Source organism: Rutilus rutilus, assembly GCF_951802725.1.
Source record: "Rutilus rutilus genome assembly, chromosome: 21".
NCBI classification, from domain to species: Eukaryota; Metazoa; Chordata; class Actinopteri; order Cypriniformes; family Leuciscidae; genus Rutilus; species Rutilus rutilus.
In genome coordinates, this window is record NC_140226.1 from 3,530,947 (window position 1) to 3,601,831 (window position 70,885).

The window sequence follows — 70,885 nt, forward strand, 5'->3', positions numbered from 1 at the left end:
TCTTTTAACTCAAAAGTTAAAGGTGTAATTGATGATATTGCTCCTGTTAAAGTCAGGAAGAAGAGTGGCAGACAAAAGGCACCTTGGAGAAACTCAACAGCAGTGCAAAATATGAAAAGACAATGCAGAAAAGCAGAGCGCATGTGGCGGAAGACAAAACTTGTAGTCCATTATAACATCTACAAAGACAGCCTTCATGCTTTCAATATGGAACTAGGCAAAGCTAGACAGACTTTCTTCTCAAATATTATAAACAGCAATTTAAACAACACACACACTCTTTTTGCTACTGTAGAGAGACTGACAAACCCCCCAAGCCAGATTCCCAGTGAAATGCTCTCAGACAGCAAGTGCAGTGAGTTTGCTTCTTTCTTCTCTGAGAAAATCAATAATATCAGAAAGGTGATCAGCACATCCTTGAGTTGCACTGGGGTCAGACAGATCAGACCACCTGAGAAAGTAGTTACTATGTCTGATTTCAAAGAAATTGATCATCAACCTGCGCTCTTGACACACTTCCCACATCGTTTTTCAAAAGTGTGTTAAACAGTTTAGAAGCAGATCTTCTAGAAGTGGTAAATGCTTCACTTCTCTCTGGGAGTTTTCCAAACTCCCTAAAAACTGCAGTTGTCAAGCCCCTCCTGAAAAAGAGCAATCTGGATAAGACCATATTAAGCAACTATAGACCGATCTCAAATCTTCCTTTCATAGGCAAGATAATTGAAAAAGTTGTCTTCAATCAGCTAAACAAATTCTTAAGCTTGAATGGATACTTTGACCATTTTCAATCTGGTTTCCGACCGCACCACAGCACAGAGACAGCGCTCATAAAGATAATAAACGATATTCGCTTAAATACTGACTCAGGCAAATTATCAATTCTGGTACTACTCGACCTCAGTGCTGCATTTGACACTGTCGATCACAACATACTTCTTGACAGGCTGGAAAACTGGGTGGGGCTTTCTGGGATAGTCCTAAAATGGTTCAGGTCATACTTAGATGGGAGAGGTTATTATGTGAGTATAGGAGATCATAAGTCTGAGTGGACATCCATGACATGCGGAGTCCCTCAAGGCTCAATTCTTGCGCCACTCCTGTTCAACCTGTATATGCTCCCAATGAGCCAAATAATGAGAAAGAACCAAATCTCTTACCACAGCTATGCAGACGACACACAGCTCTACTTAGCCCTATCACCTAGCGATTACAGCCCCATTGACCCCCTGTGCCAATGCATTGATGAAGTCAACAGTTGGATGTGTCAAAACTTTCTTCAGTTAAACAAAGACAAAACTGAAGTCATTGCATTTGGAAACAAAGATGAAGTTCTCAAGGTGAACGCATACCTTCACTCTAGGGATCAAACAACTAAAAATCAAATCAGGAATCTTGGTGTGACACTAGAGTCAGACCTTAGTTTCAGTAGTCATGTCAAAGTAATAACTAAATCAGCATACTATCATCTGAAAAATATTGCAAGAATTAGATGCTTTGTTTCCAGACAAGACTTAGAGAAACTTGTGCATGCTTTCATCACCAGCAGGGTGGATTACTGTAATGGACTCCTCACTGGCCTTCCCAAAAAGACCATAAGACAGTTGCAGCTCATACAGAACGCTGCCGCCAGGATTCTGAGCAGAACCAGAAAATATGAACATATCACACCAGGTCTTTACACTGGCTCCCAGTTAATTTTTTAGGATTGATTTTAAAGTATTATTACTGGTATATAAATCACTCAATGGCCTAGGACCACAATATATTGCAGATATGCTCACTGAATATAAACCCAACAGATCACTCAGATCATTAGGATCATATCAGCTAGAAATACCAAGGGTTCACTCTAAGCATGGCGAGTCCGCTTTTAGCTATTATGCCAGCCGCAGCTGGAACCAGCTTCCAGAGGAGATCAGATGTGCTCCTACTGTAGTCACATTCAAATCCAGACTCAAAACACATCTGTTTAGCTATGCATTTAATGAATGAGCACTGTGCCAATGTTCGTCCGACTGTACTGTACTGTTTTTTCTAATTTTTTATTTTCCTAAACTGTTTTAATTATTCTTATTTCTTTTTATTATTTTAATTTCTTCTATGTAAAGCACTTTGAATTGCCATTGTGTATGAAATGTACTATATAAATAAACTTGCCTTGCCTTTAAAGTTAGTCAATAGGGTGTGGAACTTTGCATCACTACGGTGTGGCTAAATATGCTGCCGTGTAAAAGATTTAAGCACAACTATTTACACACATACTAAGTAGGAGAATATCTAACTGTATATTGTAGATTGTGAACATTCCATTATCTGTTTATTTGGGGTCAGAGAACATCCTCAGCTCATACATCTCTTTAATTTTGTGCTGGATTTTGAAGTGTTAGTAGGTATTAGTTAATAACAAACAAAAAACTTTAAACTTTAAATCAACATGAAGCCATAATATTAATAAATAAAATAGGAGATAATTACATTTTACAATTACAGTACAATGACTTCCATAATATTTTATTTTAGTAAAGGTATGCCTGGATCACACAACACAAAGTTGTGCGTTGTGAGACCTCGCAAAGATTACACCAATATTAGATTTCTCGAACACTGCGTGGTTGCACTACGCCTGAGACTTAGTAATCAACATGCATTTATGTAGGACTGTCAAAAAATAATCCGTTATCATGGTTTAGCTGTAAACATGGTTTAGCTGTCTTTTAAAACACTGTTTTTTTCTTAAAAACGTTGTGTCAGACGTATTTGGTAGCATGATTATCTTGTTTAATCGTGTATTAAGTCCATATTTATCAGGTTGATATTTGTAGAAATTAGCAAAATACATTTATAAAACAAAAAGAACAAGTTAATGGCCTTGTGTCAGAACACAACAGGTATGAAGATATGTTTGGTTTTAAAGCTAGATTATCCTTTGAAAAGTGTAATACAGTATTTGATTCAACTGACCTAAGCCGTTGACCCCTGAAGTTATGACTTCTGAAGGCCTCTCATGTGTAGATTCACTCAGTCGAAAATGGTATTTTGTCATTTAAACATCTGAAATTAAACATCTGAAATTTGTCTTTATTCATAAATATGTCCTCATGGGTGTAAAATGACCTCTGCCAATGATCTGACTTATCCTTGTAAGCAAAACATTTCTTATCTTTATTTACATGGCGGGTAAGTCCAAGGAGGCTTCCATGTCGTTCCGCCATCTTGAAAAACTATAATAGCAGAGAGGGACAAACAGCACTAGCCTACCTCAACACGTTTCATCATCAACGTGTGTTCGTTCAGACTCAGAGCCGTCTGCCTGAGACCAGCTAAAGTGGACAAGGAGATCAGTGAGAGGCACTTGTCACTCCCCCAGCACATTTGAAAGGCTGCACTGCACGGTGCAATATACCAGCTTTGCCCCGCTTGCCGCACGAGAAGCGAATATACTTACTGGAGAATAGCAGCGCTTGCAGGCGTTATATGCCCCTAGGTAAGGGGGCAGGGCCCTACCTGGCATTGGCTGCGCTCTTCTGTCTGTCCAGCCAGACTTGGTGCAATTGGATGCTTCTGCAGAGGTCAGGTACGGATGCCCTTCCCATAGCTGGATCTCTCCACTCGATGTTTCAGAGAACCGGGGTTACGATAGTAACCTATTGTTTTTTGTCAACTGAAATTGCTTGGAAAGCTATTTTTCCAGTGTTTCGTGAGCAGAACAATCCAAAAACACATTAAACAACAGCATAGCCCATTGAAGAGATGCATGTCTATCCCTCACAGCCTCGCTTTCATTATTACTCTCATCTGCTGTGAATTTTTGTGGGTCTGATGTTACCAGTAAAAAGTGTCCTACATTATTTTTAATATATCTAGTCAGTGACAGAGTGCAAGCATATTCATCTAAAATAATTCTGTTTTCAGCTTCAGAATCATGAATATTGTTATTCTGGTGTCTCTATTGTCCTGTGCTTTGGGTTTCAGCATCAAGTCCAAGCCTATTCATTTACACCCACAATGTGATACCAAATTTAGCATTTCAATCAGCAGTAACTTCTTTGTTAACCTTTTATCATATATCTTGGAGTATCGCGATAATATCGTATCGTGAGATGTATCGAATTGTGTCGAATTGCGTTACACCCCTTAACAATCATTCCAGCCACTCACATTATAAATGCTAATAGCTCTGTTCTACTGCTTTCCATTTACTTTCTTTCAATCACATTTCTTTATATCATATCTTTTCTCTCGAAGATCTGCTGACCGTAATATCGTGCACTGCTTGCGGTGCCACAAGCCTCAGGAGAACCTCCCCGTTCACCTGGCCAGGGTTCGCATGAGAAACGGCAGCACACCTGAAGAGCGAGTGGAGGAGGTTCAGAAGGCCAGGGCTTCCAGTCGAGAGTGGATCCTCAACAGCAGGACCTGGGATTACAGGCGTCTCCGTGAGATCCTGCCCGACACACACTCCCGGGCCGTCATGGTGAAGGAGCTTCTGCGCCGGGGTTTCTTCATCACGAACCAGCCTCAGGAGTCTGACACAGTCCTGGATCCTGACAGTGACTCGGACACGACCGATAGAGATCCTCCTTCAACCGAAACCTCTTCCTTGAGGATAAAGATGAAGGAGGTGGGTCTGTATGGCAAGTTCCCGGCGGATGCCAAGCTCCTGGTGGACTTTAAGAAGCACGAAAACTACTTATTTTCTGAGTTAAAATATTTAAAGTTTATAGTATAACTATTGTTTAACGTATTTTATACTTAATTTTATACTTTATGTAGCAGTATAATACTCAAAAATACCCTGATGAAAATGAACCATGCTTTTACTATAGTAAAAGTGTAGTAACCATGTTTCTTTGGTTGGACTGATAAAGTTAACATTTGTACAGTCACAGTATTACTACAAATAAGTCAGTGTGGTTAAACTATGGTTAGTGTAGTAAAAGGTGTTTATTTTCATAAGAGTTTATAGTAAGGTATAAATTAAGACAGACACATCAAAAGAAATACATTAAAAAAGACACTTGCATAACACTGTACTAGAGCCTTTTTATTTACCCTACAAGATAAACACTGTACTTTTTTGGCACAACATAAACCCATTAATATTACGAGACAATAAAATATAACTTTAATTAGGGTTAAACATTTGAATTCTTACACTTAAAAACTGCATCTCCGCTTCTGCATCCGGTGTGTAAAAAAAATAAAGTCGTATTTTTAAATTTCACGGTCTTTCTCCTCTGCTATTGACGCAGCTCGGACTCATCTCTTCAATCGGACTCGACTGTTCACATAGACAGTATATAAACTGGACACAGCGACCCCATTGGATTCAACGGAGACAAGTGAAGTCAAATAGAAGCTCTTACTTCCTGGGGGTCGAGCGTACTGCGCAGACTCAAACTGAGCTTGATGACGTAGATGTGACGTGAGCAACCCGTCTGTCTTCTAGTAGCTGTGCCAAGCGAAATCTCAATCATTCCCTTCCGAAACTTGCAGAGACGGAGAGTGTGAGTAGGAGGTGTCCATGAGCTAGGAGCAGGAGACACTTTTGCTAAGTATTCTGATAATTATTTTGTCATTTTGCCTCCACGTCCCCCCGATTGCCCGCGAGCTTCTCCTCCTGTCCATACGGTAATCTCTCTACTGTGCGACAGAGAATCGCGTGGTTATGACGCAATCGTTAGCCTATTTTTACAATAATTGCTTCTACGGGGCCATAACGTAAGATACAAGGTAATGGAGCCTTTTATACATTTTCGTGTTTCTTTAGAAATAAATAATGGACAAATGGAGTCTTTAAACGCCTCAGATGTGAAGTTATTCGCTGTCAAAGTGACGCCAAAATGAATGGGAGTCAATGGGATGTTAACAGCAGGTGGGGGTCCGCTAGCCAATGGCGGCGCCCGGGGAAACTTCAAAATAATATGAAACCCTGCCCCCCTGATTGTTCACCACACCGGCTGCCATGTTTACATCACCACAAAGCTCCTCCCTCCCGCATGCAATGGGTTGTGGGCAATATTAGCCGTTAGAGTGTGCATTGATCTGCACTTCGAATTCTAACCGGAGATAGTAGACCATCTGGGTATCTTTGGAATACTCATTTCAACATACTACGATTTGGGACGTACTAATTCTAGTTTCGCATACTATTTAGGACGGATAGTATGCGAATTGGGACTCAGCAAGAGAGTTGGGAGACGAGCGGTGAGTAAATAGGTCAAGTGCAAATGACAAACACCTGTGTTTTGTTGCAGTAATTGGCGTGGAGAGACCGGATATACGCTGGTGAGAAACAGTGAGCGAGAGGAGAGAGATCAGTCTGAGAGCTTGTGGATGAAAGCAATAACTGTTGAGGACTGTCACTGAGAAGCTGTTGAGAGCGCAGAGAGCACGAGTTTGGTTATGTTCCTTTTTGTTTAACCCTTATGGTGTTCTTTTTATCAAAAGAAAAATGATACGATTACTTATTTTTTCGAATTCAGACTCATTGGCCTTGGCTCATTTTCTGTGAATAATATACAGTATATCAGAACACATTTTCAATGACCACACACTGTACACCCCCCCTACACATTTATATTACACACAGGATGTTCGGGTCCACTGGACCCGGGTCTAATAAAAGTGTGGAAATTGTAGGTCCTGTGTACCTTTACTCTGTCCTCCTCCTGTCAGGGCCTGCTGTTAATGTGTGTGTGTGTGTTTATGTTCATGTATATGGTTTATGAGGACACAAATGTGTATAATGACATGGGTATTACAACGTAAACATGGTTTATGAGGACATCTGTGTCCTCATAAACCAAACAGCTTAAAAAACATACTAAATGGTGTTTTTTGAAATTCAAAAAGGCCAAAAGTTTTCTGTGATTGGCAGGTTTAGGGGTAGGGTTAGTGTAGGGGATAGATTATACAGTTTGTACATTAGAAAAACCATTACGCCTATGGAGAGTCCCCGTAAACCACATATCCAAGTGTGTGTGTGTGAGAGAGAGATTGTGTGTAAGTGTGAGAGAGTGTGAGTGCAAGAGTGAGTTCCCATGTGATCTAACAAAGGTAAAGAGAAAATATTAACCATATATGCTGTTTATATTGCTTGTGATTGGGATGAAGTAAACATCTGTTGAGTATTTTAACATAAAATTGTTTGATTGTGTTGAATTAAAAACTCAAAAATGCAGCGGGTCCAGCAGACCCACGAACACTGGCTGAATAACAAAAATATGAACACCAAACAAGGGTTTACATAAACAGGATGAGTCTCAGTAAGCTGACCCTGTCTTCCTTCCTTCCTCTGTACATTGTTACACTGGTGCCGGAAGTGACTGTTCTGGAGCTAGATGGACCGGGAGGTTCGGGCTGCGGGGAATCCCTCTACATCAGCCCCGCCCACTCCCGTGCCTCTCATGAAGATGGGTCCTCAGGACGACCTGGAGGGACTGTTGGAGCATGTGAGTGGCCCCAAACCCACTGGCCGATTCGCCTCAGGAGAGAGGCGCAAATAGCAGCACAGCAACTACCGGTCCAGAACCTCAGAGTCTACGAGGACCTAAAGTCTACGAGGCCCTTCTTCAGCGGGTTGGCCTCAGCTCATAGCAGCTGCGCCCGCATCAGCTCCTTTTCCCCCGCTCTCTCCATGCCAATCCTTTGACCCACTTCCTGACACTGGGGGGTTGGGGCGGTCTGTTGGCACTGCAGGGTTTTGGGACATTTTATTGTTAGGTGTCCAGTGATGGACGTCCCGCAAGCTGCCTCAGATCAAGCTGGCTTGTACCAAATACCTGTGAGGATAAAGGGTGGTACTTATCAGGCGTTGGTGGATTCAGGATGTAACCAAGCCTCGGTCCATCAAAGCCTGATTCAGCCCGAGGCATTGGACGAGAGCCGCATGGTTCAGGTACGGTGTGTGCACAGGGGACATCTGCTAATTTTGGGAACAAATTGGGACTGCTTTTAGCAAATTATTGGCATATTTATGTACGGATGTCCCTTGTGGAAAGAGAATGTATGGAAGCGGGCCGTCGCACAGGTGGGAGAGGCTGAACTGGGACCACTGGAGCCTGAACCAGGGGAACAGAGCGTTATTAAGAGGCTGACCCCCAAGGCAGTGTCGCTCCGCAGCATTTCCGCAAAAAGCGTAGCGGACGCACGTGTCTCGTTTAATCTCCCAAGTGTGAATCCGAAAGGAGATTCTCACTGACCACGGCAAGGCATTTATGTTACGAACCTTACGCGAACTGTATGAATTATTGGGCATTAAATCGATTCGCAGCAGTGTCTATCACCCAGGTGGAACGATTTAATCACACATTAAAAACCATGATTTGGAAGTTCGTTCACGAGTTTGCTGTGCGCGAGGTCCCGCAAGCCTCCACAGGGTTCTCTCCCTTCGAGCTTCTTTATGGACGTCAGCCCCATGCGGTGTTGGATGTCCAGAGAGAAACTCGGGAGGACGGACCTTCAGATTGCAGAAACGAAATTCAGTATGTGCTGGACCTGAGAACAAAACTCCACACTTTGAGACAGCTCTCTATGGAGAATTTGTTACAGGCCCAGGACAGACAGAGCCGGCTTTACAACAGGGGAACCAGACGATGTGAATTTGCACCGGGAGATAAAGTACTTGTATTGCTCCCTACTTCTAATTCTAAATTACTCGCTAAGTGGCAAGGACCCTTTGAGGTCACACATTATGAGGTCATTCGAACAGACAAGTGTGCCACACAAGTACTGAAAAGTGAAGCCAAAGTGTCTCGATCGCCCCCCAGTGGTTGGTCCAAGTTTGGTCTTAGTTATTTGATGCTATAAAAACAGGAATGTGACGTCATGATTGACAGCTGTGATTGACAGCTTCTCTAAACGAAGTAGTCACCAAGGCACCAACTGACTTTTTTGAGGGATTTTCTGGAGCAGATTGGAGCTTCAATTTTAATTTCTACGTCCATAGCTGTTTATTTCACACAGTAAATTTTGTATAAACCGTTTCTGCGGGAGTGAGGGCGGGACCTTGATATCACAGCTTTACTTTCGGCTCACTACTGCGCAGACTCGGGTCCTGCGTTACTACTGCGCAGATGTCCCAGATGTCAGCGCAATATTAGGACTTTGGCGGCTTCACTTTTCACCAATGGAAGAGAGTTAAGGGCATAGACAGTAAAAGAAATGGACACAGCGACCCCATTGGATTCAACGGAGAAAAGTGAAGTCAATTAGAAGCACTCACTTCCTGATGGCTGAGCATACTGCGCAGACTCACACTGAGCTTGATGACGTAGATGTGACGTGAGCTTCTGTCTTCTAGTAGCTGTGCCAAGAGAAATCTGAATCATTCCCTTCCGAAACTTGCAGAGACGGAGAGTGTGAGTAGGAGCTGTCCATGAGCTAGGAGCAGGAGAAACTTTTGCTAAGTATTCTGATTAATTATTTTGCCTCCACGTCCCCCCGATCGCCCGCGAGCTTCTCCTCCTGTCCATACGGTAATCTCTCTACTGTGCGACAGTCGCGTGGTTATGATGCAATCGTTAGCCTATTTTTACAAAAACTGCTTCTACGGGGCCATAACGTAAGATACAAGGTAATGGAGCCTTTTATACATTTTCGTGTTTGTTTAGAAATAAATAATGGACAAATGGAGTCTTTAAACAACTCAGATGTAAAGTTATTCGCTGTCAAAGTGACGCCAAAATGAATGGGAGTCAATGGGATGCTAACAGCAGGTGATGGTCTGCTAATCAATGGCGGCGCCCGGGGAAGCTTCAGTTTTTTCTGAAAGATTACCCCCTTGGTTAAGGGGCGTCGTCCATCTTTTTTTATAGTCTATGCCCAATAATGTTAGTTTTAGATGGCTCCCCGTCCTGAGTCGGGCGGTGGGGGTATGTGGCGAGGGGGTCGTGGTTCAGCGAGGTCTGCGACGGGAGAGAGAGTTGGGAGACGAGCGGTAAGTAGGACAAGTGCAAATGACATACATCTGTGTCTTGTTGTAGCATTTGGCATGGAGAGACCGGATATACGCTGCTGAGAAACAGTGAGAAAGCAAGAACTAGAGACGACTGTCACTGAGAACTTCTGTAGAGAGTTGGAAGCAGCAAAAACCATCTTTCACCACTGATGGTCTTTGACACATAAATCAGAGACATTTTGTATATTATGATTCTGAGTTGGACTGTAGGTTTCTGTGTTTTATTGTATGTATGTTCCCTGACTAAAAATGACATTGCAAAATGGCTGCAGGTCGTCCAACTCAAAAACATTTCTGATAATGGCAAAATAACATTTGGGAAACACTTGTTTAATAATTGCTTGCAGTTTTCACAGCTGTACAACAAATTGAATAAGTCACAGAAATAGAGGTTATGAAATTGTTTGTTGCATAAAATGTATCACGTCTAGTGATAAGTCCATGTACTGGAAGTATAAAAATCATATATATATAGTAGATAACTATAATAAATTGGCAAGATGTAAACAGTTCATACATATGTGCATACATGACGCCTGCGTCAGAAAAACAAAAAACCCAACTGAAGGCAGCAAATGGTGAGATAGTCCATGAAGAATCATCCAGTTTACATGGCGAGGCCACAACATGTGTGCGATGAGTGTTTTCATGAATTCATAACAAACTTTAGACAACTCTTTCCTAAATGCACTAAAACAAACAAGGCACTTTATGACAAAAAAAAAAAGTTTTACAGGAGAAAAACCATCCCATAAAAGTTTTGTAACTAACACACAGCCCAATACTGAGGCCATCAGTGTGTTTCTCTTGTTGCTTTGTTTATTCGCACCTCTCCAACCTCGAAGGTCAGAGAACAAACGCCATTTTCTCTTCCTTAAAATGTCCAAGTGCTTCGAGCCAAGTGCGTCAGCTAGCAGAAGAGCTAACCTGTAAACAGTAACATGGGAATGTGTGATCCTTCTCATTCGGCCTCTTTCTCAGGGCTCTTGATGCTGTCTGTCCTCACGATGCATGTGGGCCGATGGCGATTGAGCATCAGTATGAGCTGCTGTCGTTCGTGCTTCAGCTCCTCGATCTGTGACTTCAGCTCCGAGTTCATCATCTCTAGACGTTCAGATTCCTTCAACGGAAGAGGTGAGGGCACGTTAAAGGGATAGTTCACCAAAAAATGAAAATTACCCCATGATTTACTCACTGTGAAGTCATCCTAGGTGTATATGACATTCTTCTTTCAGACGAATACAATCAGTTATATTAAAAATGTCCCGGCTCTTCCAAGCTTTATAATGGCAGTGATTGGCTGTTTCTGTTTTGAAGTCCAGAAAAGTGCATCTGTCCATCATAAAAGTGCATCTATCCATGATAAAAGTGCATCTATCCATGATAAAAGTGCATCTATCCATGATAAAAGTGCATCTGTCCATCATAAGAGTGTATCTATCCATGATAAAAGTGCATCTATCCATGATAAAAGTGCATCTGTCCATCATAAGAGTGTATCTATCCATGATAAAAGTGCATCTATCCATGATAAAAGTGCATCTATCCATGATAAAAGTGCATCTGTCCATGATAAAAGTGCATCTGTCCATCATAAGAGTGTATCTATCCATCATAAAAGTACATCTATTCATCATAAAAGTGCATCTATCCACGATAAAATGCACGATAAGATGCACTTTTATGGACTTCAAAACAGAAACCAGCCATTCACTGCCATTATAAAGCTTGGAAGAGCCGGGACATTTAAACTCCGATTGCATTCGTCTGAAAGAAGGATGTCATATACACCTAGGATGACTTCACGGTGAGTAAATCATTGGGTAATTTTCATTTTTGGGTGAACTATCCCTTTAATACGCCGGCGCTGCATGTTGACTCTTTTACATGAACCACTTACCCTTTGGAGATACTCCGTTCTCTCTTTCTTTTTGTTTCGACATCTTGCTGCTGCCACTTTGTTTTTCTCTCGCCTTCTTTTCCTCCGGTCTTCCTCTTCATCTTTCTGGCAACAGCAAAAAGCAAGGCTTTTAATGAGTCTGCTAAATTTCCTACAATCTGCCATTAAAGTACTTCATTTGTTTAGGCAACCTGTTTAAAACATTCAATATTCACCTTTAAATTCAAGTAAGTTGCATGCAATATTTAAAAAGAAAAGAAAAGAAAAGAAAAGAAAAGAAAAGAAAAGAAAAGAAAAGAAAAGAAAAGAGTACAAATATAGTTGCAAACTATAAACGGACCATTTTTAAGAGCTTTATCATTTTTGACCACTAGGTGACATCCATGCATAGAAAGTGTTTTGTTAATATTCAATAGTGCTGTTGATAATTATACATTTCTGGTTGGGATTTATATAACCATGTTCTCTAAATCAAAGAAGAAGAAAAAAGGGACAGACCTTGAAAACTTATTAATCATAGTATTCTGCAGGCTAGAGTGAAAAAGCTTTCTGTTTGCCATCAAATTGTGCAACGCAATAATTAATTGAAATATCAACAGACTTTTGCTGAATGAAAGCTATAGTATAGCATAATAACTATACAGTCAGTCGGAAATTAAAAACATGAGTCTTGCTGATCACATAAACTGAGCCTGAACGGATGGCGATTATGAAATGCTTGTCGTTTAATAGTAAAAATAACGCAAGTCGTGTATAAGGGTATAATACAAACTTCTTTAATAAATAACATTCAGTCAGTCTGCATTAACAGGAGCAGCTGTTCAGTCAGCAACATCTGCTCAAATGAAAACGCAACATTAAAGCAGAAATATTCATTGCTTTTATGTTTACTCTGTTCTTTAGCTGTGCTTTTAAAAACCCGCTCACCAATATCAAACTGAATGAAAAGGCAGGAAATGTAATAGTCCGAAATTAAAATATTTATACCTCAATAAAAAAATATTTACAGTACAAAATAAATATTTATGAGTACCAATTTACCACCCTACTTTAATTCAGTTAACTGTGACGTGAACATGTTTTACCGTGTTTACCCGACTCCATCTCTGGTCTAGTCTAAATATCATCAGTGTAGAGGGGTTTTACCTGTCACTGCAAAAATAGCCTGATATAGTTGGGCCAGATGGCATTTATGCTTTTATGTTTCATTTGTGATTCATTAGATTCACTTTTGTTATGATTTCAGAGTCTGTTTCATTGAAGCAGTGACTGTCTGTCCACTAGATGGAGTCACTGCAGTTTGATAAGTGCACAGAAAACACCACCACCGATATGTTTTAACACTGACTGCACAAAAAGCTGAACCAAACACACAGATCTGCTCAATCTTCCCAGGTACACACAGGCAGTGCCGCTCCAAACTCACACACCTGTAAAGATAGAGCTGCACCTTCAAGCGCTCTGATTGGCTGATACACTGGAACAAAAAATTGGTGCTGGGTTTACTTTGAAACAGTTTTGAATTAGAAATTGCTAGTAAAATATACAAAGAATTACAAAGAAATGGCAAGTAACACATTGAATTAAAATGTAAAATTTTGAAGTAGAAAGACTGAAATGATATTTTCTTGTAAAAACAAACTCCAATAATTTTTGTTTCATTTACAACTTGGAAAAATACATTTCTACAGCTCACATGCATGATGTTTACATGTCTAGAGACAAATGTGATGCCAAAAACACGTCATCAGAGAAGAGAAGAGAAGAGATGTCGCTGCAAGAGGGAGGGGAATTATTCTGATTAAAGATTACGAGACATATGAATTTGAAACAATGATGTGTTTATAATAAACACATAAAAATTGTCAATTTAGATTTTTAGCAAAGCGGTTTACAGCTCCACTTTTTAGTTTCCCTGCAGATTACTCATATATGAAACACTGGGTCACGCTGATGTGAACTAGTTGAAGTAGATAACGTGCTGTTTCCTTCAGATGCCCTCAGTCTAGAGACGAAGACGCTCACCTCAGCTTTAATGGGGAGCGGCCGCTTGCCCAGCTTTCCCAGTAGATGTAAAGGCGACAGCATGGCCCCGAGGTTGTAGAGGTCGGCGTACTTCAGGTGTTGGGTTAGTGTGGTGGCAGAAAGGCCCACCAGAGGGCCCAGACTGGGCAGCGAGCCCGCCGTCACCGAGGGGTCCGGGATCTGTCCGGGCATCACGTCACCAACACCCCTGACCACAGCTGGAGGAAAGACAACACGATTCTGCATGAGAGACTCAAAAGCCGTCTTTTGACATTTTTGAAATCGAGTTATCAGTCGTTTAAGACACCACCAAGACTTATTAAAGTGCCCCATTATGCTATTTTAAAGGTTCCTAATTTAGTTTTGGAGTCTCCTGCAATAGGTTTACATGCATTCAAGGTCAAAAGCACTTTAATTCTTTTTATAATTCTCTTTGCAGAATCAGCTCTTTTCTTAGTGTCTGAAAGGATTAGTACAAAAATGTATTCTCTCTGAGCCCCTCCTTTTCAAGAGTCTACTCTGCTCTGATTGGTCAGATGATCCAGTCTGTTGTGATTGGTCTACTCTGCTCTGATTGGTCAGATGGCACAGTCTGTTGTGATTGGTCTACTCTGCTCTGATTGGTCAGATGATCCAGTCTGTTGTGATTGGTCTACTCTGCTCTGATTGGTCAGATGGTCTAGTCTGTTGTGATTGGTCTACTCTGCTCTGATTGGTCAGATGGCACAGTCTGTTGTGATTGGTCTACTCTGCTCTGATTGGTCAGATGGCCCAGTCTGTTGTGATTGGTCTACTCTGCTCTGATTGGTCAGATGGCACAGTCTGTTGTGATTGGCCTACTCTGCTCTGATTGGTCAGATGGCCCAAGTCTGCTGTGATTGGTCTACTCTGCTCTGATTGGTCAGATGGTCCAGTCTGTTGTGATTGGTCTACTCTGCTCTGATTGGTCAGATGGCACAGTCTGTTGTGATTGGTCTACTCTGCTCTGATTGGTCAGATGGCCCAAGTCTGCTGTGATTGGTCTACTCTGCTCTGATTGGTCAGATGGTCCAGTCTGTTGTGATCGGTCTACTCTGCTCTGATTGGTCAGATGGTCCAGTCTGTTGTGATTGGTCTACTCTGCTCTGATTGGTCAGATGGCCCAGTCTGTTGTGATTGGTCTACTCTGCTCTGATTGGTCAGATGGTCCAGTCTGTTGTGATTGGTCTACTCTGCTCTGATTGGTCAGATGGCCCAGTCTGTTGTGATTGGTCTACTCTGCTCTGATTGGTCAGGTGATCCAGTCTGTTGTGATTGGTCGACCGCTTACAGCTTGTGTTGGAAACCACATGACCATTAGCATATTGTAATCTCTTCCTGAAGTGCTCTTTTTCAGCACTTGTTTCACAGTAATACGAACAGTAGTACTGGCGTTAATTATATATTGGCATCAAAATAATCACAAATATAGCATGAAGAATATTCACTAATACTATACTACACTTTAAAATACGGAGGCCTGTAGGACTGCAGTCAATTCAGCCTATATACACACACACTTTTATTATATTATCTAGTATAATAACACATATTTGATCAGATTACATTCAGTGGAAATTGATCATGACTCATTTTTTCCTGTTAAATTCTCGTGAAGTGAACAAAAGAGTGAATGTTACCCATCCAATTGCAATTGGGTATTTATGTTGAGTCAGGATTCCTACTTACTGAAAACGAGAACAAGTTATGTTTATGAGCTGACAGACAGTGTTAGAATATGTATTATAAATGCTGATTAATGGATTTATTTATGGATTTTATCAATATATTATTAGAGGCTTGTATTATAGTAATCATTGTATATTGTATTCAAATGAATTTCCTCCAAATATATTATCCTGTTTAAAAATGAAATACAGAAATATATCGTGTGAGATAAGTTGACAATCTCTACTGTCACAAATGTAAATTTAATTTGGATTAGTTGTGTCTTTTACAAAGATTACCAAGCACTGGTCATCCTACCAAACAAACAAACAAAAAAAAATTCAAAAAACGTTTTTGCTGACGTTCCCATTAAGTTATAAAAAACGTTATTTCAGAATGTTCTTTGATCATTCAAAACGTCCAATTTTTCCCAAAAACTGACAGTGTGACCGTAGCCATAATTATTATTGAAGAATTGACACATCAACTACAATCATTTAAGACTTCAAAGGGAAAAGTAAACCAAAAGTAATGCAAAATATGTTATATTTTATAATGTCCTAAATCCATGATTCAAAGTCATATCTTTACAAAATAAAAGTCACCCTCACAACACCACCTGTGCAGAAATACCAACAAAGCAGCGGCAGGTTTTGTCCAGATGCTCAATCTGTCACTGGAATCCATCATTTAGACCTTTTCTGACAACAAAAAAACAGCTGAACAATAAAATAATGTTTTTAAAGTGCCCCTATTTTCAGGTATGACCTTTCATGCACAGTGTAATACAGCTGTTTGTGAATGTAAAAGCTCTGCAAAGTTTCAAACATCAAAGTGCAGATATGGATTTATTGTCTCCCAAAAGAAATTCTGAACTGCCTGAAATGAGTCGTCAGTAACTCCAGACTCACTTCCTGCTCGAACCTACGTAGGTTTGTAACTAATTTGCATAATGCCAGCCTGTGGTCTTCATTGGCTGAACAGCTTCTCTTTGCTCCTCCCTCAAACACTGTAGTTGTATCTGAGACTGGAAGAGTTCGGTTCGTGTTGTTCATGTGGAGAAGGCGTCTTTTTGTTTTTTGTTTCTGTTTGAGGGAGGAGCAAAGAGAAGCTGTTCAGCCAATGAAGACCACAGGCTGGCATTATGCAAATTAGTTACAAACCTACGTAGGTTTGTACGAAAGGTTTGCTTTCTGCTGACAAAGCAAATCCACTTCGATGAGATTGATGCGGTAAAACCCACGCCATCGTTACTGTTCGCATTACTCTGTATACAAGTGCTGAGGAAGAGCTGAAATTAAAATAAGTATTGGGTGTTTCGTTTCAGACATGTGCTGTAAGCGGTCGACCAATCACAACAGATTGGGCTGTCTGACCAATCACAGCAGAATAGACCAATCACAACAGACTGGGCCAACTGACCAATGTGAAACAGACTGAGCCATCTGACCAATCAGAGCAGAGTAGACCAATCACAACAGACTGGGCCATCTGACCAATCAGAGCAGAATAGACCGATCACAACAGACTGAGCCAACTGACCAATCAGAGTAGAGCAGACCAATCACAACAGACTGAGCCAACTGACCAATCAGAGCAGAGCAGACCAATCACAACAGACTGAGCCGTCTGACCAATCAGAGCAGTGTAGACCAATCACAACAGACTGGGACATCTGACAAATCAGAGCAGAGTAGACCAATCACAACAGACTAAGCCAACTGACCAATCAAAGCAGAATAGACCAATCACAACAGACTGGGCCGTCTGACCAATCAGAGCAGGGTAGACCAATCACAACAGACTGAACTATCTGACCAATCAGAGCAGAGTAGACCAATCACAGCAGACTGGGACAGCTGACCAATCAGAGCAGAGTAGACCAATCACAACAGACTGAACTATCTGACCAATCAGAGCAGGGTAGACCAATCACAACAGACTGGGACATCTGACCAATCAGAGCAGAGTAGACCAATCACAACAGACTGGGCCATCTGACCAATCAGAGCAGAGTAGACCAATCACAACTGACTGGGCCGTCTGACCAATCAGAGCAGGGTAGACCAATCACAACAGACTGGGACATCTGACCAATCAGAGCAGGGTAGACCAATCACAACAGACTGAGCCATCTGACCAATCAGAGCAGAGTAGACCAATCACAACAGACTGAGCCGTCTGACCAATCAGAGCATAGTAGACCACTCACAACAGACTGGACCATCTGACCAATCAGAGCAGAGTAGACCAATCACAACAGACTGGACCATCTGACCAATCAGAGCAGAGTAAACCAATCACAACAGACTGGGACATCTGACCAATCAGAGCAGGGTAGACCAATCACAACAGACTGAGCCATCTGACCAATCAGAGCAGAGTAGACCAATCACAACAGACTGGGACATCTGACCAATCAGAGCAGAGTAGACCAATCACAACAGACTGGGCCATCTGACCAATCAGAGCAGAGTAGACCAATCACAACAGACTGAGCCATCTGACCAATTGGAGCTGAGTAGACCAATCACAACAGACTGAGCCATCTGACCAATCAGAGCAGAGTAGACCAATCACAACAGACTGAGCCATCTGACCAATCAGAGCAGAGTAGACCAATCACAACAGACTGGGCCATCTGACCAATCAGAGCAGAGTAGACCAATCACAACTGACTGGGACATCTGACCAATCAGAGCAGAGTAGACCAATCACAACAGACTGGGCCATCTGACCAATCAGAGCAGAGTAGACCAATCACAACAGACTGAGCCATCTGACCAATCAGAGCAGAGTAGACCAATCACAACAGACTGGGCCATCTGACCAATCAGAGCAGAGTAGACCAATCACAACTGACTGGGACATCTGACCAATCAGAGCAGAGTAGACCAATCACAACTGACTGGGACATCTGACCAATCAGAGCAGAGTAGACCAATCACAACAGACTGAGCCATCTGACCTGATCAGAGCTGTGTAGACTCTCAGAAAGAAGGGGCTTAGAGAGACTGAATCCTTGATCGAATAGTTTCAGACACTGTCAGAAAGAAAATGTAACTTTGAAATTAGGAACCTTTTAAATAGCATATATGGGGTACTTTAACTAACCAACAGAAATGTTACATACACACAAGTCTCCACTTATTGTTTTGAACACATGTCCATTGTGCCCATGCACTGTCTATTCTGCACATTAGATATTCAACATCTGACATGTGTATATAATACGACCACTTACAGACCCTTGGCAAGATAAGCTGCTCCTTTCCCCCCTTTTTCTTTTTACGAGAGGCACAAAACTAGACCCAGACACATTCTCCTTAAAGCCGTGGAGAGAACAACTGAGAACTGAGCCAAGATCCGCCCGCTGCCCGAGTTTCCTCCATCCAAATCTGAGTTCTCCATGTCAGCCGAGAGGAATGTGGCCGCAGACGAACAGGACAATGTCATCGGCCTCAGATAAAGACACCCTTCAGATGTGCAGTCCATAGCTTGAGAAGAACTATTTTAAAGAAAACATTCTCAAGTCTTTCCATTCTTACAGAGAGATGAACTGCAGAAAGGGACCGGCATGAATGAGCTTCTTGAAGAAACGCCCTCACTATGACACCAGAAATCACTGCCATATGTGAACCTCTGCATGGCACACACACCAGTTCTGACTCAGAGGAAGTTTCATTAGTCTCTGCTCATTGCTCATACTGAACGTTAGTCATTTAAACAAACACCTTAACCTACTAACTTAAGCACATCGCTCGTCATGCACTCTTTCTCACAGAGAGATCATTCAATATAAAATGAGAAAAAATATGCCTTTTTAAAGCGTAACTCTCACCAAAATGCAACCTAGGCTCTTTTTGTTAATCTACTCGAGGCAAACTTTCGTTTAAAAGCATAATTAGAATGGAAACGGCACTTTTAAGTTTGACTGTATTTTCGTTTTAGGTTAAATGCCTTTTGAATGGGAGTGAATGGGGCACTTCTATGATAGCATCAAAAATCGGGGAGGGACCCGCGATTTTATGATACACAGAAATGTCAGAAAAAATTTGCTTCTCCGCACGTTTTGACTGTCTTCAGCATCTATTTTGTGAACAATGTGGATAAGCTAGAACGGGTAAACATGTGGACACTAGACAATATCGATTTCTCGTTTTTAATTGATTGATTTTGATGAAGCAATATCTTTTAGTTTATGCTGTTTTCTGTTGATGCGTGAACAGTTACCATCCAATAATCTCAAGCTTTGTGCTTTGTTACTTTTGATAGGAAACAAAGTTTCAGCTTTCAAATTCTGTCACTTTTAAAATGAACTTCAATCAAAAATATGGCTTTGGCGCACTTTAGGCCACGTGTCCACCAAAGCATGTTTAGCCAGCTGAAAACTTCTGAAAATCTGCGCAAGTGTGACCAGTGTCTGATTTCACAGAGAGTTTGTTTCTGGATGTCGACACAATGTAAAGTTCATGCTCTGGCCTTTGTTTTAAATTACCTTGTTCGGTTGTTGTGCTCGTTATTGTCGTCTGTTGTCGTTGTATGCTTGTATGTGGCGGTTGGTCGGTGTGGTATTTGTAGTTTTTCAACTCTCAGCGTTTACAAAAAAACCTCATGACGCTGCTGACGTTTTAATTAAACGCTCCCATTGAAAACAATGGGAAAATCCTTTGGTGGACACACGGCCTCAGCTTGGATTCAATCTTTAATTTCAACTTTCAAATTTATTTTAATGACTATAAACTCAATAGTTAGTAGTGGTGGGAAGTTCGGATCATTTTACTGACTCGGATCATTGAATCTCGTTTAAAAAAAAAAAAAAAAAAAGGGTAATGCAGCCAAAGCCAAATTATAAGACACCGAAATGTTTAATTAATTGATTAGCTGGGTCTTAAGTTCAGGCTATTGCAGTCTATTAGTTCACCTCACCTCCTGATCCGAGACGTTCTTTCTTTTGCAACTTCAAATTTATCACGTCTGTTCCCCGCCTCGTGTCTTCGGGTTCGACTTTGAGACATTACGTTAGTTCAGTCGACTCGTCAGTGTCTGATCTGGGCCGTGTGACACAGCCCCATATGTGCATTTGAATGCACTGCAGTACCGGTACGGTATCAGAAATGATTAGTCCATCTCTCGAGTCTGGTTCAGGTTCGGCCGGGTCCGAATCTTTTGTTCTTTCAGTCAGTCCCATAGAGACTATGCTGTCAGTACCGGAAAGAAAAATGATTAGCTCATCTCTCGAGTCTTTTTGGGTTCGAGTCGTTCGTTCTTCAAGTCACAAACCCATAGGCTGAATGCAAAAACTGAAATGATTAGTTCATCTTTCGAGTCTTTTTGGGTTCGAGTCGTTCGTTCTTCAAGTCACAAACCCATAGGCTGAATGCAAAAACTGAAATGATTAGCTCATCTCTCGAGTCTTTTTGGGTTCGAGTCGTTCGTTCTTCAAGTCACAAACCCATAGGCTGAATGCAAAAACTGAAATGATTAGTTCATCTTTCGAGTCTTTCGGGTCCGAGTCCTTCGTTCTTTTGTCACGTGACCGCTGGTCTCTCGCTACACAAATACAACATTTCGAGTCTGTAAGCTATAAAGGTCGATCAGAAGACGCAAAACTCGCGAGTTTTCAATTTTTCTGTGCGCAGCTAAAATTGCTTCAACACATTCAGTTCTACCAGATGTTCAGACACCTGAACAATACATTTGCAACATCTGTGTGGAGTGGAGACATTGCAACGACAGCAACTCTACAACAATGACAGCAAGAAACTAGAGCTGTGTGATTTTAGTGCATTTCTTTCCTACACAGATCTGCGCTTTCATTCCTCCCTAAAAGCCCAAACTTGACGTCCAAATCAAATACAGTCTACTGTTGCTAAACTGCAGGATGTAGTTGATGATAAAAAGAGTTATTAAAGCTACACTGTGTAGGATTTTCTCCCATCTAGCTGTGAAATTGTTTATGACTACCAACTGAATATTACTTTCTAGCCCCTCCCATTCCGAGGGCGTTTTAACTCCTACGGTGACCGTATTATTTCAAATCTGCCGGCAGTCGCGAGTAATCTCCCCCTCGCATTCGTCACGGTGCCACTGAGTGTCAAAACTCGAAAGGCGAAGCTTGAATTTCCAGGTATGTCCCTCTTTGGCTAATGTATTTTCAAGATGGATACGCACTGGTATAAGTAACTACCAAGCGGGAAGGAAGTCGACCGGAAGTTGAAGTCGGCCGCGTGCCGCCATCTTGTAGCAGAACTTCACCTGCTGTTAGCATCCCATTGACTCCCATTCATTTTGGCGTCACTTTGACAGCGAATAACTTTACATCTGAGGCGTTTGAAGACTCCATTTGTCCATTATTTATTTCTAAAGAAACACAACAATGTATAAAATGCTCCACTACCTTGTAGCCTACGTTATGGCCCCGTAGAAGCAGTTTTTGTAAAAATAGGTTAACGATTGCGTCATAACCGACGCCATAATACGTCATAATATAGCTCTGATTGAGTCTGCGCGTCAGGAAAGGAAGTGCTAAGAAATCGCTAAAAATGGGCTTCACTTGTCTCAATTGAGATCCAATGAGATGGCTCTGTCCACTTCTTATACTGTCTATGGTAACTACACATTAACAGAAAATGTCTAGGAAGAGAATTGGCACTCTCTGCTTACTTCCGGTTTCTGGACTGGCTGCAGTAACACGTCTCTGTCCATGCGGGGGCGCTCGCAGGCGAGTGCAGAATGAATGGAGGTCTATGGCGAAAAACCCTCAAAATCCACTTTTCTCAGGATATAATTTTTTGTCTAGTAATTTGAATGTTGTATTCGAAAGGAGATGCAAAGAAATTACACATTGCTGGGTGTTAGATTTTTTAGAGTCACTTATTTGGTTTAAAAAGTCTTTTAAAATGTCAATGACGTCAGAATGCTGACGTCATTAGCAGAATGCTAGCGTGTTATGGGCAACAACAACTCAACCTGTAAGAAATCGAAAGGACATAAGTACTCGTTCATTCAACTTTCGACCTATAACCCATGTTGAACTTGCAAAACCTACAATAAAATCTGAGATTTCTCAACGGCAATCGGGTGAAAGAGACAAATTTAGCCGTCTAGCCCCATAGACTCCCATTCAGTCTGCACTCGCCCGCGATCACCTCCAGTGGAATTCTAATGGAACTGCAACCAAGATCGATACAATGGGGCTAATAGGAAGTGCCCAGGCTCTCCGTAGACGGGCTCTGACATTAATGAGTAGGCTACATATCATTTTGAAAGAAAGTGTTTTTTGCAAAGAATCAACTTAAAAAATGACACAGTGTAGCTTTAAACACCGTCGGTTATGTATAAGGTAACATAAACAGTTGGGAAATAAGTTGCATGAGTATTGGGATTCGGTCTTAAAGTGACAGTAGCCTAATAAAGCCTGCTGCTGTCTGTGTCATTAATGTTAATTTAAACAACAAAAGACAAAGAAAAAAAACAATCACTGCTCTTTAGTAGATTTATTAGGGTTAATCCATATTTCATTTATACAGTGAAGACTACGCAGTGTTGTTTTACATTTGATTACTTTCTGTTAATAAAGAGTATTCTGTTTACTATTATTAGGCTATGGAATATGTTGCACATGTTGCTTGCCAATAATTAATGAGATGTGACAAGGTTCTCTCAGTTATGAACAAACGTACTTCCAGTAACGTTAATAGCGTTTGTTCAAAGTTATCTGGTCTTTAATGATGTTCTCAAAACATTAGCACAAAAACATTATTTATAAATTGTTCATGGAATGTTTTTTAAGAAAGTTGGACGTTTGTCTAATGTTTTTAAATGTTACAACTTGTTTTCAGACCATCCGGAGAACATTCAAAAGTAACATTCCATAAGTGTGAAGAATGATGAAACGGAATGTTCCCTAAACCTTCACATAGCCAAGAAAAAACTGGACATTTTGAACATTTTGTTGATTTGGTAAAAAAAAAAAAAAAAATTCATTTATCACTACACAATATCAGACAGACATGGAGGGATCTTTTGTATTTGCCAGAAAATACCAATCTTGGAACAACAAAGAACACTCAAAAAACCCTACAACCTCAAATATAGTAAGCTTATATTCCCGTAGGCATATACTGACTAACCCGATGCTTAACTAAATCCCGTCTGCAATACATTAATCAGGAACATTTTCAAGTGTTCAGAAGGTGTGTGAGGTTTTTCTGTCTACAACACGAGCCATCTTACTAAAAGCCCCAATGGAAAAATGATTTCCACAGTAAAAAAAAAAATAATCACCATCTTTGAAACTTTTAACACACTTCCAAATAAAACTTCATACCGACCAGTCAAGACAAGTATGTATTGAGGGAATGACAGCATGAAGGATTTGGAAAAATAAACAGAATACAACACTGTTCTCTTTGTTTAGGTTTTCCCTGGAAAGTTCTATAGAGCGCTTTAGTTCAGAGCCGTGCAAACCGACGCTCTCTCCGCTGTGACCGTTACCACATGTTATATTAATATTTTGATCCATTATCACAGATAAAGTGTTGCTCTAATTGATTGATTGCCCCGTTCTTCAGTATATCCAAGTAATGCTGTCTAGCACTCTACAGAGAATGATGAAACATGCCACTCTTGATTATGTTGTTTGTCCAAGTATAATACGGACAACAAGCAAAATAAATACAATAAACAATTTACTGTCCATATGGTAAATTCAGCACAACCAAGCTGAACAACACATCCATAGAAATTGAGAAATTGTGTTCAGCAAGTAACTGATTTTAAACTACGTCTATAAAAACCATAAATAAAAGTGACTTTAAGAGTTAATATTAAATAAGGATATACAGTAAATTATAGCTGCACAAATCTGAATAAATTGAGAAACACAATTTTTGTTTCAAACTGAGATCATGATTCTGAACAAACAACTTAAAGTCCCCCTGTAGTCAATATTTGTATCCCTTAAAACTCATCTTTAATCACCAAAATTACACATTTAAACGTTTTTCTTACATTTAAACAAGGTAGTTTGTGACGTCAGAAACACCAGCGATTTCAAAGCGTGTTTTTGAGACTGTCTTTGGTTCACTGCAGTTTTAAGGAGAAAATACTCAGCAATGGTGTCGACTTATGAATTTACACATGGTTTGTCTTAAAGCATATTAAAAACATCACATAGACACACAAACAACATTTAAAACCTTGATTTTCACCACAGGGGGACTTTAATTGCATGATTTGAATGAACTATTATTATTTTTAAATCTGTTTGAATGAACGATTCAATGACTCGCTCATACTAGGTGTGTTGGACTTGAAGCGGCGCTGGACTGATCAGGGTATCTCATCATATGGAGACGTCTAATGCTCTCTAATCGCTCGCAGGGTCTTTAATGTCATACAACGATCGTTTCAAGTCCAACACACCTAAAGACTTCTTTGTTTCATTACTGGATGAATCAGCGTTTTTGAACGAATCTCTTGAGTGAATGATTGAATGACAAATACAACAGTCACTTGTCGCCACCTACTGGTGAATTGATACAATCTTTATTTGAAGCGTCTAGTTACTTTCAAAAGGTGATTTAGCCTACTCTATTTTTGATCGCTACCATAGACATCAGTGTTTATATCCGAACTGTAAACTTTTATCCAGGTACTTCTGTGATTATATGAATTACTCTGGCACAGAAATAATCACACTGTGTGTGTTGAAAAGACAGCTTCACACACAGTTTCATATCTACACATGACAACGGCTCTCTCTGGGTCAGAACGCAGATCTGAACGTTTGCAGTGATCGTACTTTTTAAAAGTTTAATAGACAGAGACAAATCGTTGTCATTTTGTGAGTTTGAATCGAGATCGGCATCTTTTAACGATTAATCGTGCAGCTCCTCTACAAATTAATAAAAATTAGATTCAGTAGTTGTAACAAGCGCCGCTAAAGCAGTTCAGTCTAATTAAAAACCTATTTGACCCAATATTTGTGTGTGCTGTCTGTATTTTTATGCTTGCTGCAGAATCATATTCTTATAGCAACATATTAACATCTGATTGTAAGTCGCTTCATGTGAGTCGTGTTTAACAGCATTCAAATTAACCATGAGGTTTCATTTAGTCCAACAAGGCAAAGATTTTTCCCTGCTTCTAATTATAAAAGTGACTGAAATTACATCCTAAAACGACACTTCCAAACTGACACTAAGCAAACCTTTTTCAATCATCAGTTTAAAGTATAAATATTGTTTTAAAGACATATGTTAAACTGTGTTTCAGATAAATCTCAAAACACTGAAGTATAACCACATTTCTGCATGGAAAGAAGTGTTTTCAGAGACAACAGATTTCAGATATGCGTTGAGCTCACTGTAAATGAACGCAGTTTAAAGTCGTTTCATATGAAGTATAGCAGCATGTCACAACATGGCATGTTTTTAACGCTAAACACTCTTCACATTTTATAATGTTAACGAATCAATACATTTAGATCATTTTACACAGTTGTTAATGCCTGAGAGTGTCATAATGCACATTGATACCCAGTAGGTTTATTGACAGTGACATATATTTGCATGTAGACTAGTTACTGTTGATCACATCATTGCGTGTATGAGCTGTGTGTCATAATCAACGTTCCTACATCTGTAAAGGTCAGTGTCATTTCGTTGCATTATGCATGCAGTTATAATAGCACTGTTATGCAATGAGAAACAGTTTCACACATTGCTTCCAGATTTTATCGCCCACTTCTTTCTGAGTGGAAGTGAAACCCTTTTCTGAACAGCTGAAAATGCTGATGATCTACAGAGAGTTCATTTAACTTTATTGTGATGTAACATGCAAATTTTTGCAGCACTTAAGTTTTAGATCATGTTTTAAATAAACTGAGGCGAAGACACACCACATTCATGCATATAGTAATGCATATTACTGTAAAACTGGACTTGAACCCAGATTTGAACCTACAGTACAATATACATTTTTTATTAAAAAAAGTTTGTGTCTACAGTATTGCTGCCCATTAACACACATGCATCCGTTTCACTGATTACAAGCTTAATGGATTGTGTGTGACACCGGACAATACAGTGAAATAACAAGGTAAAGATGATGAACATATGAATGTGCATTTGCACCACGCCCTACAGTGAGTCAAAATGATCTCAAAGCGGAAGTTTCTCTTATGTAACATGAACTTCAGTGTTGAGTCTGTCTGTCTGTACCATCATCAGTGAACATTCCCTATGTAGGCTACAACTAGAGATGGACATGCCTGAGAGAAATGCGTTCAAACTTGGAAATAAAGAGGTCTTTAAGTTGCATAACGCATGCAGCTCCTGCAACAGAATCTATTGTTGTTATTCAAAATAAATACGCACGTTGCTGATGTTGCAATGTACATTCTGTGCTTGCATACACTCGGACTGTGTCTCAAAACCAAGCGAGTTCCCTTGATAGACAGCATTTTTGCGCATCACTGAATCGGAGCGCGCGCGCGATTTCCATGAATGCTCCTGCGCGCGTCCGATGCGTAAAAACGCGCTCCGCTAGGCGTCTCTCTGCGCTTTGAGACACAGCCGGGGAGAAATGCGGAGCCTAGGACTCGAAGCCGTGCAAAAGTTGTCAAAGTTGGCCTCTTACCTGACTTTGGTCTCGAGGTGAGCGAGTGGAATCCCTTTGTGACGTCAGCTGGAGGTCGCGAGTAGATCTTGAAGAGCGGGAATCGTTGCATCAGCTCGAGTCGCGAGCGCTGATCCCTGATCGGGAAGAGCGAGGAATGCGGAAGTCAGACGTCAGCAGGGAGGATGAGAAATGAACTGCAGGGAAAACACTCATGGAGAAGTGGAGAAGTGAGGAGCAGAGAGTCGCTCCACCCCTTAGAAACCAGAAAACAAACATCCCGTTCACCGTCAGCGCTTTACATTCCCTCAACAAGCAGAAGTTCTTTTCAAACGGCAGATTGATGTACCAGGACCGGTTTTTTTTAGCCGTTCATCAGTTGCTACCCCATCAAAAAAGGGTCCTCATATGTAGATGCTCTTTTTTAATGGATATATGAATATAAATTGTTTTAAACTGCAGTATAGCTTGACCCTGCAATCCTGAAGGCTGCAGTTTCAGGACTGCAAATAGGACCATATCCTTTCCTTTTTTGTATGTTCTAGCACTTTATACTATACTTTATAGGCTACTTCTCCTAAACAACCCATAACCCTAAACATAGCATCATTTTTAACCTAATTTGTTTCAGTTTCAGTTTTCTTGAATTTAAAAAGACATACTGGGAATGTTAGGAAAACCAAACTAACAGGGAACATTTTGTTTACATAAATAAAATATTTCTGGCTAACCAACAGAGAGCGTTAGGATGTCTGTTCTGGGAACATTGTGGCAACCAAAAAATGTTAGCTGTGCATTGGTAATCCTCCTGATTTTTTTTTTTAACCTAATTTGTTTCAGTATATGAGTTCAGATTCTGGTTTTAAATCCAGTTTTCTTGAGGAAAATACCTAATTTTTCAACACAGAAGTAAGCAATTTAGTTTCGCAGTGTGACGTTTTTCATCTGGTGTGCAACAATAAACTTATTTGCACTACAAATTAGTGTGTTTATGATAACGATAATACATTTAAATAATATGACTATATATATATATATATATATATATATATATATATGGGAATCGATAAATAAAATTAACTAATTAATCGCACAATTTGCTGTGATTGATCGCAATTAATCGCATTTCCCCCAAACTTGTAATCATCAATATTTAAACGTAGAATCACTAATTAAATTAAACAAAAGAAAGGGTAAAAAAAAGAGAAATGTCCATACAAATTGGAGGGCCAGGACGGCATATTTGTGACCTTTTCAACTGCAGCCGCAACAGGAAGTCATTAAAACGAGGCAAAAAAAAAAAAAAAGGTGCTGCAGTCAATTGCCTTTTTTTTTTTTTTTTTAATGCATTAAACATCTCAAATTAATCGCAAAGATTAACGCGTTAATTCCCCCAGCCCTAATATATATAGCCTACACCCGCTAAGCGCCAAATGCAAGTAAAAATAGTTGTTAGCGTTACACTTTATTTTAAGGTGTCATTGTTACATTGTGTCAGTTATACATTTAAGTGCTGAGTATTAAGTAACTACATGTACTTACATTATGGTAGGATTAGGATTTGGTTGAGTGTTGGTTGCATGTAATTATGCATAATTTTATTATGCATAAATTATTATATGTTAAGGACATGTTACATATGTAACAAAGACACTGTAAAATAAAGTGTTACCAATTAGATATATGAAATGTGTCAATCGCCATATTTTTATGAATTCTAGCAATGCAATGCTGTGAGAACATGAACGGGCAAGTGCTGCATCGTCACGATGTGTAAACCTTGCCAAATTAAATATTCAAGAGCAAGAAGACACGAAGGGGAAACCAATGTGACACTCTGTGTGGGACGTTTTCTCTGCGCAAAATCCGAAGCGCGAACCCAGAAATCCATGTCTTAGACAGCGCGTGAATACTGAATTGATCTCTCTTTCTCGTCTTCTTGCGCTTGAAAATGCCTGTATTGGCGACTGTTTTAAATTCATCTTCCTGGCATCAGAATAAGTCCCTCTTGCAGCATCTCTTCTCTTCTCTGATGACGAGGGCGGGGCTATAACCTGTCACTCACATGAGATCAGCCAATAGCAAACCACAACCATCCAATCAATTCCCCACAGACACAATCAAGCCCCTCCTACATTTGTTCTCTTTCGAAACTTCACTCATTTGAAAATGTTCAATGACATGCAATTTTTCGAAATGTAAGTGTTTAGCATGAGTCCACATACACCGCCTTTCTTTTAATCGCATCTATTATGAAGTCATTTGTCTCTTTGCACACCGGGTGTTTATTGCTGAACCTGATTCATCTAACTCTTAACTATCAGTGAACATTCAAGACAGACTTTGCTGTAAAATTCTCATTATATTTGAAAATATTCATTTCCATTGTAATCGTCCACATGAGCCATTGGTGCTTTGACCCATGGTTTGTAGCTATATTTGTTAGATAATACTGTCAACCATATCAAATAAAAACGCACTGAAATAAGATAATCCCGCAAACTGTAACTGAACATGTTGGTGTAAGGGTGAGTCTGAACATGGTCCGCTGGCTGAACATCTGATGCAAACGACAACACAAAATTGTAAACACTTCAGGATTTTCGAAGTCGTCATCTGATTGGTTGAATTCTACAGGATTTCCGGGAGACGTGTGTGTCGCGTTCTTTAACGGTCAAAGATGCCGTGATGCCAAACCCCCTTATGGAAAAAGCAAGCTGTCGTGTTTACAACTGTGACAATGAGCACTCTATGTTGGATTTGGATCAACTAAACGTTGGATTTTCGAAAGTATGTGAAGTATGTAAGGTTTGCAGCATAGACCCTTTAAAACATGTCCAAGAGTTTTACACATAGGTATGTTATTGTAGGGACATCAACGTTACGTTTTCACGTCCCTAACTATGAAGATAGGCCTGAAGACCTGGTTACGCAAGACTGGGGGATTTAGCTGTATGAAAATTTAAGAGTTAATTTGCACAAAAAAAAACAATAAATGTCACGTTTAAAAAAAAAATTATTCTCCACATACAGCACGTTCTGAACCCTAAACACGTTTTGTCACAAAAGCTGATAATGTCCTCTGTCATAGCATCAAGGGTTCACGTTTTACAGCGGAAACCGACAAGCACCTTTGTTTTTTGAGAGCACAGCCCAATAAGTCAGTTTTAGCGAATCAGCGCACAGTATTCAGGTCAGGTGACAAGGCTGCTAGTCACTTCAGAAAGACCATAGACAGTATATAAACTGGACACAGCGACCCCATTGGATTCAACGAAGAAAAGTGAAGTCAATTAGAAGCACTCTCTTCCTGATGGCTGAGTGTACTGCGCAGACTCAAACTGAGCTTGACGACGAAGATGTGACGTCTGTCTTCTAGTAGCTGAGCCAAGCGAAATCTGAATCATTCCCTTCCGAAACTTGCTGAGACGGAGAGTGTGAGTAGGTGTCCATGAGCTAGGAGCAGGAGCAACTTTTGCTAAGTATTCTCTCCTCCTGTCCATACGGTAATCTCTCTACTGTGCGACAGTCGCGTGGTTATGACGCAATCGTTAGCCTATTTTTACAAAAACTGCATCTACGGGGCCATAACGTAAGATACAAGGTATGGAGCCTTTTATACATTTTCGTGTTTCTTTAGAAATAAATAATGGACAAATGGAGTCTTTAAACTCAGATGTAAAGTTATTCGCTGTCAAAGTGACGCCAAAATGAATGGGAGTCAATGGATTGCTAACAGCAGGTGATGGTCTGCTAATCAATGGCGGCGCCCGGGGAAGCTTCAATGTTTTCCGAAACATTGCCCCCCTGGGAAAGACGCACTAGCTGAGAGGAGTTTCGTCAAAACATGGGCTTGAGCTTCTCGTTACACTGCCACCTACAGGTTTGGCATGCTCTTGACGGCATATACACAGGTTTGTGTAAACGAACACTTTTCTGAAAACAGAGAGGGTGAAATGTCCGTTTATGAAAATAACCGGCCACGTGTAAACGTAGCCTAAAAAAGTGATCGAGGATGTCAGTGAAGTGAACTTGATGAACCCATAATATCTTCTCCGGGACGTAAAAGGAAAATAAAAGCTTAAACTTTTTCTGAAACCTTGCTAATCAGTTACTTACAGTGGTGAGGGAAAATTCTGTCATGTTTAACTTAGCTAATTAATGGGCTATTTTTACTGCTCTTTACCTACTTGTATTAAGTTAAAGAATGTTAAATATTGCACTTGAATGAAATTAAAAAGCAATTGCTTGGTTTTGTTTCACTTTGAAACATGAAATGTGGAGTTATCTGCTTTTGCAAAAAAAAAAAAAAAAAAAACTTTTAATATATAAAAAACAGACTTCAAATTGAACTTTAATTTTGTAAGTTATTATTACTTAATAAAAACAACCCAACTGCAGTTTGATTGATATTACATGAAATATGCACAATAAAAAACACGATTTATGAACATTTATAAATTTGTTTTTGCAAATTAACTCTTCACACATATTAAGCTGTACTTTCTATCAGCAATTTATTCAGAAACAAAGGACACAAGAACGCCAGTGCATGATTGTATATCGTGAATATTTATTCAGCAATCAATGCTCTTTCTGTTCTTTTCATTTGACAAAGAAGTCAAATTTAAAATGTAGAAAAATAAATTATCATAAAATACATCTCCATCGATATAGCACTGGATGTTTTCATGGAAAACTCTAAACATTTAAGAACAATGTGAAAACACAGTCGAATGATGACACTGAGGTATGTGATAACTCTGATGACTGTATATTAAAGCACAACACAAGTCGATAATCTATTGCCATAGAAAACAAACACAAAACTGCAGTCAATTCCACAGAACTTAGCACCAGATCAAACATATATGGAACTGATACATATATACTATATATGTTATATATATTTATATATATAATCATGATATCTTGTGCATGCTTTTCAAACCAGAACATAGTTCATATCTGCTCGAATAAGATAATTGTCCATGCTCTTGTATTTGGGCTACATCAAATGTATCTGGAAGAAAGTAATACCCCGACCCTCACATTTTACATGGAACAGCTGGCTTCAATGGAAGCGTGTTTCCACAACAGAATAAAAAAAAAGTAATTGCCACTTTTTAATCTCACAATTGTGAGTTTACATCTCGACATTCAGACTTTTCTTCTCAGAACTGAGAAACAAACTCACAGTTGTGAGTACTAACGTCTGAATTGCAAGATATAAACTCACAATTCTGACTTTTATAACTCACAATTGACTTTATTTCTCAGAATTGTGAGATATAAAGTCGCAATTGAGTGTTATATAAAGTCAGAATCGCAAGAAATAAACATGCAATTGCAAGTTATAAAGTCAGAATTTTAAGGTGACTTTTCTTCACAGGATTGATGAATTAACTCACAGTTGTGAGTAAAAATTTCTGAATTGCGAAATAAAGACAGAATTGCAAGATATAAGCAAAAAATTCTGACTTTATAACTCGCAATTCTGATTTTATAACTCACAACTGACTTTATTTCTCAGAATTGTGAGATATAAATTTGCAATTGCGTGTTGTATAAAGTCAGAATCGCAAGATATAAACCCACTTAATAACTTAAGTTATAAAGTCCGAATTTTAAGGTCATTTTTCTTTTTCAGATTTGTGAGTTTATATTTATGCAAATTCAGACTTTATGACTCCCAATTGCGGGTTTATAACTCACAATTGTGACTTTACTGTATTTCTCAAAATTGCGAGTTTATATTTCACAATTTGAAAGCATTGCAAGATGTAAACTTGCAATTGTGAGTAAGAAGGTCTCAGAATTGTGGGCTACTTTTACACTGTTGCCGCCCAGTTTTTGTAGACCGCGGGTTGAAGTGAATTTCATCGGGGAAAGCCCTCTGGAACATGATTGGGCGCTTGTTTTGGCCATGATTGGGTTAGATTTGATTTGCAATTTGGCAGGTTTTGTTGTGCAGACCCTGATAAAAAGTCGCAATTACTTTTTTAATTTTTTATTCCGTGGCGGAAACGAACTTCCATAGGCTTCACACCAACATCACACATCTGGACGTCATAACACTGCGATATCCAATAGATATTAAGAACAATATCGTGACATTACATCATCTACACTTGCATTTATAAGGCAAGAAGGGTCGGAGAGTTGAGAATATCGACGCCAGACTCTGCTTTGGTCACGCCACCTTTGCAACCATCCAGTCCCTCGGCCAGGGAGTCCAGCTCGGGGCAGGCGAAGGTGAATACAGACAGATAGTTGCTGCAAGAAGGTGTGGAAGTGCTCACCACAGGGGTGCTCAAAGGTTCGAGATCATTGGCCACAGACTTGTATAGGGTTTCCCAGTCTGTGATGCCCAGCGAGCCGGTCAGGTCAATGTCGGGGACGGAGCGAGCCGAGACCCGGTCCTCGTCGACGGAGGAGAGGAACTCATCCCTGACGTCCAGAGAGGGTTCGAGGTCACACAAACTGACCTCGGCACTGGAGCACAACAAGATGTTGGAGTTCCCAGAAATAGCGGTGGACGGCACTGTCGGGATCTCCAAGTCCTGCAGGGAAGAGGCGTCTTGCGGACTATCCTCTGGGAGTTTGCTGGCCGTTTCGGGAGTTGGAAGTGGCTGAGGAGAGTCTGGAAACAGGCAGTCCAGCTCTTCAGGCAGTTGGCAGAGAGGTTTATGAGTGGCGAGAACGTATTCAAGCCTCTCCTTTTCCTTCAGGAGGTTCTCGATTTCAGTCTGGAGGGCCGCTTTGTCCTCTTCTAGCTTGTCTGTTTCCTGGAGAAAACAAAACTGGGTTATTCCACAAACAGACAGATTTAAAAGAGCTGTTCACCCAAAAATAATTAACTCGCTCTCATGTCCTTCCAAACCTTTATGGCTTAAAGTGATAGTTCACTCAATTACGAAACCCTAATGTCTTTCCAAAAGACTTTTGTGTATCTTTCGGAACACGAATGAACATGTCGTTCCAAACCTTTATGGCGTAAAGTGATCTTTAAAATCACTCCAAAATTTTAATTCTGTCATCAATTATTAACCATCATGTCATTCCAAACCTGTTCGACTTTCGTTCATCTTTCACTGTAAAAAATTATTTTTTGGTGAAGTAAATACTACTGAAAAAAAACAATGTAATTTACATGAAAAAGTTAGTTCAGGCAAGAATTAAAAAAACTAAGTAAATTCCATATCAGTACTTAATTCAAGCGAGTAGAAATGAAAGCGTAAATATCAACTCAATAAAATAAAGTAAAAATTACTCAGCTTTTCTGATACTGGGGTTCCCATCATGCACTGGACCTTGAATAATTAATGAGGTTAATTTTTCACTGGTTTCCAGCTGTATTTACACTGTTTTATCATTGCTTTTGTTGTCAGGATTAGTAACTTGCCATTTTGTGACATTTCGAGTAAATTTTCTGCTCAAAATGACACATTCAAACACAAAAATGATCCATCAAATGTTACCGTCATTGTGTATTGTCTGTATTGAGGTCTTTGCATTCACATGATGCTTAACATCTGACATGCTGTAATATAAATTACTTAGATAATCTAAGTAAAGCACATACTATAAACGACTGGTATAATTCAATATTATTGTTTGAGCGAAATGTAATGCAAAGGAAATTTCAGCTAAATCGATATTAATCAACCTTTTACTAGCCAAGTTAAAATTACTTATTTTCTGTGTTACTTTCACTTAACTAGGTTAAGTAAAGTTTACTTAATTCCATATTCCAAGTAAATTTAACTTAAAGATTTCTAATTAAAGCTACTGATGAATATGTTTAGGTTTTTACTTGGCAAATCTTTGTAAATGTACTAGCATTTTCTGAGTGAAAAAAGTTGCCTAGCTTTTTTCAAGTAAATCCTACTCCAAATTTTTTTCAGTGTTGGAACACAAATGAAGATTTTAATGAAATCTGAGAGATTGAAAGTCTGTTCACCCAAAACTCTGATGCTTCAAAACGTTCATAAAGAGATCGTAAAATAAATCTTCATGAATCAAGCAGTTTAATCTAAGTCTTCAGAAGAGACACAGTCACTTTAAATGATGAACAGATTTCATTTAGGCTTTTATTCACGTATAAACATTGATCAGCGAACATAAACAGAAGCTCGACCATACAGACACTCAAGGACAAACCTCTTTGGTTTTTGCAAAAGCTTAGACGTGATGTGCGAGAATGAACTTCATTGGTTCTTATGCCTGAGCTTCCGTGAAATTCTAAAAGTAGGCTAATTGATGATTTTTAATTTTTTTTTTTTTTTCTTTTTTTTGGGTGAACTATTAACATGTAGGCTAAGGGGTGTGTTCACATTAACGAATTGTCAGCACAATTAGGTGGGCAAAAAGGTCCATCGTCTGCATTTCCGGCTTTCTCAGAAGGTGAACTCGTCATAGTTGGGTAAACGTCTATAGTGGTGAATGGGAGACGACAGCAAATATAATTTTTGCGTTCCCATTTGCGTTTCCAAAAAGGGTCCATTGTCAATAGTGTGGCGATGTATGAAGCATTGCTCGCACAGAACTGAAGAGAAGTTACTTTCAAACCAAACAGCTTTCAGTTGATCAACGGAGTAAATTAGTGTGACCAACGCAAACCCTGATGCAAAGCCTGCATGGGGAAACGTTTTGCCTACATATTGCTCTGTTTGTTTGAACCACACAACATCTGAGACTCTACCAATGGTAACAGTTTGGGCGGTGAGTCTAAATCTGTTTGTCTGAGCAAATGTCTGAAACCAATCATTATTTTAATTTTAATACTTAACCTTTAAATTTGGGTCAGTTCTTAGTATGTACAACATATGTTTTCAGAAGCCTTGGACAATCCCATCTAACAGGGACCGTTCTCATGAATTTTAATGTCCTGGCGAGTTTCCCGCAAAGTTATGAACAAACGTTCTTCCAGTAACAGTAATAGAATGTTCATTCAAATTTATCAGGGTCTTTAATTATGTTCTCAAAACGTAAAGGCACTAAAACATTATTTATAGGCTACATAGTTTATGGAAGGTTTATTATCTGTCATTTGCTAGATGTTAACTGTTTCAGAACATTCCAAAGTAACGTTCCCAGAATGTTTGCACACAAAAAAAAAAAAATTAAGTTTCGAACGTTCGGAGAACATTCAGAATGGCAACATTAGGCCTACAATGTAACATTTTGTTAGCTGGGATGGCGCAAAACAGCGTCGTATCATGGGTTCATTTTTTCAATAGTGGGTGCGTAAACAGAGACAGAAGAGTGTTCATGTTTTTGAATGAACTGTAGCTGTTAAAGGCGATGTTGTGATGTCGGTACTCACTGCCTGCAGGGTGTCGGTGAGTTCTCTCCGTCTATTACGACACTTCGCTGCAGCCATTTTATTCCTCTCTCTCCTGATCCTCTTCTTCTCCTCTTCCTCCGGAGAGAGCTAGTCAAAGCAAGATGAATTGCACTTGTCATCTCGAAGAATCAGTGCGCGCCTCGCTAAAATGCCTGACTTCTATCGCCAATTATTCACGCAATGGCAAAAGCGTGTTTCTCTGCAATGCGTCTAAAAATAGTCTATTGTTGCAGACTCGCTGTGACCTGAATATAAATTGGATGCTGCTGGTCTAGGCAACATGCCAGAGCTAGAGCTGCATCCCCATCAATCCCATGCAGGCACATGCTTCACAGTCACAGATCAGCACGCGTGCCAGACATGCAGTGAACGCAGAAATACCTGCTCGCTCTTGCTCTTTCTGCCTGCGCATTTCCCCTTATTCCCAGCGACCTTGCTCTTTGCCGGCTCGTTGCTTTCGGCTCTTCCCAGAGACGGAGACCCAGACGTGATGACCGTGGGCTGGACCATCCACTGCAGGTCTGGCGTGCTGGAGATCGCGGTGACCGTCGGAACGAACGAGCCCGGAGACTCAGCATCCACGCACGTGCCCTGCGATGATGCGACGGAAATATATCGTTATAGCTCCATAAACACAACACTTATTTATACCAGGTCTCTTATTAATGCATGACTTTTTTTTTTTTTTTTAAGTTTACACTTATGACTCTTTCTTTAAATACACTCGAACATCTAAAAATAGCCTCCTGATCAATATTTAACTTTTGCATTGTCTCTGACGTCAATGCTTACGCAGAGCTGCTGTGGGCTCTCCTCGCTGGATTTATTTTTCTCAATGAACAGCTGCATTTTTACAATGCTTTACCATGTTTCACTGCATTGCAAAGGATGCGCGACACAACATCACATTCAACATCTGATAAACAGATGAAGCACCAACATTGCAATAGTGTGCTAGCCTATTCAAAATATATAAATATTTAATAACACTTCAGATTAATAGCCTAAATGTTTGAATAAGAATCCAAGAATGCATTTGTATTATGTATTAGATATTAAACCACATGCATCGATCATGGCGTGGATGTTATTATGATTGTATGGATGAAAGTGAAAGCATCATACCTGTGTGCTGCTGCTGTCCATCGGTCTGTGCGCGCGCGCGTCCCCGGCAGAAGAGGACGAGGAATCCGGATCAGAATTAGCTTTGCTCAGGAACATTTCTCCAGCACAAACAGACACAACTATTGACTGGATTCCAGCTCTTCTGGTCCGAATCCCTCGCTTCGTGATGTTGCAGTCGCTCTCTCCAGGTTTATAAACCTGGTCAGTGACACTCAGCTCCGCGAGCTCCTATTTATAGTCCGCCTGAATTTTATGAATGAAACGGGCCGTACCATTCCGCGTTTGGGGAGCTGCTCTAAGCGACATGCAAAGAAAAAAGAGTTTTCTGTTAGAGTTTTATATGAATTGTTATTCTTTTATCCATATTCAACTAAAATGCCGAGTGGAACAGATGTTACTGTTGTGAAGCTGCGCGCGCTGAATCGATGGCGAACCCCTGAGAGGACGAAACGTGGTGCGTGCCACATATTCATTCATAAAATTCTGATGGACCCTGATATGCATAAAGACATGCATTAATTCCTTTTGAATAATGCATGACTTATTTTAAAACGCAATAATTTCATGCAAACTGATGCACATATTCGACAGTATTTGATCTGTGTTCTGTTGTCATGTAATTCTGCTACAAAAACTATTGAGTAATGTGAAAATGAGGGAGTGGAAGAAAGGTAAAAAAAAAAAAAAGACATTGGACCAACTTTCTAGTTGAAATAATTTTATTGATGATTATATGTTTTGCAATCGCATATAATCAAGTGTATTTTAATGTGCGTCGCTCTCCCCGCCAGTCTCAGCATCTGCACCTGCTCACGCGTCACGCAGTGACGTAACACTGTCAAGCAGGAAAATGGCCATATAAGGATAACTACGTGTTGGGATTCCAGTGCTGAGAAATGTGAGCATGTGTCTGGGCTGAAGCTGCTGCTATGTGTTTTGTGCAGTGCATTTGTGCTTTTCTCTGCAAAACGTGTTTAGACGCCTGTCAGTAATATAAATGAGCATATTGCGCAGATAGCAAAACATAACTAAGCTGAAAAGGTTCTATAGCCGATATCTGATGGCATTATGTCAGACATTTTATTCACTGAATGGCATAATGTAATGATCATGTAGACAGAATGTGAGTTTACAGCATTAAATAAAGTTTGTGACATTAAAGTGATTTATGTGCTTTCAATACATTCCTGTTGTCTCTCGACAACGCTCTTTCATCACGCACAGAAGGCAGCGCAATACTGCTAATCTGCGTCCCATTCTCTCATCGATTCACACACACCTCTCTCTCTTTCTGTGGGTCTATGGAATGTCAGTCAGCAGTCAATAAAGCTGACTTTATTCCAGCCTTTGCATCTCAATCTACTCTTAATATCTCGGGCTTGACTGAGACCTGGATTCGTCCAGAAGACTCAGCAACCCCCGCTGCTCTCTCTAACAACTTCTCTTTCTCTCACACCTCTCACCAGTCTGGGAGAGGTGGGGGTACAGGTCTTCTCATTTCTAACGATTGGAAATACTCAACTCTATGCAATAACAACTCGTTTGAATATCATGCTATTACACTTACAACTAAGATACAACGTAAGATCCATATTGTAGTCATACCCTGGTTATCTGAGGTTCCTCGTGAACACCGGACCGAACTCAGGGCAGCGGAGAGGAAATGGCGCAATTCAAAAGACACATCTGACCTGGGTATGTATCAATCTCTGCTCTCTTCCTTTTCTGTTGATGTTCATGCCGCAAAATCTTCATATTTCCACAACAAAATCAACAGTGCCTCTAACACACGATCACTCTTCAAGACATTCAACTCTCTCCTCTGTCCACCTCCACCACCACCCGCCTCCTCTTTAACGGCTGATGATTTTGCTAACTTCTTCACCAACAAAACAACTATCAGCAGTCAGATCTCAGCTCCACACACACAGGAACCCAGACCGACCCCTTCCACAGCCAATAACCCTCTCTCCTCCTTCTCTCCGCTAACCGAGGAAGAAGTATCTAAACTTCTCCTCTCCAGTCATCCGACCACCTGCCCTCTAGACCCCATCCCCTCACACCTTCTACAAGCCATCTCTCCCACACTTCTTCCAGCACTCACACACATCACCAACTCATCCCTCCAGACTGGCACTTTCCCTACTGCATTCAAGCAGGCTCGGGTAACTCCACTGCTTAAAAAAAACAACATAAACACATCACTTGTAGAGAATTACAGACCTGTCTCTCTCCTACCATTCATTGCAAAAACACTTGAACGATTTGCTTTCAACCATGTAACATCCTTCCTGTCTCTGAACAACCAGCTGGATGTCAACCAATCTGGCTTCAAGAAAGGGCATTCAACCGATACTGCATTACTGTCGGTCACAGAAGCCCTACGGATCGCAAAAGCTGCTTCCAAATCTTCAGTTCTCATTTTCCTGGATCTGTCTGCTGCCTTCGACACTGTGAATCATCAGATCCTCATGTCCACCCTCTCATCTCTGGGCATCACAGGAACTCCTCTCCACTGGTTCGAGTCCTATCTCACAGGTAGGTCCTTCAAGGTCGCATGGAGAGGCGAGGTATCCAGAGCACATCAACTGACCACTGGGGTTCCTCACGGCTCAGTGCTTGGACCCCTCCTCTTCTCCATCTACACCACGTCACTGGGACACATCATACAGGCACATGGTTTCTCCTACCACTGCTATGCTGATGACACACAGCTCTTCCTCTCATTTCAACCAGATGATCCCACAATAGCTCCACTGATCTCAAGTTGTCTGGCGGACATCTCGACATGGATGAAGGAACATCACCTGCAGCTCAACCTGGCAAAGACTGAGCTTCTCATCCTCCCTGCCAATCCACCTCTACAGCACAACTTCACTATCCAGCTAGATTCATCATCAATCACCCCAACAAGGTCGGTCAGAAATCTTGGAGTAATATTTGATGACCAGCTGAACTTCACAGACCACATTACAAAGACAGCTTGATCATGTAGGTTTGCACTGCACAACATCAGGAAGATCAGACCTTTCCTAACAGAGCATGCAACACAACTTCTGGTCCAGGCCCTGGTCATTTCTAGGCTTGACTACTGCAATGTTCTTCTGGCTGGACTTCCATCATGTACAACTAAACCTCTACAAATGTTTCAGAATGCTGCAGCTTGTCTCATCTTCAACAAGCCCAAAAGGACCCACGTCACTCATCTGTTCATCTCTCTGCACTGGCTACCTCTCGCTGCTCGCATCAAGTTCAAGACATTGACACTTGCTTACAGATCTATCACAGGCTCAGCTCCCTCCTACTTTCACTCACTCCTACGAGTCTACATCCCTACCAGAAGCCTACGATTGGTCAACGAGCGACGGCTCGTGGCTCCATCACAGAAAGCCACAAAATCACTTTCCAGAACATTCTCATTCACGGTTCCATGCTGGTGGAATGATCTCCCCAGTCCCCACCCTCATCCGAAATCCCTGACAACATTCAAAAGACAGCTGAAAACCCATCTCTTCCGTGAGCACTCGTAAAAAAAAAAATCCTTTCTGCTTTTTCCTTTAATCCTCCCATGTGTGGCTTATGCTACTGCGAGCAATGCCTGAACTTCGTATTTTGAGCACTTCTTGCTTTGTTTTTTGTCTCTTCACAATGACTCGCTTAAATCAGTCCTAATTTGTAAGTCGCTTTGGACAAAGGTGTCTGCTAAATGACCAAATGTAAATGTAAATGTATATGTGATTTGTGTTTTTAAAGGGCCCCTATTATGGATTTTTGAAAATGACCTTTCATGCAGTGTGTAACAGCTCTAAGTGAATGAAAACATCCTGCAACAAGTTTTAAATCTGAAAGTGCACCGTATATAAAGTAATTTTCTTTCAAAAATAAGAGTCGACTCTGAGTCAATGAAATGAATTGTTTTTCAAACGAGTCATAAGCCGTTTCGTTGTGACGCCAAGATGAAACATTAGCATATTGCCCGCCCACTTATTGCGTGCGCAGACACCAGGGAAAACTTGAACCTCAAACCAGCAGCTGATTCCTGTGGACACTGGATAGCATCATGTCGAGAAGACAGTGCTGTGCTCTACAATGTGAAGGTAAAGCCAGTTTTTTTTTCACTACCCAAGGACGAGCATGTGAAGAATCAGTGGTTAAAATTCATCTTTACCACGGTATCACAGCAATATAATCCTAAACTTTTGCTGTGTTCCCTTTATTTCGTTGAAGACTGCTTCTCAAATCTCTGCGTTCAATGCAGGATTCACAAATCGCTTGCTCTTGAAAGATGGTGTTCAAAATTTGAGTTTGTGTAGGTCTCCTGCTAACTGGCTAACTCACGTTATCACTGTCTTACTGAAATACTTCTGCTAATCAGTTTGTGGGCCACTATTACCTAAAACTGTGTATATTAATGCAGATCATCTGTTGTTCTCACTACTTTGAGGAAAGATTAAGCATGGAGCAAGATTTGTTTTACCAATGTTTATGTTACATCAGTCATTTACATCAGTCATTCACGCTAGAGCTCAGCTAATGTATACATTGCATACACGCACTGTTATTGATACATTTTCCACGTGTTCACCGCAATATATTACAAAAATACTCTGTAAATAAATTAGTACAAGTAAAATAATCGGTTTGTTGATGGACATGCACTTGTTAATGCTGATGGTGAGGAATTACAGTTGCAACATCTCATAATGTCCCTCAAACTGAGTAGTGTCTCACTGAGAAACACTGAGTCCTGCTCGAGTCGTCCTTGCGATGGAGGTTCGGGTTGAATAACTAGTTCTTCCAGTGTTTCATCATCGGACTCGCGCTCGCATTGATATGGTCAAATCCACATCATTGTTCATTACTGTGTTTAGTTTACGGGTTAGGTTGCCTCATGACAGCTTACGTTGTTATGGCAATGGGCGTTTTTGTTTTTGATGCGCACGCTGTACGCGGTAAACCAATCACAACAGACTGAGCTGTCTGGCCAATCAGAGCAGAGTAGCTCGCGGAAAGGCGGGATTTAGAGAGATTGATTCGAGAGATTGAGTCGTTTGAGAATCATTGAAAATGTGGTGATGTGCAAATGTATATTATGAGGAAATTAAACAGTTTTTTTACCTTTGATGCGTGTAAACCTGTTGTAGGAGACTCCAAAACAACATTAGGAAACTTTAAAATAGCATAATGGGGGCCCTTTAAATAGCCGAACTGAATAATCCCTATAATGCGATCTGTTGGACAAATCACACCTGCAGACAAATGCACACCTACCACTATCTTTAAAATGCAAAACATAAATTAATTGATTATTTGTCCTGAAATGACTCCTGTAAGCGGCTCCCTCCCACGACCTCCGAATATAAATATGTCATTTTGTGAACTTAGTTGTCTGAAATGATACAGCACATCAGGGTTGTGCAAAATTCAGAATTGAAGATCTGACTGACTTTCAATTTTCGATGAGTGTGAATTATAATTAGTCACCCAAGAAGTTGAATACACTGTAAAACTTTGATGTAACAAACGGCCAAATTATAACAGTAATATACTGTTTTCCATTAAAGGGGTCATTTTTAATGTCATTTTTGTACAAGCTAATATGATTCTTTAGGGTCTAAATTAAAAGTTTGTAATATACTTTAATTAAAAATTCTCATTAGTATTGTAAGAAAACACTAATTTTACCTGGTCAAAAACAGCTCTGTTTTCAGCACGCCGTTTGAGTGCATGGGTCTTTAAATGCTAATGAGCTTTGCTCACCCCGCCCCTCTGTTCTGTGCGTACACCGTTTGTAACACAATAACCATAACGCATTGTTTATTATAAACATGGGATTATGAATTATATTGAGATCGTCATACATAGACAACATGCTGTAATGTACCCTGAGTGTAAACAGCTGCATTCATCATGAAGCGTGCAGCAAGCGATTTGCAAAGATTAATATAAAGATTAATATAAGGTTAATAAAACGTTACACTCACTCACTTCTTCTAGAGGTGCAGCAGGAACACGAATAGTTGGTACCGATCCTTTTTTCAGGAGCAGCTTCTTAGTAAAACCAGCTTTATAAAGAACAGAACACCATAATCGTTTAGACGCCATTCTATTCAGTGCTCCAGCTATCAACACTGAACGCGCCGGTCCGCGCGGGCTATGATTGACAGCTCTCTCACAAGGGCGGGTCTGTGTTGAAACACTGCTGTCAATCAACCATTGTGGGAGGGGCGTCGATTTTGTGATGTCACAAAATCGAACAGCTTGATTCAGGAGAGGGGGAAACATAAGAAGATTTAAAAAAAAACACTGGATGGATTTTTATCATTTTATGATGGTTGTGAACAGGCACTGCCAACACACATTTCAGTACAATCAACTTGTAAAAGTGCATGTACCATTATATGACCCCTTTAAAACAGTAATATACCATAGAAAATGCATAGTGGGTAACATTTGTTGTTTTTGATAAAGTAGCCTACTGCAATATAACTACAACTGACTGAAGATAAATGGCATTAAATCTCTCAAGATCTCAGCAGAGGACGATTAAACAACTCCACAAACAGCATTATCAGCTTCACTTATTATACTTTGACTTTATTTCTGACATCTAAAGAAGTTCTCACTGAGAATTATTAGAGGTTTAGATGTTGACGTTTTATTTAAAAAAAAAAAAGAATGGATTTGTTTGAAGTCACCATTGTGGTGAACAGTGTTTGCTTTTGTTGGGCTCTTGACCTTTCAACATCACTTTGTCTTTGGCTGATTTTGTGTTTTTAAAGCATATTTGAAATAAAGAATAGATGGATGGATGATTTTCCATCATATTCTGAGCTAAAATCAGCCACTGTGCCGCGTCTACATAGAAGATTCATCTAATAAAGAACTGCATGGTCTTAAAACTTTAATTTAAAAAATATGATTTTTTCATATTTCCCGTACTAAGGTTGACCAAATCAAATTTGAAAGAAATTGCTAAAAAATAGAAGTTGTTTTCCTGCCAAAGAAGTGATCACTGCTTTATGATATTATGTCATTTAATTTTTCCAACTTTAATTTAAAGGGAAAGTAGTCAAAAGTAACAGGGTGGGCAATACATTGAGGGACAAGTAAAAAAAAAAAAAAAGAATAATTAAAAATAAAAACACATTAGAGAGAATATAATGAGTGGAACCTTCCACAGCCTAGTCTATTCTCATGATTCACTGGGAATTTTTGAGAGAAAAAGCAGGATTACATTTTTAAATGTAAGCATTTTAAAGCTAACTCTAGCGGTTCAAGGCACCGGTGTTCATGTAAGGTATCTTTTCAGAGAGAATGGACAAATAAATAACGGTTCTTACAACAAACCTCCAGCTTCATGCTACCGGAGCTGCTTCAGAAATGACACGCACGGGTGCATTATGTGGGTATGCAATTTCCCTGCAAAATCCATCCGGACAGCTTTAAAATACTAATCATTATTGTTTACCAGTGTGTAATTTGGCTAAAGGAAAGACGTGGTTTGGAAGAAGGATTTTTTGCACTCTCTCTATTGTTTTTGTCATCAAAAGTTACAAAGTGTAGAGTTCTGCTTCTTTCCAGCCAACTCGGAGTTTGGAGTTTTCCCATCTCCTACTTGGAAATAACATCTGGAACGCTGCTCGAAGTCGGACATCCAACCTGTGAAGTCGGGACAGATCGATCAACTCCGACCTCAGCGAAACACATCATTTCACATCTCTTCCAAGATGGCGGCAAGTTCTGCTCGCTGTTTCAAGCATATGCTGCGTTCATGAGTAATTATTTTAAATAAAGCTCAGTGTGCTTTCGGATCGCTCTCGCGGTACTTCATACTGTCATGATTCTGCCATCTTGTTCTTGATTTTTAATGAAGAATTGTGAGTTTGTTTCCTGTCTAGTCAGTATTTAGTCTTTGTTTATAGTCTTGTCTTAGTCTAAGTGTTCTACCCTCAGTCCTGTTTTGCCCCCTCGTGGGCTTTGTTTTTCCTGTTATTTGTACAATAAACTGTGTTGCTGTGACTACTGTCTGTCTGCAATTGGGTTCATCTCCACACACCCCCATGACACATACACTGATCTGCCGCTTCAACACATCTGAAATCTGTAGTGGTCAGGTGATACAGCGGCAAGTCGTAGCTCTCAGAAAATATGAGTTTAGATGTTGTAATTACATATTCTAAATAAAAGCACGTGAAGGCTTTTTACAGTTCAGAATCATTGCGGTAATTGTGACCTATATCGAGTGAAATGGCTTCTGGAATGATAAAAAAATGTAGGTTGGGATTTGATTAGTCCTACGTTGGACGTTGTTAACTAAATGGAGGCAGATCTGAGTGCCATGAAACGATCAGGGCTGCGTCCGAAACCTGCTGCCTTCAGAGGACACATTCATAGGAAATCATCAAGGCATGTATGAATGCAATGTTAGTTTCACTTTCTGTCTGCTGAGAAACCTTCATCTGATCGATTTTTGAAGCAGCATTGTTCTGTCAGGACCACTATTGTCAAGTACGATTGGCAATTAGCATACAGTTTGGATTGGTGGTATGGTTCTGTTCTAGGCAAGAACTCCCTGCACATCCATGAGGATGAATAAGATAGCAACCATCCAAAATGCCATAGCAACCACCTAGTAACAGCATAGCAACTACCCAGAACACCCTAACAACCGCCTAGCAACACCATAGCAACCACACAGCATACCCTAGCAACCATCTAGCAACACCATAGCAACCCCCAGAACACCCTAGCAACTGCCTAGCAACCACCCAGAACACCCTAGCAACCGCCTAGTAACACCCTAGCAACCCCTCAGAACACCCTAGCAACTGCCTAGCAACCACCCAGAACACCCTAGCAACCGCCTAGTAACACCCTAGCAACCCCTCAGAACACCCTAGCAACTGCCTAGCAACCACCCAGAACACCCTAGCAACCACCTAGCAACCACCCAAAACACCCTAGCAACCACCTAGCAACCACCCAGAACACTTTAGCAACCCACTAGAAACACCCTAGCAACCGTGCTGAGTTTTGCCACTGCAAGCACCACTTCACATTTTCTTCAGGAAATGTACATTCTAGCATGAAAAAGAGCAGCAATAACCCCCTGTAAACAGAACCGACTTGAATGTATGCAGATATCATTAATTCAAGATTTTAATGTACAACATAAATCGAGAATTTATTCTGATTCAAGGGGAATCAGAATGCCAAATTCTGACTGACGAGAGGTGGAGCTGGGGAGGGAGGAGGGTATTTAGCGCCTGAGAAACGCAATAGCTGCTGATAATACTGAAGGAGCTTATATATGAATACAGTGATAGGCGTCGTATTCCTATATGTAGACATGGATCAGCTGAGAGTCTTGACTAACGTGACCTGCCAGAACTGACTCTACACTTGATATGTATCCTTCACTGCCTTTGATATCCCACAATCCTGTGCTTTCCACTCTGTGACAGTTGAGCTAGAAAAATAAAGATGGCGTCTGAAAGTTGCGGCTGCGGACGTCAGTTTTGTGTGTAAATGTACATTTTTGCTAAATGCTTTCCACTTATGATGTCATTTCTAGTGAGAAATTACTATTGTAGTCATTAAATATTCTCCCAGTTTTCACCAAAGCTCGCTCTATTCTGCTGTAGATCATTGAACATTAACACTGCCTCAGAAGTCTGTCCGAGATCTGTGTTGTGAGGAGCCTTCGTGTGCAAACACTGCCTGCAAAGTCATTGCCTGAGACAACAGTTAGTCACTGCCTACGTTTTCGGACGCAGCCCAGATGTCGTTTCAAGGGGGAGGAAAGGTTAAAGGTTTTGATTAAAGATTATGCGTGCACATGAATTTTTAAAGTCCCCCTGTATTTAAAAATGTTATCCCTTAAAACTCATCTTTAATCACCAAAATTACATATTTAAACGGTTTTTCCTTGAAAAAACATTCTTAATGTCTTAAAATATCTTGAATGTAACTCGACACCCTTGCCTCATTTAGTTTACGCGGTTCTATGAATATGCAAATGAGCCCCGCCTCCACTCACTCACACACTCAGAGATCCACTGGTTGACGATCACACGTTGATCTGATTGGTTACAAGGTAGTTTGTGACGTCAGAAACACCAGCGATTTCAAAGCGTGTTTTTGAGACTGTCTTTGGTTCACTGCAGTTTTAAGGAGAAAATACTCAGCAATGGTGTCGACTTATGAATTTACACATGCTTTGTCTTAAAGCATATTAAAAACACCACATAGACACATAAACAACATTAAAAGCTGGATTTTCACCACAGGGGGACTGGATGTGCATGGATAAATAATTTATAATAAGCTCTGCGACATTCTGTCTTCATGGTGACTTTAAAGAAACAACTGATGGTTTAAAAACAATATTAGAACCGCAGTTTAATTAATTCTTCTGTGTAATAACTGCAGGTATTAAAGGCAGGTCGGACACCGTTAATACCACCTAAAATATTGCACAACAAAATAGCATGATCCATCATTTAACTAAACTCTGCTAGGAAATAAATAACACATTCTTTTACAAAGATCCGATTGCTGGTCTTACAGATCAGATGCTGAACTCAGTAATAATGACAAGTGATGTACAGTCAAACCAAAAATTATTCATACAGCTATAGATCAGATATCATTTTTTTATATATTTTTTTTACTCGTGTGTGCAGGACACTATAGTTCATTTATGTAAGTGACGAGAGCAAAATAAAGTAAATTATTACATATTATACCCAAATATTCTTCATACAGTGACAACATTTATAAACATTTGGGACCAAAAATTAATCCGACACTTTGAGCTGATCATGTTTTGCTGAAGTGTTTTTCTTTAATTGCTAATGCGACCTTTTTACACACAGACTGAACAAAATGAAGCATTGCTTGGTCATTGGTTGAGCTAAACTGGTATTATGTAGTTAAATTTAACATCTGTGAGACAGTCTAACAGAAGGATGGACAAAACCTGTGAAATATCAACTGATTTGATAACTCTGAGTTCTGCTCATATTTCATTACCATTTTCTAAACTATAGTGAATAATCTGTGATAATGTGAGAAATGTTGAAGGTGTCTGAGTAAATGTTGGTTTGACTGTATATCCAGCCGTTCTCCAGTCGTGGTGTACGTCATCAGAAGGCCTCGTCTCAGCTCATGCAGAGATGTGTGTGTGGATGGCCTTGAGAAGCTGCTGCAGAAATGAACTGGCCTCTGCTCTGGAAGGAGACGAGGGTGGGGAACGCTCATTTCCTGGAATGTTTGGCTCTTTCACAATACATTCATTCATCTTGGAGACTTGGTTCTGGGAGAATACCAGACACGCAGGTCAACGTACATGTGAAACATGGCATACGAGCAAAGAATCATGGAGATGTGTGTTTTATGGATCGTGCCACGTCATGGCGCACCTTCAGCCAAAATCTGCATTTAATTTCAGAGAGAGAGAATTATTTATTTTTTAACTCAAAACCCATTCCTCATTACGTGCATACTATGTCTGCATATGTGGAATATGAATCATACTGTTTATGCAACTACTTGTTTTGTCAATGAAAAAAAATACATTTTAAGACATAATTTAGATTTGTGTGGAACGGTCACCATAACAAGTGTCGTGATCAAAGCATCTTATAATGACAGTCTGCTGTAAGCATCAGTTAATCTATTGAAAGTGATACACTGTATGCCATCATTTTCTATCAGGATGGTCTCTCTTAAACCCTTGTAAGCTATTCGGGTCCTTTTGACCCCTAAATGACATTTGCTGTCCCCCTTCCTCTACACAGCCTGAGACTTGACGTGGTGGTTGACATTTGCTAGCTCTACAAACAAGAAAAATACATTGGAATGACATCTGGTTGTTTGTTAGTGTGAAAAAAAAAAAAAAAACTTTATTAATGTTTTTACTCTACATTTGTGCCGTGTTTAGGGGATTTAAGATTTAAGGATTTTTCATAGACATCAATGGGAGTAAAAATACTTGCTTTTTGTTACATTATGTAAAACAAAATCAGTTACAGTGCAGAAAAAATGAAGGGGTGATACCACAACACATCCCTGATGGAGTAAACACACACAACACACACAAAATCACTCATGAGAAATGAAAAATGGGCTGCCATAAGTTGCTCTCTGTTACACAATTTGTCAAAAATAAATCTGCTATAATGCAGACTATGCTAACACACACAGAAATGATGGAGTGACACCACAACACTTCCACGATGGAGAACAAATGCAAACACACAACACACACACACAAAACACATATTTAACACTATGTTCAGGCTGACTGTAATAATGTGTCATAATTGTACAAAATTATACTTCAGTACAAAAAAATGCTAAACTTTGAAAAATAGTTATAAATTATTTTATTGTTATACTTAAGTTTTAAAATGTCTAAACATAAACCTAAATTTTAATAAATAAATAAAACCCTTGTGTACAGATGGGAATGAGGAATGAGCCACTGGCTCTACTGGCTGTGGTTGAAATCTCATGTTATTTTAGTTTTAAAAATGTTTGTTCTCTAGTTGATGACAGAGATCTTCCATTAAACCATGATAAACACATTGTCCATGTGATCTCCATGAATGAAAATGAGAAATGTGGATCTTTTTTAAAGTGAATTTTACATAAGTTATTTTTATAAATTACCTTTTTTTAATTATTTTTTATATATACATTTAAAAAATATCTTAAATTCCCCCAACACTGCACAAATGTAGAGAAAAAAAGTAATAAAGTGATTAATATTACATTTGTTTAAAAAAAATTCCATATATTCCAATACTGTCTGAATGATTTATTGTTCTGAAGACCCCAACATCCAGAGTCTACATCCCAAACTAATAATTTATAGCATTATAATGTTAGACTATTATTGCAGGCCTTTTATTACTTTGCAAAATGATGTTTAATAAAAACGTATTACATCCTGACATATAAAATGACCCAGATCTTTTTTTTTTTTATTAAATTTATTTTTTGTGGCCCAGTGAAAATATTGGCAAGGTAAGTAAAAAATATTATTTGATTTGTACTTATTTTTGTCAGTTTGCAATCTATACATTTATATCAAAACTTTCCTCTAATAACATAAAAAAATAGTTTTTTGAGACCGGAGTTTTACTGACCACAGACCTAAAATATTATAGACATTAATATCACAATGTTTTCTTTGCCTTGGCTTTGAAATATGTGAAGAAAAAGCACATTAGTTTTGTTTGTTTGTTGCAGGACAAACACTTACAATCTCCTACCTTTTAAAAAAAACATATTCATCTTTTCTTGATATTATTGTAATACATGGTATTTTAAAAGTCCCCCTGTGGTGAAAATCAAACTTTTAATGTTTATATGTCTATGTGGTGTTTTTAATATGCTTTAAGACAAAGCATGTGTAAGTTCATAAGTCGACACCATTGCTGAGTATTTCCTCCTTAAAACTGCAGTGAACCAAAGACAGTCTCAAAAACACGCTTTGAAATCGCTGGTGTTTCTGACGTCACAAACTACCTTGTAACCAATCAGATCAACGTGTGATCGTCAACCAGTGGATCTCTGAGCTGAGTGAGTGAGTGGAGGCGGGGCTCATTTGCATATTCATAGAACCGCGTATACTAAATAAGGCAAGGGTGTCGAGTTACAGTCAAGCTATTTGAAATGTAAGGAAAACGTTTAAATGTGTCATTTTGGTGATTAAAGATGAGTTTGAAGGGATAAAACTATTGACTACAGGACATTTAAATTGCAGATTTCACATAACTTTGGATAAATCTCATGTTTACACAGCTGGGAAGATCTAGGAATATGGTTTAACACAAGCACTGAAGTAAAAACCAAGGTGAAATTAAAGGTGTGGATGATACAAGCCAAGCCATTACACACACACTGGAGGAACAGGGGTGGAGAGTATTATATTAGCTGTGAGTGTTACAGAAATCTGGGAGAAGCTGGTATATAATGTCAATAAAGGTGTTTTCCCTCATATTTATACCAGTAACAGGCAACAGGTCACAAAAAAAAAAAAAACACTAAAATAAATAGTATATGTAAATAAATACTACTTGAGTTGTTCTGTCATTAACGAACAACTTTGAAGTCCTTAAAATCCAGTTTATCAATGGCGCGCTCGTTCGTGAACTCTGCTTTGGCGATGCGTGACTGCGGGCTGCCGGTGGTGCGGAGCCAGCGCTGCATCTGCTGGACTTTACCAGCCGGACCCTGGATCTGCCCCTGGACCGTCCCGGCGCTGGTGTTCTGCACCCAGCCCACCAGACCCAGCTTCTTCCCTTCTGACTGCAGACACACACACACACACACACACACACACACAGGATGAGCACCGCACTTCATACACATTTAAGAACATAATCATTTAAAGCCCCCCCTGTGGTGAAAATCAAGCTTTTAATGTTGTTTATGTGTCTATGTGGTGTTTTTAATTAGCCTGGTCCTACCAGACATTTCATTTGTACAGAGAGTCTGGCCACTCTCCATTGACAAGCGTTAACTTCCTTGAAGGCGGGTACTCTGATGAAGTTTAAAACTATTGGATCTGCCCTAACCAATCGCTAACGTTTGGTCGTGACGTAACCCTACAACTCAAACTAGCGCACGACCTCAACGTCATCGTTCTCAGCCACTCCCTCTGTTCGCTGATTGGACCGGTAAATATTTGGCCAGAGAAAACCCACGAATATACCGCAAACCCAGACGGAGTACTGAAGGAAAATTACAATTGAGCGGAAGTGTGATCGTCAACGAGTGGATCTCCAACGCTATCTCACGACCAATTCGTACGAGTGATTAAAAGGCGGCTAATTCGTGCAAATCGTACCATTTGTCTAAACCCACATGATGGGTAGGTTTAGGGGCGGGGTCAGGGGTCCACCTCGTAAAATTCTTACGAATTGCTGTGAGATCGGGTTGGGATCTCTGAGCTGCTGTGAGCGAGTACAATTATTGACCACAGGGGGGCCTTTAAGACCATGAAAATGGAGTTAAAAAAAAAGAAAGGTCTTAATTTAAACATATTGAAACAAATAAAAATGACAATAAAAGGACAGAAATTAATTATAACAATGTTTCAATCCTCAAAACTAAATTTCCAATATTTTTGTAACAAAACAAAATAAACCCATGTGTAAACCTCGCCTTTAGTTAGCCATTTACTTCTGTAATCTGACATTTTTCTGAAGGTAAAGGCCAATCAATGAGAAAAACTGCTGAAATGGAATTTGATTTTACCCCTATGGGATACCCATCTGAAATGGGATTGTATTGTGAAAACTAACCATAAATAAATAAATCATTACTTGCAATATGATAAATGTTAATTGAGATAAAATAAAACACACACACACACACACACATACATACATACATATATATATAGTATATACAGTGATTTCAGTTGCCTCATGTCTCATTTTAATTTGGTTTAACCTAAAATTGAATTGTTTTAATTTTAAAACAACTAAAATGACAAAAACACAAACAGGAGGGTATTGGTGGCTAAATTAAAGTAGTTTTTTAGAGGCTGAGCCACATTGTGAAGAGTATGAAGATAAAGATTATTCTTTTAAAATACATAAAGTCTTTTGATTTCATGTTGACTTATACATTATGAAAGTAGATTTTAGCCAAATGTTCAGCTGTGTTCGCGCGACAATATTATTTATTTAAAAAAATAATAGTAATAATCTGGTCAGGATGGGTTGTGGTTCCCTTTTGAACGGTCAGTCAAATTGCGTCTGCTAGACTCTATGGGGAAAACTCCTTTTTCTCTGAATACTGAAGCCTTTTTTTAAATAACGCAGTGCTACTGCACAGCCATAACAGTGCAGAGACTAATCACACGCTATTGGCTAGTCAGTGGGAACTACACAAACCTATGACAGAGCGGCGTAACTGCGCGAACCAATCGTTGCACCTCCCGCCGATCTGAGCGCAGAGCCCGCCAGAAGGGGCAGGACATCTGCCTATAAAAGACGCTCATTTCGCCATATGATTCAGGTTAATCAACTTCTGCGACGATCTTCGGACCAGCCCAGACCCCGCGTGCCACACTTTCTCCACAGACAAAGATGTTGCCTGTGCTGTTCACCAATTCAGACCAGCATGCCTCCTGTGACGCGAGCGGCCTCGTCTCGTTCAGGGGGATCCGAGGACGCGGAGGACTGGACGGGCTCTGTGGATGAGCGCAGCGACTCCTGAGCTGTACTGGACGCCGACCTTATCCGCGTCCTATCAAGAGCTGTCGAGGAGCTCGGTCTCGACTGGGCTCCTGCCGAGGAGACAACAGGCCCCTAGCCATAGATCCGCACCTTTCTTCCCAGAGGTTCACAAAGAACTGACGAAGTCATGGTGCGCCCCCTACTCAGTATCCACTTCTGCCACACTCTCGAACATTGACGGTGCTGAGAAAAAGGGTTACGAGAAGCTGCCCCCCCTAGAGGAAGCCGTGGCTGCGCACCTTCACCCACCCACTGCTATTGGATGGAAATCCATGGTGGCTCACCCATCCAAACCCTGCAGAACGACAGCGCCTACACATCCTCTGGCCAGGCAGGCTCTGCTTTCCACTCCATGGTGGTCCAAGTGTTCCAGGCAAAGCTCCTCTGATCCATGGATGAGTCTGGACCAGACCCAGATGCTTTTCGTGACCTCCGCAGCGCCACAGATCTGGCCCTGAGCACTACGAAAGCCACCGCCCAGGCCATCGGAAGGGCTATGGCCAGCTTAGTGGTGCTGGAGGGATAGAACCGCCTTCCTCGACTCACTTATTTCTTCCCCTGGTCTCTTCTGCCCCGCGGTGGATGGTTTCACTGAGTGCTTCACGACTGCACAGAAGGCACTCAGCAGCCACTCAGCCCCTGAGCAGCAGCAGCACCCTCATCAGGCGAAACCCCTCCCACCTAAGCGTCAGAGACCCCGGCCTAGAATCACGCTGGACCCTGAACATAAGAAGCAGTCCTGATCATAAAAAACAGGAAGAGGGGAGGGCTAAGTCTCGCCGCGGCCGGACCACCCTCCAAAAAGCCCAGTGTTCCTCCAAATGCCCTGTTCAGCTCTGGCCGGTGGAGCAGATGTTGCGATCGCAAGCAGTGGGCCCGTTCAAGTGCACGCCCCGTTGCAATCGACCGCTGTTATAGCAAACAAAAGCACATCGTCACCCGAATTTATCCAACCCATGTCACAATGGGTTCTGAATACAATAGAACGAGGTTACTCGCTCCAATTCGGTCACAATCCACCCTGCTTCTAACCTAACCCATAGTTGACACTTCGGCGAGGAGCAACGTGACTCGCGTCCTCCGCACAGAAGTAATGAGCTTATTGAAAAAAGGGGCAGTGGAGACAGTGCCTCCTCCCCACAGCGAGTCAGGCTTCTACAGTCGCTACTTCCTTGTTCCCTGGGGAACCTCCAAGCACTAACTGTTCATGTCTTGGGTCTGGACCAGGCGACTCTAAAGTCATCTTCAAACCAAGACATGGCTATGTGCCTAAAGTGCTATCAAATACATTCAAAGCACAAGTGATTTCGCTCTCTGTTCTTCCCACAACGGAAGACAAGCAACAATTACACAGGGGGTGCTTCTCAATATCCCTCCTCATCTCCTCGCTCCTCCGTCCTCCATCCTATGACCCGGAAACTGATCGAGCTCAGCCATCTTTAAGGACATCTCAATTCTCTAATTGCACTGTGAGGAGTCGAGGATCGAGGAGTGAGGAGTCATGAGCGAGGATGTATCCTATGCGGAAGTGCGTATAAATTCTCCTCCCCCTTCACATCGGTCACAATCATTTTAATTTATACTTTACCTTTGCAGTTTATATAAACCTATCTCTTGGTTTATTATTATTTATTATGAATTTCTTAAATAAACAAACTTCAACAACATAAGGGCAGATCCTTTGAGTGCTGCTGAAGACGCGAGGAAAGGAAGCGAGGAAAGGAAAGGAGGATGCACAAATAAGAATTGAAAAGCACCCCTACTCTGCCCGGTTCGGGCCCTGAGAACATATATAGAGCGCTCCGCCCAGTTCAGACAGTCGGAACAGCTCTTTGTAAGCTTCGGTGGCCGCACCAAAGGGCTTCTGGTCACGAAGCAAAGGTTATCCCGTTGGCTGATGGACACTCTCTCTTGCCTACGCTTCTATGGGCCTACAGTGCCCCATTGGCGTCAGAGCACATTCCACCAGAGGCATGGCCTCCTCCTGGGCATGGCCCAGTGGAGTATCTATTGGCGATATATGTGCAGCGCCGTCCACTTTTGCCAGATTTCTTAACTTGGAAAGTCCCTGCACTGCAGGCATCCTTTCCGTATAGTTGGAGCCGGCCGGCCTCTATACGAGCCTGGCCCACCATCTTTAAGGGTTCCAACCCTTTAAAATACCTCAAGGTGTTGCTGCCAAATTAGCCCTCTGCCTTGGGACCCTTTATCAAGCATACCAGACTGGGGGCATAGAACATGTCGTTCTGCTTAAACATAGCACGTGTGATTAGATTGGTTCCCCATAGCGTCTAGCAGACGCAATACGACTGACCGTTCGAAAGGGAACGACTCTGTTACTAACGTAACCTCGGTTCCCTGAGATAAGGGAACGACTATTGCGTAATCACACGACTCGGCGTTCATCGCTTCAGTTGATTAACCTGAATCATATGGCGAAATGAGCGTCTTTTATAGGCAGATGTCCTGCCCCTTCTGGCGGGATCTGCGCTCAGATCGGCGGGAGGTGCACCGATTGGTTCAAGCAGTTACGCCGCTCTGCCATAGGTTCGTGCAGTTCCCACTGACTAGCCAATAGCGTGCGATTAGTCTCTGCACTGTTATGGCTGTGCAGTAGCACTGCGTTATTTAAAAACAAGGCTTCAGTTTTCAGAGAAAAAGGAGTTTTCCCCATAGTGTCTATAGCAGATGCAATACTCGTTCCCTTATCTCAAGGAACCGAGGTTACGTTAGTAAACGAGTTGTTTCGTGTTGTAATAATTCTACACAATTCATAAACCACAGTTTTTGTAACCTTTTATATTTTTGCAGTTTTCCAAAATGTTGTTTCATAATTATTTTACTGTTAAAAAAAAAGCATAAAAATGAGCTGTTCAATGAGCTGTATCTCTTGTATGTCTAAAACTTTTCATAGTCAAGACCTTAAAGGTATTGCGTGGATTTTCTTTTTCCGGGTGGATCATCAAGACTATTGGTCCTCCTAGTTGTCAATCATTCTGGTGATATGTTTACGTAAGGCCGTCCTTACGTGCTCGTCCCTAGGTAGTTTTCGCTTTCTGCGCATGCGCACTTTCGGGTGTATGTGTGTGGTGAGCTACGGTTTCAGCCATTCATTGAAGCTCGCCCGTTCTCACCGGGTTTTTTCAAAATGTCTGAGGGTCGCAAGAGAAAAAGTGTCTACGAATTGTATGACAAGAAGAGAAAGGCCTCTGAAGAAAGAAACAAGACCAGAGTGTTTTGGGGAGAATATTTCACACGCTGGCGTGCGCTAAAAGCACAGGTTGGGCTTCCCACTGATGCCTCAGTCGCGAAGTTTCTACTCGACAGGTAAAGTTTGGCATGCTATTTGGAGAAATCCATTTAAAATCACTGCTAGTAAAAGTTAATGTAAGCTATGATTAGCGATGCTAGCCCTGGCACAAGTCACGCACCGCGCAGACACGGTAAACATCTCAATTTGTCTAAAGTAATTATGACCAAATGGTAAAAGGCATCACGCTGTGTTCATTTTTGATAATTCCAATGTGTTCACACAGTATTTATTACACAAATGCAACAAGCTACTTCTCCATTGCAGATCATGTCTTGAGTCCTCACTCAATTGATCAGTATAATAAGTAAATAAAACACGGAAGGGCATTTGACATTTTGTCTTGCATGAATGTTGTTGAGTTAAGAGTGTTTTTGGGAGAATATTTCACATGCTGGCGTGCGCTAAAAGCACAGGTTGGGCTTCCCACTGATGCCTCAGTCGCGAAGTTTCTACTCGACAGGTAAAGGAAAGTAGGCTTGTGTGAGCCATGCCAACAGCAACTTGTAAACAGAGCGTGCACGAGGAGAACTAGGCTCGTGCATGCTCTCTCGTGCACACGTTTAATAGGCGTTCCCTCTCGGGAGCAGGTAGAGTGTTGCGCATGTGTATTTTTTCAAAAAGTGGAGAGGGCGGACCACTTCTGTATCTCAGAAGAGATACAGTTCTTTTCAAAAATTCAGTAAAATCCTCCGCTATACCTTTAATGTTTTTGTCAATACAGAAATGTTCCAAAATTAAGAAATATTAAATTGCGTTCATCCATTTGACAGACACTTTCATCCACAGCAACTTACTTTACATTTCAAGTATGCATCTGTATCTGTTTGTGCAATCTGCTGATAGAAGCATGCTGTTTGATACACAGAAACACCTCTAATACAGTCAAAACTAAAATTATTCAGATATATATTTTTTAACTAGTGGGTGCAGGACACTAGTTCATTTATGTAAGTGAGGATAGCAAAATAAAGTAAACGGTGACATATTATACCCAAAAATTCTTCATACAGTGACTACCAGTAAAATTTATAAACATTTGGGACCAAAAATTATCCAGACACTTTGACCTGACCATGGTTTCTTAAGTGTTTTTTCTTTAATTGCTAATGCTCTTTTTACACACAGACTGAACAAAATGAAGCATTGCTTGGTGATTGGTTGAGCTAAACTGGTATTATAATAGTGTAGTTAAATTTAACAGCTGACAGATATTCAACATAATTCATCATCTGTTAGAGACAGTCTAACAGAAGAACGGACAAAACCAGTGAAATATCAACTGATACGATAACTTTGAGTTCTGGTCATATTTTATAACCATTTCCTAAAGTGAATAAACTGTGATAATGTGAGAAATGTTGAAGGTGTCTGAATAAATTTTGGTTTGACTGTATATTGATGTGAAAACTAGCCCCGGCACACACGACATTGACCATTACCTGTGTGTGTTTCCTAAAGAACACACCCTGCACTCTCCCATACACCTCATAATCCACAGACAGCAGCTCTTCTTCAGTGGACATGATGATGATGATGAGCACCTGAAACACTCACAACATCATTATAACAGCTCCGACATTATCTGACCAGTGCGACTCACAACTTTCTCAACTCTGTCAAACACACTGTATGACGTACCGGTTGATGGGCGATAATAAACGGCTTTCTAGTTTCTGAAATCCGCAGTGAAATCGACTTTATTATCGTTTCAACCTCAACACACAAGTTTCGCTTATGAAGTGGCGCATGCGCACCACCATCATCATCACAGCGCGTCCTTCATGCGGGTGACGTCACCACGGCATGACGTCTGACGCAACTGGCCAATAACAAATGCGAAGGGAGTTTGCGTTGTCTTGTTCCTAAGCAACTAGAGTAAACACAAGTGGAAACCCGAGGTGATCCTGCAGTTTACATTCACAGTCACAGACAAGACGAGTCGGTGAGTTTAAAGCTAAACGTGTACTTTTTTTTACATTAATATTACTAGTGCAAAGTGCCTGTGCAAAATCAGTTTTTGTGTGTGTTTTTGGTAATTGTTGGTTTGCTGTGTATGCTTGGTTTGCTCATTGTTACAATTACACAGCAAAAGTTCAGTGACATTTTTATTTGTGCATGGTAGAAAGTTACTGATACTGACATAATGACAAACTATAAATATGGAATATATTATACACCTGTCAAGTTTGAAATACATCGGACTAACGGTTCAAGAGATATGCGAATAACAGAAAGACAGACAGACAGACAGACGTTTTTGTAATTTATAGATAGATATTAAAAATAAAATGTGCTTTTGTAACTATTTTTGTCTGTGTATTGTCTTAATATTCATAATATCAAGGGCAGCAAACATAGTCATTCGGTATAACCAGCCTTGGTCATTCGGTAAAACCGATATATGTAAATATTTAAATAAAATAGTATTGTTTTTGGAACTAACGTTACAATACTACAAATATACAGCAGATTAGGCTTTTTTCTACATTTACCCTTTTCTCATTTCCTTGTGCAATGTTTTACTTGAATATGTAGGCCTAGGAGGGTTTAGAATAGTCCAATAAAATGCATACTTTATGAGATCAGTGATAATGTTATTTTATATTTCTTCCGTGGTACACACTATACTATCTCAACATCAATGTCAAATCAGGTTTTTTCATGAATAATTATCTGCAAATTAATCATTTTTAGATACATTCATGGTTAAACCAAATGACTTTTTTGGTGACAAATTTTGTCCATCTTGTAAAAAATGACACAAGCAGTCTTAATTGATTGTAAAAACCACATAATCTCATTGTTAACACTTAGTAAAAAAAAAAAAAAAAGGTTTCAAAATGAATTATATCTCCATTAATTTTTTTTATACATTTTTAAAAACCTTATTCGGCAATGACCCATTTGTTACAGTATTTATTAATCTTTGTTAATGTTAGTTAATAAAAATCCAGCTGTTCATTGTTTGTTCATGTTAGTTCACAGTGCATTAACTAATGTTAACAAATACAACCTTTGATTTTAATAATGTATTAGTAAATGTTGAAACTAATATTGACTAAGATTAATAAATGCTGTAGAAGTATTGTTCATTCTTAGTTAATGTTAAATAAGGTAGTTCTCTTACGAGAGGTTCTCTCGTATTGCGTAAATTGCTTACGCTACGGGTAAAGTCATCTTTTCTCGAGATATGAAGCCAAAAAATGATCCTTAATTTTTATAATCTTGTTAACGCAGTGCAGCAGCAGGCAGACCTAGAGCAGGCTATCTAGCGTGCTCATTGGCTGCCCTGCGGCAACTGCAGCAGCCTACCACTGAGCCTGGCGTGACGTCACGCCCAATGGGGGCGCTTGGCGCCCTCACGCGTCACAGCCCGTCAGAAGGGGCGTGGTTTAGCGTATATAAGGAAGGCTCGGCGGCTGGTTCGCTGATTTTCGTCGCCGTCGAAACAGGCGACCAGCAAGCAGAGGATAGAGTCTGAGGAAGCCAGTCGTCTTCGCCGCCTTCAGCCATCCGTGCCTGCTTCGCTATCCGGCGACAGTATCCTTTTATTGCTGTGCAATTTATTTATTGCGCCTCGCGACACACTATTCTAAAAGAGCGCGAAAATGCGTTTCAAAATGCCTCGCATTTCCTGCGGCTCTTGCAGAGCCCCGCTCAGCGACAGGGACCGCCATGTGATCTGCGCTCTCTGCCTGGGACGAGACCACGCAGCCCTCGCTCTCTCTTCGGGGGCTGCGAATTTTGCGAAGATGGCGCTCAAAGTCTGCCCTGCCGTCCAAGGCCTGCAGGACCACATCAGCTCTCGTCGGCCGCGCCTTCGCTGCCGCCGGCCAGGCTGCTTCCGCCCTGCACTCGATGGCTGTTCTCCAGATCCTTCAAGCCGATCTCCTCCGCGAAATGGTCGAGAAAGGCCCGGATCAGACTGTCCTGACGGACCTGCACAGCGCAACGGACCTCTCGCTTCGCGCTACAAAGTCCGCGGCACAAGCCATCGGGAGATCCATGGCCTCGCTCACATCACCGAAAGACATCTTTGGTTGACGCTCGCGGATATGAGCGAATCTGAGCGCTCCATGTTCCTCAACGCCCCGCTCTCCCCCACCGGTCTCTTCGGCCCAGCGGTAAGCGGGATTGTGGATCGTTTTTAGGAGGTACAGAGACTATGAATCTCTTCCTGCCCCGCCGCTCGAGCTCAGCTGCAGGCCGCTCTCAGAATCAGCCTCCTGCACGCAGCTCGTCACAGCGCTCTTCTCAGCCTCCGTCTTCGCAGCGACGACAGGGCGGCCGCCCTAGATTGCGCTCGACCAGCCGTCACAAACCGCCTCCCCCCCGGGGACCCCGGCCCAAGATAGCGCTGAAGCCTGAGCCCGCGAAGTCCTCCTAGCAACCGCAGCTCTCTGATACAGGTTCCCCATCCCGCGCAGCGCGGCGATCTGAACCCAGAGACCATTCGACCCCTAGCTATGCGTGCGAAAGCATGGGAAGCGATCCCGGGCGTGTCAGAATGGGTGCTGAATACTATAAAGCAGGGCTATTTGCTACAATTCGCTCGCCGTCCCCCGCGCTTTCGAGCACGGACCAAGACGAGAGTGAATACAGAAGTAGCGCACCTACTTCAGGCAGAAATAGCAAAGCTGCTGTGCAAGGGGGCTATAGAACAGGTGCATCCTTCTCTGAGCGAGACAGGCTTTTACAGCCGTTATTTCCTCGTACCCAAGAAGGATGTAGCTCTAAGACATATTTTAGATATGAGATATTTGAACAAAGCTCTCATGAGACGACCGTTCAAAATGATGACAACCAGACAAATCCTCGCGCAAATTCGCCCGAGGGACTGGTTTATCTCTCTTGATCTGAAGGATGCATATTTTCAGATCCAGATTATACCCCGTCACAGGCCATTCTTGAGATTCGCCTTCGACGGTCAGGTATATCAATACACCGTCCTTCCGTTCGGCCTGTCTTTAGCACCCCGTACATTCACGAAGTGCATGGACGCGGCCCTCGCTCCCCTGAGAAGACAGGGGATGCGGATATTGAACTATCTTATGTCTCACAGAACAGCGCTCCTCAGCCATCTGGAAAGCCTGGGTCTCTCGGCCAACTGGACCAAGAGCTCATTACTGCCCCGTCAGTCAATTTCTTTTCTGGGAATAGAACTGGATTCGGTGGCTATGACAGCCAGATTGTCAACGTAGCGCGCTCGCCGCATTCGACATCTCGCCGCGTCTTTCCAGACGGGCAGTCGGGTTCCGCTGAGAACATTTCAGAGAATGTTGGGCCATATGGTCTCAGCTGCAGCTGTGCTCCAGCTGGGCTTACTGCGCATGCGCCCGCTACAACGCTGGCTGAAAGCGCGAGTGCCTCACCGAGCCTGGACTGCCGGCGGCTCGCGAATCAGTGTGAATCAGGGCTGCTGGTACATTCTGCAGGGCGAATGGTACCACACGGGGGTGACAATGGGAGTTGTCTCGCACCGAAAAGTTGTCTCGACAGACGCCTCCAACCGAGGTTGGGGGGCTCTTTTCGAGGGCAGACCGGTCTATAGCCTCTGGTCAGACCAGGAGAATCGCCTTCACATAAACTGTCTAGAGATGCTGGTGGTCGAGAATGCGCTGAAGCACTTCCTCCCATACCTGCGGGATCACCATGTACTAGTCTGCACGGACAATACGTCAGTGGTGTCCTACGTGAACCATCAGGGCGGTGTCAGATCCAAAATTCTCTGCGCCCTGGCGGAACGCCTCCTCGTTTGGGCTCAGCACTCACTGCGCTCGCTGAGAGCCGCGCATGTGCCCGGTCACCTGAACGATGGTCCAGACAGACTGTCCAGAGACAATGTTCCCCCGGGGGAATTGTCTTTGCATCCCCAGACAGTCCAGTTACTGTGGCGCCTTTTCGGCAAAGCGAAAGTCTACCTCTTTGCGTCAAAAGACAACGCTCACTGCCCAAGGTTCTTTTCAAAGAACGAGGATGCGCTGGCCCAAATCTGGCCCAGCGACCCGCTGTACGCTTTCCCCCCAGTCTCACTGTTGCCACAGGTCATCGGGAGAATCAGGGAAATGCGCCACTCGGTGCTCCTCATAGCCCCGCACTGGGAGAATCAAACGTGGTTCCCGGAGTTAATGCGGCTGGCAGACACAGCCCCATGGCCGATCCCGGTAAGAAGAGACCTCCTCTCTCAAGCCCGCGGCTCGATCTGGCATCCTCATCCAGAGCGCTGGTCTCTGCATGCATGGATACTCAACGACTACCCGTTGACCTGCCAAAAGGGGTTGTGAACACGATCACACAGTCTAGAGCTCCCTCTACGAGACGGCTCTACGCGTCTAAATGGTCTGTGTTTAATAAGTGGTGCACCGTCAAAGATTTGGACCCACAAACGTGAGGGGTCTCGCGGGTGCTTTGCTTCCTTCAAGAGCTGCTGGACATGGGCAGGTCCCCCTCCACGCTCAAAGTGTATGTTGCGGCCATTTCAGCGTTCGCCGACTCGGCGCATGGCCGCGCATTAGGAAGGAACGAGTTCATCATCCGCTTCCTTAGAGGAGCCAGGAGGATGAATCCCCTGCGGCCCCCGTCGGTTCCTATTTGGGATCTTTCCCTGGTCCTGGAGGCCTTGAAAGCGCATCCCTTTGAACCTATAGAAACTGTGGATTTCAAATACCTCACGCTCAAAACCGTGTGGGTGACCTACACGCGTTATCAGTTAACGCCGCGTGCCTCGAGTTCGGACCTAATGACTCGAAAGTCATTCTCAAACCGAGGCACGGTTACGTCCCCAAAGTGATGGGCACTCCCTTCAGAGCGCAAGTCATTTCTCTCTCAGCCTTGCCGGCATCCGGCAGCGAGGTCAATAATAACCTCCTCTGCCCTGTCAGAGCACTGAGAAATTACATCACAGCTTTTCGTTTCGTTTGGTGGGCGCACCAAGGGTCTCGCCGCCTCGAAACACAGTCTGTCCAGATGGATAGTGGACGCTATTGCGGCTGCTTATGCGTCCAAAAACCTGCAGTGCCCCTTGGGCATCAGAGCTCACTCCACTAGAGGCATGGCCTCGTCGTGGGTTTGGTCCAGCGGGATTTCCATTCATGACATTTGTACGGCGGCGGGCTGGGCCTCCCCCTCTACATTTGTTAGGTTTTACAACCTGGAAGTTCCCGCCCTGCAGGCTAAACTTTTATCAGTCTAAGTCAAGCGTATGCCCTGCCCACAATCTCGTGCGCAGGCTACTGCTGTTCGATTTAGCTCTCCTGGTTGAGCTGCACTATAAAGGGTTGTGTCAGTTTCAGTACAGACCGGCTGAGCCGCTCTGCACTCCCTACTGTGTGCTTATGTACATGCGCTAGCCATTCTGTTGGCCGCCCGGCTCCCACTCATCGTGTTCCCCGGGCTTTCCCTGGGACTCATTCAGTGGATGCTGGGCGCGCACGGCGTTGACAAGGGTGTTCCCGTAGCGTAAGCAACTTACGCAATACGAGAGAACCTCTCGTAAGAGAACGTAATCGGTTACCTAATGTAACCTCTGTTCTCTCTAGAAGAGGGAACGAGTATTGCGTAACCCGCCGTGCTCGCGCCACAAGCTCATTCGCTTCATTGACGAAAACCAGCGAACCAGCCTCCGAGCCTTCCTTATATACGCTAAACCACGCCCCTTCTGACGGGCTGTGACGCGTGAGGGCGCCAAGCGCCCCCATTGGGCGTGACGTCACGCCAGGCTCAGTGGTAGGCTGCTGCAGTTGCCGCAGGGCAGCCAATGAGCACGCTAGATAGCCTGCTCTAGGTCTGCCTGCTGCTGCACTGCGTTGACAAGATTATAAAAATTAAGGATCATTTTTTGGCTTCATATCTCGAGAAAAGATGACTTTACCCGTAGCGTAAGCAACTTACGCAATACTCGTTCCCTCTTCTAGAGAGAACAGAGGTTACATTAGGTAACCGATTACGTTTACTAATGTTAACTAATGAACCTTATTGTAAGTGTCACCGAAATGTATGTGTTTTCTATCAGTCCACAGATTGACAACGCTGTTATTATACAATCAACCTTTGCTGTTGCTGCATGTGTGAGTTTCTCAAACATGCAAACGCTGCCACAACATCACCTCACACAACACTTCTGGGAAACAGAGACCGTATCATCAAAACTACCACTATTACACAGAGAGAGCATGAGCAGACAGCACCGACCCTCGGGAACTCATCACAGCTCCAGACTGGACGTTTTAGATAACCAAGAGAGAGAACTACCCTGGCAACATCCTGACAACATCCGGGGCAACAGGGAGCAGAACGAATACATTCCTTCACGGATAGAATTAGGCAAAATATTCCCTCTAAAACCAGTCCTGCACAAGAGAGCGTTCAGCTTGAGTAATGTCACCAAACCACATCATCAAGAGATACTGTACTCGTGTCTGCCTACACTGACTGATCAAGCTGCGGTCAGACAGCAACAGAGGACTGTGAGGAAACTAGATCCTATCAGTTCATCCCATCTAACAGGGAGAAAAAACCAGGATCAGGAACAGAAGCAAACACGCTTGCCGAGAGAAATCCAGATTCTCCAGCAGAAGATTTTCAGAGTAGAAGAGACTGTACGAAGAGTCCAACAAGAGAAGAATAGAGAGAGAAATCAATGTTATTTCGAGGACAACAGGTTCTATGGTAACGGATACGGCGAATGGGATGAGGAAAGGGACAGATATGGGAATGGAAGAGATGATATGGAAAGATGGGAGGAATGGGAGCGAGAGATGGCGGAGAGGAGAAGAGAAAAAGTGAAACGTGAGGGACGGGGACGACCTTTGGCGTTAGACATGGCAAAGGGTCGCAAGCCTGAGGAAAAGAGAGAGTGGGATGACTACGAACACACCGAAAAAGGGAACGGGCGTCGAGAGAGAGGAACGGGATGGGATGATCATGTCAGAGGAAGAACTGAAATGCATGACCTCTATTTGGACAGAGAAGATGAAGATGTGAGAAAGCCAAACACATGTGACTCTACGAGAAGGGACAGATCTCACCTAAAATATGAGAAGAGGGAAAATAAAGAGGGGTTTGATCGACTGAAGGAAAAGCGCCTGCAGCGTGTTGAACTCACTCCGGAGGAGAATCCCAATGCTCCTCACCGGCTGATTCCCTGTAACGTGTGCGGTCGATGCTTCGCTTCAGGCCGGCTGGAGACACACATGAGAGTGTGTGAGAAAAAGAGGCCTGAGCGCAAGATCTTCGACATGTCCCGGCACAGAGCCAAAGGAACCGAGCTCGAGAGGTTCATGAAAACCAACGGCAGGAGCAAAACGCCGGAAGTAAGGAGAACCATCATTACATTATAACAAACTCGTACTTCTATGATTAAAAGTTTACTATAAATCTGAAAGTCTTTTGGGGAGGGATCTACATACCAGCTTATCACAATCATCAAACTAGTTGAGGTCAAGAAAACAATAGAACAGAAAACTGATTTTCTTTGCAGAGATATATTATGGGGGAAAAAACAACAATAGTGAAATGCAGAATAATAAACCCAAAGCAAATTAACATACCATAAACCAATAGTACAAATGACTATAAAAAAAAATTAAAACCAAAAAATATATATATATACAGTACAGGTCAAAAGTTTGGAAACATTACGTTTTTTTATATTTTTGAAAGAAGTCTCTAATGCTTATCAAGGCTGCGTTTATTTGATCAAAAATACGAAAAAAAAAACAGTAATATTGTGAAATATTATTACAACTTAAAATAATAGTTTTCTATTTGAATATACTTTAAAAAATAATTTATTTCTGTGATGCAAAGCTGAATTGTCAGCATCATTACAGTCTATCACATGATCCTTTAGAAATCGCTCTAATATTCTGATTTATTATGAGTGTTGGATCATTCTGCTAATGAACGCTGATTGGTCAGTGAAGGACTGATTACGACCAGAGATACCGCTTGATGGCATCGTGTGTGTGTGTATTTTCGGCGTGGTCTTTTAAAACAACAAAACAAAAACTCTTCTAGCACGTGTATTTGCCTGTGTCAGCTGTGTTGTCGATGCCTCGAGAGAAAAGAAAGTGCTGAAAGCACCAGAGTGACTGAAGGATTGCCGTAAAGCAGTATCTCTGGTCGTACGATGTGTACATTTTAAAAGACTTTTTAAAGCAAATAAGTTACTCTAAAAAATCTAACACCCAGCGATGTGCAATTTCTTTGCATCTCCTTTCAAATACAACATTCAAATTACTAGACAAAAAATTATATCCTGAGAAAAGTGGATTTTGAGGTGAATAGCGCCATAGACCTCCATTCATTCTGCACTCCTGTCCTGTGAGCGCCCCCATATGGAATCAGAGCAGAACTGCAACCAGTTCAGAAGCCAGAAGTTTACTGAGAGTGGAACTTCTCCCCTTATTAGACATTCTCTGATAATATTAACTCTTTGCTGATGTCACACTGTCTTCACCCACAGCCTAAGAAGAGTACGTGGCGGCAGAAACACCAGGCCTTCATTCAAACCATGCGTCAGGGTCGAGATCCTGAGCCACAGCTGGTGTGCGATCTCAACCCAGAGTATGTGTCCTGTCCTCACTGTGGCCGGAGGTTCGCCCCGGGCCCGGCCCAGAGACACGTCCCCCTGTGCCAGAACATCAGGAGCAGACCAGCGCCTCCTAAAGCCCCGCAGGGCAGCGCCAGGAGGACCACGGCACGGTGACACACCAAACAGCAGATCACATTTACACTCGCATGACATCTATAGGGGGAAATATAGTGCTGTTGTTCTGGAAAACCTCATAGAATAATTATTCAATAATAATAAAAACATAATAAAAAACACGTGAACATGATTCATGCCATTGAAACCATATCAGCTGTACACATAAATGAAACCTTTTTATATGCTAGATAGTGTTTTATACTAATGTAGCAAAACTTCAAGCGCAAAGCAACAAAGAAATTCAGTCAGAAGCCTTTGATGTAGCCAGGTACTATATTAATGTATGTAAATTCAGTCATTATACTGAAAGTTACCGTATGTCATTGAAGGTAAACTGATTTATGTTCGTAAATAAAACATCAATCTCACTTTCAAATATCTAATGTTTACATTTTTATTTACAATTTTAAATAATATTTGGCTTTTAAACCAGTAGTTCTCTACTAGAGCTTTCTATAGTTTAATGTGTTTGTTTTAATTTCTGTCAGACACAAAAGAAGATAATTTAAAGAATGTTGGTAACAGTTTTTGGACCCCATTGACTTCCATAGTATTTATTTTTTTTTATAATATGCAATTGTTTGTTTACCAACATATCATTGTTTGGTCATATCATTGATTTTTATTAGTTTGTTTTTATTTTATTTTTGAATTTTTGTCCTTTGTAGAGATCATTTGTTTTTTGTGACTCCTGTTTTTAAATATACAGAAGGAATAAAAGATTGGTAACACTTTACATTTGTTCAGATTATTTAATGCAATATCATGAACCTACTGGTGTAATGATGGAACAGAGAGGAGAAGAAATCAGGAAAGGACTCTGAAATATGAGTGTTTTTGGTAAACAGACACTGAAGAGGTCATAACTGGACAACACCATTAAATCACATAATTAACTATTATCTTTCAAGTCATTAGTGCAGTTATTCAAGTCATGGTACCGTAAGAATAGGAGTTTCACTTTTATATATTTGATACACTTTTTTATATTTAGTTTCAAAAAAATGTCCCTACAAAGATGAAATCCTTTTCCTTCTAGAACCATTTTTTGGTCCGCGTGAGGAAAACAGTTTATAGGTGTGGTATAATGCCCTTTTCACAAGATGTAAAATAAGTCTCTGATGTCTCCAGAGTGTGTGTGTGAAGATTTAGCTCAAAATACCCCACAGATATTTTTATATAGCATGTTAAAGTTAAAACGCACCATTTTTGTGTGTGTTCCTTTAAATGCAAATGAGCTGCTGCTCCCGGGACAGAGGGCGGAGCTACAAGAGCTTGTGTGTGTGTGTGTGTGTGTGTGTGTGTGTGTGAGTGTGTGTGTGTATTAGCAGCTCCTTTTACCTCACACAGACATGCACTGACCATTTCAAAAACTTTTAGCCTTTTATGTTCTAACCGGAGTCAGACAATGATGGAGAGACTCAAGAAGAAGAGACAACATGTAGAAGCAACAGGACATTTCTGAATGGTTAGTTGATGAATTTATGTACTGATGTGTAAGTTATCTTCTAGTCATTGATTAGCATATTCTGTCATGATAATCTATAAATTGTGTTCAGGGGGCGGGGTTTATGTAAATTTTTGGGAGGAATGTCATGTAGTCTCTATCAGCCGTTTGTTGTAGTCCTCAAAAAACAATTTCTTTAAAAGCAAATATCTCCCTTTGCTTTGAACTTTGAGCGTTGTAACTTTGCAGATGTTGTTTATGCTCAAACAGCAACATTACACACTAACTAAAGCTAGAAAAGTGAAATCATAATCAACCACCACTTTAAATAACACTAAGTGATGTTTTTTAAAAATGTAAAAATGCAGAAAGTTTTGTGTGATGGGTAGGTTTAGGGGTCGGGTTAGTGTGTGTGTGTGTGTGTGTGTGTGTGTGTGTGTGATGGGTAGGTTAAGGGGGTCGGGTTAGTGTGTGTGTGTGTGTGTGTGATGGGTAGGTTTAGGGGTCGGGTTAGTGTGTGTGTGTGATGGGTAGGTTTAGGGGTCGGGTTAGTGTGTGTGTGTGTGTGTGATGGGTAGGTTTAGGGGTCGGGTTAGTGTGTGTGTGTGATGGGTAGGTTTAGGGGTCGGGTTAGTGTGTGTGTGTGTGTGTGTGTGTGTGTGTGTGTGTGTGTGTGTGTGTGTGTGTGTGTGTGTGTGATGGGTAGGTTTAGGGGTCGGGTTAGTGTGTGTGTGTGTGTGATAGGTTTAGGGGTCGGGTTAGTGTGTGTGTGTGTGTGTGTGATGGGTAGGTTTAGGGGTCAGGTTAGTGTGTGTGTGTGTGATGGGTAGGTTTAGGGGTCGGGTTAGTGTGTGTGTGATGGGTAGGTTTAGGGGTCGGGTTAGTGTGTGTGTGATGGGTAGGTTTAGGGGTCGGGTTAGTGTGTGTGTGTGTGTGATGGGTAGGTTTAGGGGTCGGGTTAGTGTGTGTGTGTATGTGTGTGATGGGTAGGTTTAGGGGTCGGGTTAGTGTGTGTGTGATGGGTAGGTTTAGGGGTTGGGATAGTGTGTGTGTGATGGGTAGGTCTAGGGGTCGGGTTAGTGTGTGTGTGATGGGTAGGTTTAGGGGTCGGGTTAGTGTGTGTGTGTGTGTATGTGTGTGTGTATGTGATGGGTAGGTTTAGGGGTCAGGTTAGTGTGCGTGTGTGTGTATGTGATGGGTAGCTTTAGGGGTCGGGTTAGTGTGTGTGTGTGTGTGTGTATGTGTGTGTGTGTGTATGTGGTGGGTAGGTTTAGGGGTCGGGTTAGTGTGTGTGTGATGGGTAGGTTTAGGGGTCGGGTTAGTGTGTGTGTGATGGGTAGGTTTAGGGGTCGGGTTAGTGTGTGTGTGTGTGTGTGTGATGAGTAGGTTTAGGGGTCGGGTTAGTGTGTGTGTGTGTGTGTATGTGTGTGTGTATGTGATGGGTAGGTTTAGGGGTCAGGTTAGTGTGTGTGTGTGTGTGT

General features: G+C 41.4%; 4 protein-coding genes across 6 annotated transcripts; 1 reads left to right on the plus strand and 3 right to left on the minus strand.

Moving 5' to 3' along the window:
• Positions 1-10,231: 10,231 nt before the first annotated feature.
• Positions 10,232-27,923, minus strand: jdp2a (Jun dimerization protein 2a). 2 transcript variants are annotated; one of them, XM_084393181.1, is made up of 4 exons: positions 27,219-27,923; positions 13,887-14,104; positions 11,862-11,966; positions 10,232-11,081 (listed from the first exon to the last, which is right to left on the minus strand). In XM_084393181.1, exons 1-4 carry the CDS (start codon positions 27,307-27,309, stop codon positions 10,923-10,925), a joined length of 573 nt encoding a protein of 190 aa, XP_084249307.1. In that variant the 5' UTR covers positions 27,310-27,923; the 3' UTR covers positions 10,232-10,922. The 2 variants fall into 2 exon arrangements, with proteins under 2 accessions (XP_084249307.1, XP_084249308.1); XM_084393182.1 differs by lacking the exons at positions 10,232-11,081; positions 11,862-11,966 and adding an exon at positions 12,026-13,338.
• A 4,921-nt stretch (positions 27,924-32,844) lies between these two features.
• On the minus strand, positions 32,845-37,872 carry fosaa (v-fos FBJ murine osteosarcoma viral oncogene homolog Aa). Its single transcript, XM_084393454.1, has 4 exons — positions 37,672-37,872; positions 36,928-37,137; positions 36,526-36,633; positions 32,845-33,985 (listed from the first exon to the last, which is right to left on the minus strand). Exons 1-4 carry the CDS (start codon positions 37,765-37,767, stop codon positions 33,335-33,337), a joined length of 1,065 nt encoding a protein of 354 aa, XP_084249580.1. The 5' UTR covers positions 37,768-37,872; the 3' UTR covers positions 32,845-33,334.
• Positions 37,873-51,586: 13,714 nt separating this feature from the next.
• Positions 51,587-59,051, minus strand: acyp1 (acylphosphatase 1, erythrocyte (common) type). Of its 2 annotated transcripts, XM_084394235.1 has the most exons (3): positions 58,885-59,051; positions 58,686-58,787; positions 51,587-51,993 (listed from the first exon to the last, which is right to left on the minus strand). In XM_084394235.1, exons 2-3 carry the CDS (start codon positions 58,767-58,769, stop codon positions 51,778-51,780), a joined length of 300 nt encoding a protein of 99 aa, XP_084250361.1. In that variant the 5' UTR covers positions 58,770-58,787; positions 58,885-59,051; the 3' UTR covers positions 51,587-51,777. The 2 variants fall into 2 exon arrangements, with proteins under 2 accessions (XP_084250361.1, XP_084250362.1); XM_084394236.1 differs by having other exon boundaries at positions 58,686-59,015.
• Positions 58,761-68,692, plus strand: zc2hc1c (zinc finger, C2HC-type containing 1C). Its single transcript, XM_084394234.1, has 3 exons — positions 58,761-59,188; positions 65,258-66,557; positions 67,712-68,692. The coding sequence occupies exons 2-3, from the start codon at positions 65,328-65,330 to the stop codon at positions 67,952-67,954; spliced, it is 1,473 nt and encodes a 490-aa protein (XP_084250360.1). The 5' UTR covers positions 58,761-59,188; positions 65,258-65,327; the 3' UTR covers positions 67,955-68,692.
• Positions 68,693-70,885: the final 2,193 nt, after the last annotated feature.

Excerpts from the sequence above, each read along its gene's own strand:
- zc2hc1c (XM_084394234.1), top strand. The coding sequence starts at position 65,328 with ATGCAAACGCTGCCACAACATCACCTCACACAACACTTCTGGGAAACA. Across the intron at positions 66,558-67,711 it reads GCAGGAGCAAAACGCCGGAA|CCTAAGAAGAGTACGTGGCG; the intron begins GTAAGGAGAACC and ends CTTCACCCACAG.
- fosaa (XM_084393454.1), bottom strand. The coding sequence starts at position 37,767 with ATGTTCCTGAGCAAAGCTAATTCTGATCCGGATTCCTCGTCCTCTTCT. Across the intron at positions 37,138-37,671 it reads TGGACAGCAGCAGCACACAG|GGCACGTGCGTGGATGCTGA; the intron begins GTATGATGCTTT and ends GCATCATCGCAG. Across the intron at positions 33,986-36,525 it reads TCACCGACACCCTGCAGGCA|GAAACAGACAAGCTAGAAGA; the intron begins GTGAGTACCGAC and ends TGTTTTCTCCAG.
- jdp2a (XM_084393181.1), bottom strand. The coding sequence starts at position 27,309 with ATGCAACGATTCCCGCTCTTCAAGATCTACTCGCGACCTCCAGCTGAC. Across the intron at positions 14,105-27,218 it reads CACCTCGAGACCAAAGTCAG|CTGTGGTCAGGGGTGTTGGT; the intron begins GTAAGAGGCCAA and ends TCTTTCCTCCAG. Across the intron at positions 11,082-11,861 it reads GAACGGAGTATCTCCAAAGG|GAATCTGAACGTCTAGAGAT; the intron begins GTAAGTGGTTCA and ends CTTCCGTTGAAG.
- acyp1 (XM_084394235.1), bottom strand. The coding sequence starts at position 58,769 with ATGTCCACTGAAGAAGAGCTGCTGTCTGTGGATTATGAGGTGTATGGG. Across the intron at positions 51,994-58,685 it reads TCTTTAGGAAACACACACAG|TCAGAAGGGAAGAAGCTGGG; the intron begins GTAATGGTCAAT and ends GTGTGTCTGCAG.